Consider the following 72,089-nt stretch of genomic DNA (forward strand, 5'->3'; position numbering starts at 1 on the left):
TGTAACCCCTGCAGTGTGGAACCTGAGGTGGGATACACTGAACTAAGCTCCTGTGCACACATACACACTGGACAGACAGACAGACATAGTGAGTGGAGCGGCAGACACAGGCTGGCAGTGTAATAGTACCCCCCATATATACATTGCCTTGAAAATTGCCTTTTTACGTTACACCCACAAACTTAAATGTATTTTCTTGGAATTTTATATAATAGACAAACACAAAGTAGCAAATATGTGTGAAGTGAATAGAAAATGATACATGGTTTTCAAAAATATTTATAAATAAAAATCGAAAAATGTGTCATGCATTTGTATTCAGCCCCGTGTATTCTGATACCTCAAAATAAAATCCAGTGTGACGAATTGCCTTCAGAAGTCATCTAATTAGTAGAGTCCACCTGTGTGCAATTTACTATCAGTATAACTACAACTGTTCTGTGAAGGCTTCAGAGGTTAGTGATCAAACAACAACATAAAAACAAAGGGACACACCAGACAGATCAGGGATAAAGTTGCAGGGAAGTGCAAAGCAGGGTTAGATTATAGAAAATATCCCAAGCTTTGAACATCTCACGCAGCACTGTTCAATCTATCATCCGAACATGGAAGGAGTATAGACCACTGGAAAAATTACCAAAACATGGCTGTCCTCCTAAACTGACGGCCCATGCAAGGAGAGGACTAGTTAGAAAAGAAGCCAAAAGGCCCATGGTCACTCTGAAGGAGCTGCAGAGATCCACAGCTCATGTGGGAGAATCTGTCCACAGGACAACTATTGGTCGTGTACTCCACAAATCTGGCCTTTATGGATAAATAGCAAGAAGAAAGACATTTTTGAAAGCAATCCATAAAAAATCACATTTGCAATTTGCTCAAGCCATGTAGGGGACACAATAAACATGTGGAAAAAGGGGCTCTGGTCAGATGAGACCAAAGTTGACCTCAGCCGTGTTAGCCCCCCATATCAAAATTTTTGAACAAAACATATGCAGTTGGTTAGATCTTTGTTAGATCAGGTTAGATCAATTGTTGTTTGCATTAGATCTCACACAGAAGTAGAGATATTAACAGTTATTTGCAGGGGGGCTAACCCGTCATCAGCCCCCCCCTTATCAAAAAATTGACCAAGCAATTAGCTATTTTGGAAGATATTTGTTAGATCCGGTATGATCAACTAGTTGTTTTGTTAGATCTCACATAATTACAGACTTATTAAGTGATTAATGAAGGGGGGCTCGATCTCATAAAATTACAGAGATATTTCACATGAAAACACAGATATTAGGTAGTATTAAATAGGGGGGCTAGCCCTCCCCCCCAACATGGAATTTTCGGGTAAAATTTGATTCAGGCTAATAGGCCTTCGTTAGATCCGGTAAGATCAAGTGGTTTCAACGTTAGATCTCATATAATTACAGAGATATTTCACATAAACAAAGATATGAGGTAATATGACATAAGGGGGGGTAGCCTTTCAAAGTACAGTATCAGCACCAATTTAGAGATGATTGGAGGATATACAGCCAAGTGATACACAAATAAAATACATTTCCCTAAATAGTTGGGGTGCTTGAATGCATTTTTAACAGTTAACTCCTGAGTTTAGTGTCAATTTAAAGTAAAAGTAGGGCTTGTAAGTGTAGTATAGAATACCGAAACATCACTGAGATATATTCCAAACAGTGACAGATACCGCACCAATGTTCTATCGACATTACAGACAGTGACAGATACCACACCGCTGTTCTATCGACATTACAGACAGTGACAGATATCGCACCGCTGTTCTATCAACATTACAGTTCTTGTCAATTATTTTTGACATTTGAGCTATAGTATGAAAACCATATTCTTCACTTATTCAATTCACCTAGATCCTTATCTAATTCCTGTGTATCTTAGGGTACCACAATTTTTCACATGTAATTCTGTTAAAGACAGATAGACAGACAGACAGAATTAGGTAATAGATTTGGTAGGAGGTGTCGCGGCAGTCCAAAGTTTAACTACCGTATTTTCCGGCGTATAAGACGACTTTCTAACACTAGAAATTATGTTCAAAAGTCGGGGGTCATCTTATATGCTGGGTATAAGGCAGCACAGGGGAGGAGGAAGCAGTCTGTGCTGCCTGCTGCCATCAATGATGAGAGAGGGGCCTGTGGTTTATTTATTGCAAAAAAAAAATATTTTATAGATATACAAATTACCAGTACCGGTACTTTTGTGGCCAAGGGGCTGACGCCGTTTTGTGCCCAAATCCTGGATCCCAGCGCCGCCCCTCTCTTAATTTATTCACTGCACTCATTCGTTCTTGCTGTGAGGGAGGAGGGAATAGAGGAGACAGTGCCAACTAACTGCGCATGCGCGAGATTACGAGCAGCTTCAGAAGATCATTTATTCACTGCACTTTGTTTTTTTTATCTTCTGAAGCCGCTTGAAATCTCGCGCATGCGCAGTTAGTTGGCGCTGTCTCCTCTATTCCCTCCTCCCTCACAGCAAGAACGAACGAGTGCAGTGAATAAATTAAGAGAGGGGCGGCGCTGGGATCCAAGATTCGGGGCGCGTCTGGGCACAAAACGGCTAGCCCCCCTATTTAAAACTACCTAATATCTGTATTTTTATGTGAAATATCTCTGTAATTAAATGAGATCTAGCGTTGAAACCACTTGTTCTTACCGGATCTAACGAAGGCCTATTAGCCTGAATCAAATTTTACCTGAAAATTCCATGTTGGTGGGGGGGCTAGCCCCCTATTTAATACTACCTAATATCTGTGTTTTCATGTGAAATAACTCTGTAATTTTATGAGTTCCTCCTCCCATCAGGTGCTCTGGGCGGGTTATAGAAATCAGTCTGGCCTTGGAAGCAAGGAAGGAAGGTTGTCTGTTCCATCTCAGAAAAGATAAGTGTGGTTTCAGTTTTTGTTGTTTGCTGTCTAGGTTGTGTTTGTGTCATCTCTCCCATCCAGGTTCTGTGCGAGCAGGCTGCTCCTATTTCCCCTTTTCACCATCTCAGGGAATCTAGGGTGTTTTAGCCCAGGCACGGGGACACATCATTCCTACCACCAAGGTCTAAATGTGGGTTGAGCAGTGCAGGGAGAGAAGTCAGGGATTAGCTAGGAGGTGACACTTCCCCTGCTTCTCGCCTAGAGCCTGGTTGTTGGTTTATCTGTGTGTCTGAGTGCTCGTCTGCCGTGACATTATAACCCGCCAAACTTTGACTGTCATTGCTCAGCGGTATTGTGATGGCGTCAATTGATGCGTTAATTGACCGCATGCAGGGGCTATCCCTAGAGGTTGCGAAGCTACGTTGTTCGGTCACACGGTGTCAGAATGCTCTGGCATCAGGTGCAGGTCAAATTTGTATGGAGCCTAAAGTGGCGCTTTTCTGATCGATTTGCAGGGGGTACGGATTACTTTATCCGTTTTAGAGAGTCTTGCAAATTGTATTTTCGGCTATTAAGGAGCGTGTTGCGTCTGCTCCCATTCTGGTGCAGCCCGATGTGTCTCAGCCATTCATTGTGGAGGTTGATGCATCTGAAGTGGGGGTTGGAGTGGTGCTGTCGCAGGGTTCATCTCCTGGCAAATGGGTCCTGTGTGCTTTTTTCTCCAAGAAGCTCTCGGTCGCTGAGAGGAATTATGATGTTGGAGATAGAGAGTTGCTGGCTATCAAGTTGGCCTTTGAGGAATGCGTCACTGGTTGGAGGGGGCGTCTCACCCCGTTACGGTATATACAGACCATAAGAATTTGGCTTACTTGCAATCTGTCAAGCGTCTGAACCCTAGACAGGCCAGATGGTCACTGTTTTTTACCAGGTTCAATTTTGTGGTTACCTTTCGCCCAGGGGTTAAGAACGTCAAGGCAGATGCCTTGTCTCGCAGCTTTCCTGGGGGAGGTGATTCAGAGGATCCTGCTCTGATTTTGGCTGATGGGGTGGTGGTCTCCGCTCTTACCCCGAATTGGAGATGGAGGTGTTGGGAGCCCAGGAAGGGGCTCCTGGTTCTTGTCCCCCAGGGAGGTTGTTTGTTCCTGAGGGCCTGCGATACAAGATATTCAAGGAACATCACGATACTGTCCTTGCTGGACATCCTGGTGGTAAGTCCACCTGTGATCTGGTATCCCAGAGGTTCTGGTGATCAGGGTTACATAAGAGCATTGAGGATTACGTGGCAGCTTGTGAAACCTGTGCTCGGTCAAAGGTTGCTCATACTCGACCGGCTGGTTCACTTCTTCCATTGTCTATTCCGTCTCGTCCCTGGACGCACTTGTCTATGGACTTTATTACGGATCTGCCGAGTTCCTCCGGGAGAACAGTAATTTTGGTGGTAGTTGACCGTTTCAGTAAAATGGCTCACTTTATATCTTTAACTAGTCTGCCTAAAGCCAAGACTCTTGCGCAGATCTTTGTGGATAATATTGTGAAATTGCATGGTATTCCTTCGGATGTGGTCTCTGATAGGGGCACGCAGTTTGTCTCCAGGTTTTGGAGGGCGTTCTGTTCTCCAGAAGATGGGTGAGAGGTATAAGCGAATGGCTGACAAGAGACGTGTGACTGGTCCGGACCTGTGTGTGGGTGATCTGGTATGGTTGTCCACTAAAAATATTAAGTTGAGAGTGCCATCTTGGAAACTGGGTCCAAGATTTATCGGTCCGTACAAAATATCTGCGGTGATCAATCCAGTAGCGTTTCGACTGGATCTTCCTCAAACTTGGAGGATCCATGATGTGTTCCACAGGTCTTTACTGAAAAAATACGTGAAACCGGTGGAACCATCGCCATTGCCTCCTCCTCCTGTTCTAGTCGATGGAAATTTGGAGTTCGAGATTTCCAGGGTTCTCGACTCTAGAGTCTTCGGGGTTCCCTTCAGTATCTGGTACACTGGAGGGGATACGGCCCTGAGGACAGGATGTGGGTTCTGGCACTGGATGTCAGTGCCAGCCGACTGGTGAGGTCTTTTCATAGAGCCCATCCGGATAAGGTTGGTCCGGGGTGTCCGGAGGTCACCCGTAGAAGGGGGGGTACTGTCATGCCCTGCTCTGACTATGTGCGGAGGTCGGCCAGAATAGCAGCACGTATTTAGTGTTTTGTTTTGGAGTCGTGCTGGATCCGCCTCCCATCGGGTGCACTGGGTGGGGTCATTAGTTTAAATGGCTCTCAATTCCAGTGCTCTGGGCGGGTTAAAGAAATCAGTTTGGCCTTGGAAGCAAGGAAGGAAGGTTGTCTGTTCCAGCTCAGAAAAGATAAGTGTGGTCTCAGGTTTTGTTGTTTGCTGTCTAGTTTGTGTTTGTGTCATCTCTCTCATCCAGGTTCTGTGCGAGCAGGTTACTCCTATTTCCCCTTTCACCATCTCAGGGAATCTAGGGTGTTTTAGCCCAGGCATGGGGACACATCATTCCTACCACCAAGGTCTGAATGTGGGCTGAGCAGTGCAGGGAGAGAGGTCAGGGATTAGCTAGGAGGTGACCCTTCCCCTGCTTCTTGCCTAGAGCCTGGTTGTTGGTTTATCTGTGTGTCTGAGTGCTCATCTGCCGTGACACATACAGATTAGATCCTATAGAAAGCCATTTAGTTCTGCTGACAAAGGGGGTGCCCTTGTCATGGGCGTAGGAAGCGGGGGGGACCGGGACAGACGGATCCCACCCAGAAAATAATGCGGGGGGACAGGTTTGGTCAAATCCCCCCCAGCGGCAGTGTGTGTGCGGCGGCGGCGGGGCAGGCACTGAGATGAGCACTTCCATTGTGGAAGCGAAGCACTCATCTCCATAGTGATCTGTTTGTATCGCCGTCCTTAGGACAGTGATACAAACAGAAGGCTGTGCGAAGGAGCAGGGCAGGGAGGTGTGTCCCTTTCCTGTTCCTCTGATAGGCTGCCGGCACTACTAGGCCGGGACTACTAGGACGGGACACAGGCCGGAAGAGGCCTGCATCGCTCCAAAGAGGTAAGTATAAGTGTTAAAATACTTAGTTTTTTTACTGGCACATAATGGGGGGGCTGTTATTACTGGCACATGATTGGGGGTGCCCTGTATTACTGGCACATGATTGGGGGGCCCTAGTAATACTGGCACATGATTGGGGAGACCCTGGTATTACTGGCACATGATTGGGGGAGGGCCTGGTATTACTGGCACATGATTGGGGGGGCCCTGGTATTACTGGCACATGATTGGGGGGGCCCTGGTAATACTGGCACATGACTGGGGAGGCCCTGGTAATACTGGCACATGACTGGGGAGGCCCTGGTATTACTGGCACATGATTGAGGGAGGCCCTGGTATTACTGGCACATGATTGAGGGGCCCTGGTATTACTGGCACATGATTGGGGGGGCTGTTATTACTGGCTGATGAGAGGCACTGGGGGGGCTGATGAGAGGCACTGGGGGGGCTGATGAGAGGCACTGGGGGGGCTGATGAGAGGCACTGGGGGGCTGATGAGATGCACTGGGGGGCTGATGAGAGGCACTGGGGGCTGCTGGAGGCATAGGGCTCTTATCGGAGGTCTGATTGGGGTCACTCATATTGGTGTCTGAGCTGAGGTGTGATCTGAGGTATTATTAACATTGGGGATCTTATTGGCGCTGTTAGCTGAGGTCTGATTAACATTGGGGGTCTGATTGGTGGTCTGACCTGAGGTGTAATGAATTTTTTTTTTTTCTTATTGTGCCTACTTCCAGCCCGGAGCCCAGCTGCCCAGACCACTGATCCGGAGCAGCTTGGAGAAAAAGCCCTCACAGTCTCCCACACTCATTCTGCCCGGCCAAGCCAGCCAGCACCCCTGAGGCCAAGCCAGCCAGCACCCCTGAGTCTTCAGAACTGCGCCAGAGAAAGTACCCGGAATAACTGAAATATATGCCAAACGTTTGGTTAATTTCTGTGACCTGATAAACAAAGAACTGTTACTTTTGCATATTTTTTTTGTTGTGAGATTTTTCAGACACACACACTTAAAATTTAACTATATAAACAACTCGCAGTTTACTGAATAAGAATATACCCGGTGAGCAAAAATTCTTTCCTCCCTAGATTTTTTGGGGTTCCTACACCCACGGCCCTTGTCCTTATGGACAAAGATTATTACATCTCAGAAACCCTAGAACAGTTAGCTGATAGGAATACCTATGTACAATGATCCTGTCTATGATATAAAATGCAAACTTTTGGAGATTACCATGGAATTTAGGGATAGGGGCGTAGTGGATGATAAATTATGTACTTATTTAGTCAATCAATATCCCATTACTCCAGTTTTTTATACTTTGCCTAAAATTCACAAGTCTTTAACACAGCCCCCAGGACGCCCCATAGTTGCGTCCACCAACTCCATTGTTTCTCAACCAGCCATTCTCCTAGAAAAGACACCTTTAACCAAGGAGATGCCTTCTTTTTTATTAGACACTGGCCATTTTCTGAGGGAAATTAAAACCCTTACCATAAATAAGGAAGATGTAACCACCAGTCATCTGAGAAGCTCTGTCAGACGTTCTTCAGAACCTCCTGCTTGAGGTTCCTTTTGTTTTGCTTTTGTTTTCTCATCTCGTTAGCCTCTCTCAGCTGTCATGTAGTTGCACTGATTGCATCCCTTTAAATCCCTTACCATACTGCATCACTTTGCGGTTTATTCAACTTCCTGGAGTGTGTGCATGCTGGATGCTACTACTGAGTCTTCTACAGATAAGTTTTGTTCATTCATTTGTGTTTTCCTGTTTGCTGGATCCTAGGTGATCCTGACTTCCTCCGTATCAAGTGTAGGGAGCCGGTGGTCGTGTCCCCTCACTATTATAGGGTGTTCAGGTGTTATACAGTCGAGGAACGAGGATATGCGATCATCTACCATTGAGATTTTTGCATAGGCTGAGCAGTTAGGGAGAGAGCCAGGTCTGTTGCATGCAGGGGCTACTGACTGGATCCTTAGTTTTGGATCCAGTCAGTCGGATCTTCATTTTGTGTCTTCTAGTTTTCTGTACACCTTCCGTGACATTATAAACCGCCAAAACCGTCTTAAGCATGAATCCGGTTTCAACCTTGATTGACCGCATGCAGGGTCTTTCACTGGAGGTAGCAGATCTCCGGAAAACTGTCTCTCAGTTTGAGGTGACCGTTTCTGCTTGCGTTCATGGAATTTGTTCTGAGCCTAAAATCTCGCTTCCGGATACGTTCTCCGGGGGTAGTGAGAATTTTGTTCGTTTTAGAGAGGCTTGCAAACTCCATTTTCGCCTACTTCCCCATTCCTCTGGTGATGAGGAGCGGAGGGTGGGGATCATCATCTCGCTGCTCAGGGATAACGCTCAGTCCTGGGCCTTTTCGCTGCCGGTGGGGGCACGGCCCCTCTGTTCAGTGGATGAATTTTTTTTAGCCCTGGGTCAGATATATGATGATCCGGATCGTATTGCTCTGGCTGAGTCTAGACTACGTCTTTTATGCCAGGGTAAACAGTCCGCAGAGATATACTGTTCAGAATTTCGGAGATGGGCAGCTGATACTGGTTGGAATGATGCTGCACTCCGAAGTCAATTTTGCCATGGTCTTTCAGAGGGATTGAAAGATGCATTTGCCTTTCATGAGAGACCTACCTCCTTGGACATCTGCCATGTCTCGGGCCGTTCGTATTGACAGGCGTCTTAGAGAGAGAGGAGAGATCACTCCTTCCTGTCATACTCAGTCCAAGGACAGTGCGGCGGTCTCATTCAGTGCACAGGGGTCTCAGTCGCTCTCAATCCCTTCTGAGCAGGAGCCCATGCAGCTGGGTTTGCTTGCCTCTGACAATAGAAGATTCAGCTCTCATAGGAAGGTTTGTTTCTGTTGTGGAGGTATAAATCATTTGGCAAATGTTTGTCCCTCTAGGAGATTCAGGCAGTTTTTTGAGAGTAATAAAGAAACAAAAAGAAAAAAATCCTCTAAAAACGTTCCATCTGTTACTATTGGCAAGGTTGATGCGGAAATTGAAGGTTTTCCGTTTGCTTGTAGTTCCCGTTTTGTCCTACCTGCCAGGGTGGCGCTAGAGAGCAAGAACATTTTTTGTGAGATTTTTGTAGATAGTGGAGCAGCTGTCAATCTCATTGATAATCAATTTGCTATAACTCATGGTTTCCAGGTATGCACTTTGGGAAAGGATATACCTGTTTTTGCTATTGATTCCGTTCCACTTTCTCAGAAATCGTTAAAGGGCATAGTTCACAATATCCGTTTGATTGTGAGTGATACTCATGTTGAGGATGTGTCATGTTTCGTCCTAAGCGGGTTGCCTACTCCTCTAGTGTTGGGGCTACCCTGGCTCACTAAACATAACCCCACCATTGATTGGCAAGCGAGGCAAATAAATGGTTGGAGTGACTTTTGCAGAGAGAATTGCCTCACGACATCTGTTTCTGAGGTTTCTACTAAGACTGTACCATCTTTTCTCTCTGAATTTTCGGATGTGTTTTCTGAGAGTGGTGTTCAGGAATTGCCCCCTCACAGGGAGTACGATTGCCCTATTAATCTCACCCCAGGCGCCAAGCTGCCTAAATCTCGTTTATACAATCTCTCCCAACCTGAAAGGGTCGCTATGCGTGCTTATATCTCTGAGAGTCTGAGAAAGGGACACATACGACCCTCGAAGTCACCTGTTGCCGCTGTTTTTTTCTTTGTTAAGAAAAAAGATGGTTCTTTAAGACCATGTCTGGATTTCAGGGAGCTGAACAGTATCACAATTCGTGACCCTTATCCGCTTCCTCTGATCCCGGACCTGTTTAACCAGATTGTTGGGGCTAAAGTTTTTTCCAAGTTGGATCTAAGAGGGGCATACAACCTGGTCAGGGTCAGAGAAGGAGACGAATGGAAGACGGCCTTCAATACCCCTGAGGGCCATTTTGAGAATTTGGTTATGCCTTTTGGTTTGATGAATGCTCCAGCCGTCTTTCAGCATTTTGTGAACAGCATTTTTTATCATTTAATGGGGAAATTTGTATTAGTGTATCTAGATGACATTTTGATTTTTTCTCCTGATTTCAAAACTCATAAGGACCACCTACGTCAGGTCTTGCTCATCCTGCGGGAGAATAAATTGTACGCTAAACTGGAAAAATGTGTGTTTGCGGTTCCAGAAATTCAATTTCTGGGGTTTCTTCTCTCCGCTTCTGGTTTTCGCATGGACCCCGAGAAGGTCCGCGCTGTGCTTGAGTGGGAGCTTCCTGAGAATCAGAAGGCGCTGATGCGTTTTTTGGGTTTTGCCAATTATTACAGGAAGTTTATTTTGAATTATTCCTCTGTTGTTAAACCACTCACTGATATGACTAGAAAGGGGGTAGATTTTTCCTCCTGGTCGGTAGAGGCGCGTAAGGCCTTTTCTAGTATCAAGGAGAGTTTTGCTTCCGCTCCCATCTTGGTACAACCTGATATTTCTCTGTCCTTCATAGTTGAGGTGGACGCTTCTGAGGTGGGTGTGGGTGCGGTCTTGTCTCAGGGTCCCTCTCCTGCCAAATGGCGACCGTGTGCCTTTTTCTCGAAGAAACTCTCCTCCGCAGAGAGAAATTACGATGTGGGAGATAGGGAGTTGTTGGCCATCAAGTTAGCTTTTGAGGAATGGCGCCATTGGCTAGAGGGAGCCAGACACCCTATTACCGTGTTTACTGACCATAAGAATCTGGCCTACTTGGAGTCAGCCAAGCGTCTGAACCCGAGACAGGCCAGATGGTCTTTGTTCTTTTCAAGGTTTAATTTTGTTGTTACGTTCCGCCCTGGGGTTAAGAATGTGAAGGCGGATGCCCTGTCACGTTGTTTTCCGGGAGGTGGGAATTTTGAAGACCCGGGTCCCATTTTGGCTGAAGGGGTGGTGGTCTCTGCTCTTTATCCTGAATTGGAGGCAGAGGTTCAGGTAGCCCAGTCAGAGGCTCCTGATCTTTGTCCTCCTGGGAGGTTGTTTGTGCCTCTCGCTTTAAGACACAAGATTTTTAAGGAGCACCACGATACTGTCCTTGCTGGGCACCCGGGGGCAAGAGCCACAGTGGATCTCATCGCTCGGAGATTCTGGTGGCCGGCGCTTCGTAAGTCAGTTGAGGGTTTTGTGGCAGCCTGCGAGACCTGCGCTCGTGCCAAAGGTCCCTCATTCACGGCCATCAGGTCCTCTCCTTCCGTTACCCATTCCTTCCCGTCCTTGGACACATCTGTCCATGGACTTCATTACGGACCTGCCTCGTTCCTCGGGGAAGACTGTGATTCTGGTGGTGGTGGACCGTTTTAGCAAAATGGTGCATTTCATTCCTTTTCCTGGCTTGCCCAATGCTAAGACGCTGGCGCAGGCATTTATTGATCACATTGTCAAATTGCATGGTATTCCTTCAGACATAGTCTCTGATAGGGGCACGCAGTTTGTTTCCAGATTCTGGAAGGCTTTCTGTTCTCGCTTGGGGGTTCGGTTGTCATTCTCTTCTGCTTTCCACCCGCAGTCGAATGGCCAGACAGAGCGCGTCAATCAGAATCTGGAGACATATCTGCGCTGTTTTGTGGCGGAGAATCAGGAGGATTGGTGTTCTTTTTTGTCCCTTGCTGAGTTTGCTTTAAATAACCGTCGTCAGGAGTCCTCTGATAAGTCACCATTTTTTGGTGCATATGGGTTTCATCCGCAGTTTGGGACATTCTCTGGAGAGGGGTCTTCTGGTTTACCTGATGAGGACAGATTCTCCTCGTCTTTGTCATCTATTTGGCAAAAGATTCAGGATAATCTAAAGAGCATGAGTGAGAGATATAAGCGTGTGGCGGATAAGAGACGTGTGCCTGGTCCGGACCTGAATGTTGGTGATCTGGTGTGGTTGTCTACTAAGAATATCAAATTGAAGGTTCCCTCCTGGAAGTTGGGTCCTAAGTTTATTGGGCCTTACAAAATCTTGTCCGTCATCAATCCTGTTGCCTACCGTCTTGATCTTCCTCAGACTTGGAAGATCCATAATGTTTTTCATAAGTCCTTATTAAAACCTTATGTCCAACCCATTGTACCCTCGTCTTTGCCTCCTCCTCCGATTGTGGTTGATGGTAATCTTGAATTTCAGGTCTCTAGGATTGTGGATTCTCGTGTTGTCCGCGGTTCTCTCCAGTACCTCGTTCATTGGGAGGGTTATGGTCCCGAGGAGTGGATGTGGGTCCCAGTGACGGACATTAAGGCCACTCGTCTCATCAGGGCTTTCCATAGGTCCCATCCTGAGAAGGTGGGCTCTGAGTGTCCGGAGTCCACTCGTAGAAGGAGGGGTACTGTCACCACCAGACATCTGAGAAGCTCTGTCAGACGTTCTTCAGAACCTCCTGCTTGAGGTTCCTTTTGTTTTGCTTTAGTTTTTTAATCTCGTTAGCCTCTCTCAGCTGTCATGTAGTTGCACTGATTGCATCCCTTGAAATCCCTTTCCATACTGCATCACTTTGCGGTTTATACAACTTCCTGGAGTGTGTGCATGCTGGATGCTACTACTGAGTCTTCTACAGATAAGTTTTGTTCATTCATTTGTTTTTTCCTGTTTGCTGGATCCCAGGTGACCCTGACTCCCTCTGTATCAAGTGTAGGGAGCCGGTGGTCGTGTCCCCTCACTATTATAGGGTGTTCAGGTGTTATACAGTCGAGGAACGAGGATATGCGATCATCTACCATTGAGATTTTTGCAAAGGCTGAGCAGTTAGGGAGAGAGCCAGGTCTGTTGCAGGGCTCTCCCTTTGGTTCCTTAGTTTTGGATCCAGTCAGTCGGATCTTCATTTTGTGTCTTCTAGTTTTCTGTACACCTTCCGTGACAGAAGACTTATTAGTTACCTTTGATGTGTGCAGTTTGTACACATCAATTCAACATGAGAAAGGCCTTACAGCTGTGGAATGGATTCTTGAGTCTTCTATTTACTTACCCCAAGAAAAAGAGTTTTTTCTGAAACTCTTGGAAATTATTTTGAGAGAAAATTATTTTTTGTTCCAAGATACCTTCTACCAACAACAGCGAGGAACCGCGATGGGTTCGAATGCTGCACCGCCATACGCAAATAGTTACATGGTGTGGTTCGAACACATGTACATTAGGGATGAGCGAACCCGAACTGTATAGTTCGGGTTCATACCGAATTGAATTTTGGGGTGTCCGTGACACGGACTCAAACCTGAACATTTTCGTAAAAGTCTGGGTTCGGGTTCTGTGTTCAGCGCTTTCTTGGCGCTTTTTGAAAGGCTGCAAAGCAGCCAATCAACAAGCGTCATACTACTTGCCCCAAGAGGCCATCACAGCCATGCCTACTATTGGCATGGCTGTGATTGGCCAGTGCAGCATGTGACCCAGCCTCTATTTAAGCTGGAGTCACGTAGCGCCGCACGTCACTCTGCTCTGATCAGTGTAGGGATAGGATGCAGCTGCTGCTGTTAGGGTGAGATTAGGCAGGGATTTAGTCTTCAAAAACAATTACTGAAGTGATCGATGCACAGCTGTGAATCATTCAACCTCTGCTATTTAATTGCTCACTATTTGAAGGCTGCCTACAGCGTTTTTCTGCCACTTTTTTCTGGGGTGATCGGCTTGTGGTGCACCAGCACAAGCTGCCTCCAAGTACATTTAACCATCAATAGTGTTTTTTTTTTTTTGCTATATCCTACATCAGGGGCTTGGCTGTGCTTGCTATTTTATTGAGGGGTGAAATACAATTGCCAAAATAGCAGTACCCTAAATCTGATGTTTCAGCTGTGGCCAGCCAATTGAATTACTGTCTGCTGTCTGGCAAAGGATATATATTTTTTCTGGGTTGAAATACAATTCCCAACTTAGCAATTCCCTAAATCAGTGGTTTCTGCTGTATCAGGCCAAGTTTAAATCTATCCATAAAAGGGTATATTAGATTGAAGGTGCGGATAGTGTCATCCTCAATAACTTCACACGCTACCGTGCATTTCCAAGTCTAATTCTGTCCGTAAACGTATACCTGACACCCAGCGCCTAAATAGTCCTAAAATTTATATTCAGCTAAATCTGTCGTTACTGCTGTGCCTGTATAAGTGTAATACGGTACCTAAATAGATAAATATTATTTTTTTCTTATTGTTGTGAACGGTAACAATGAGGAAAACATCTAGTAAGGGACGAGGACGCGGACACGGTCGTGGTGGTGTTAGTGGACCCTTTGGTGCTGGGAGAGGACGTGGCCGTTCTGCCTCAGCCACACGTCCTAGTGTACCAACTACCTCAGGTCCCAGTAGACGCCAGAATTTACAGCGATATTTGGTGGGGCCCAATGCCGTTCTAAGGATGGTGAGGACTGAGCAGGTACAGGCATTAGTCAATTGGGTGGCCGACAGTGGATCCAGCACGTTCACATTATCTCCCACCCAGTCTTCTGCAGAAAGCGAACAGATGGCGCCTGAAAACCAAGCCCATCAGTCTGTCACATCACCCCCGTGCATATCAGGGAAACTGTCTGAGCCTCAACTTATGCAGCAGTCTCTTATGCTGTTTGAAGACTCTGCTGGCAGGGTTTCCCAAGGGCATCCACCTAGCCCTTCCCCAGCGGTGGAAGACATAGAATGCACTGACGCACAACCACTTATGTTTCCTGATAATGAGGACATGGGAATACCACCTCAGCATGTCTCTGATGATGAAACACAGGTGCCAACTGCTGCGTCTTTCTGCTGTGTGCAGACTGAACAGGAGGTCAGGGAGGAAGACTGGGTGGAAGGCGATGCAGGGGATGATGAGGTCCTAGACCCCACAGTTGTGAGACCGAGCCAACAGTGTAGCAAAAGAGGGAGCAGTGGGCAAAAGCAGAACACCCGCCGCCAAGAGAGTCGGCCTGCTACTGGCCACCGCCATCTGGGACCGAGCACCCCAAAGGCAGCTTCAAGGAGTTCCCTGGCGTGGCAGTTCTTCAAACAATGTGGTGACGACAAGACCCGAGTGGTTTGCACGCTGTGCCATCAGAGCCAGAAGCGAGGCATTAACGTTCTGAACCTTAGCACAATATGCATAACCAGGAACCTGCATGCAAAGCATGAACTGCATTGGAGTAAACACCTTAAAAACAAGGAACTCACTCAGGCTCCCCCTGCTACCTCTTCTGCTGCTGCCGCCTCGGCCTCTTCCTCCGCTGGAGCAAACAGAGGATGTACCACCAACACCACCACCTCCGTCACCAAGCATCTCAACCATGTCACACAGCAGCATTCAGCTCTCCATCTCACAAACATTTGAGAGAAAGCGTAAATTCACACCTAGCCACCCTCGATCCCTGGCCCTGAATGCCAGCATTTCTAAACTACTGGCCTATGAAATGCTGTCATTTAGGCTGGTGGACACAGACAGCTTCAAACAGCTCATGTCGCTTGCTGTCCCACAGTATGTTGTTCCCAGCCGCCACTACTTCTCCAAGAGAACCGTGCCTTCCCTGCACAACCAAGTATCCGATAAAATCAAGTGTGCACTGCGCAACGCCATCTGTGGCAAGGTCCACCTAACCACAGATACGTGGACCAGTAAGCACGGCCAGGGACGCTATATCTCCCTAACTGCACACTGGGTAAATGTAGTGGCGGCTGGGCCCCAGGCGGAGAGCTGTTTGGCGCACGTCCTTCCGCCGCCAAGGATCGCAGGGCAACATTCTTTGCCTCCTGTAGCCTCCTCCTCCTACTCGGCTTCCTCCTCCTCTTCTTCCACCTGCTCATCCAGTCAGCCACACACCTTCACCACCAACTTCAGCACAGCCCGGGGTAAACGTCATCAGGCCATTCTGAAACTCATATGTTTGGGGGACAGGCCCCACACCGCACAGGAGTTGTGGCGGGGTATTAAACGACAGACCGACGAGTGGTTGCTGCCGGTGAGCCTCGAGCCCGGCCTGGTGGTGTGCAATAATGGGCGAAATCTCGTTGCAGCTCTGGCACTAGCCGGTTTGATGCACATCCCTTGCCTGGCGCATGTGCTGAATTTGGTGGTGCAGAAGTTCATTCACAACTACCCCGACATGTCAGAGCTGCTGCATAAAGTGCGGGCCATCTGTGCGCGCTTCTGGCGTTCACATCCTGCCGCTGCTCGCCTGTCTGCGCTACAGCGTAACTTCGGCCTTCCCGCTCACCGCCTCATATGCGACGTGCCCACCAGGTGGAACTCCACCTTGCACATGCTGGACAGACTGTGCGAGCAGCAGCAGGTCATAGTGGAGTTTCAGCTGCAGCACGCACGGGTCAGTCGCACTGCGGAACAGCACCACTTCACCACCAATGGCTGGGCCTCCATGCGAGACCTGTGTGCCCTGTTGCGCTGTTTCGAGTACTCCACCAACATGGCCAGTGGCGATGACACCGTTATCAGCGTTACAATACCACTTCTATGTCTCCTTGAGAAAACACTTAGGGCGATGATGGAAGAGGAGGTGGCCCAGGAGGAGGAGGAAGAGGGGTCATTTTTAGCACTTTCAGGCCAGTCTCTTCAAAGTGACTCAGAGGGAGGTTTTTTGCAACAGCAGAGGCCAGGTACAAATGTGGCCAGCCAGGGCCCACTACTGGAGGACGAGGAGGATGAGGAGGAGGTGGAGGAGGATGAGGATGAAGCATGTTCACAGCGGGGTGGCACCCAACGCAGCTCGGGCCCATCACTGGTGCGTGGCTGGGGGGAAACGGAGGACGATGACAATACGCCTCCCACAGAGGACAGCTTGTCCTTACCTCTGGGCAGCCTGGCACACATGAGCGACTACATGCTGCAGTGCCTGCGCAACGACAGCAGAGTTTCCCACATTTTAACGTGTGCGGACTACTGGGTTGCCACCCTGCTGGATCCACGCTACAAAGACAATGTGCCCACCTTACTTCCTGCACTGGAGCGTGATAGGAAGATGCGCGAGTAAAAGCGCACGTTGGTAGACGCGCTACTGAGAGCATTCCCAAATGTCACAGGGGAACAAGTGGAAGGCCAAGGCAGAGGAGGAGCAAGAGGTCGCCAACGCAGCTATGTCATGGCCAGCTCCTCTGAGGGCAGGGTTTGCATGGCAGAGATGTGGAAAGGTTTTGTCAACACGCCACAGCTAACTGCACCACCACCTGATACGGAACGTGTTAGCAGAAGGCAACATTTCACTAACATGGTGGAACAGTACGTGTGCACACCCCTCCACGTACTGACTGTTGGTTCAGCCCCATTTAACTTCTGGGTCTCCAAATTGTCCACGTGGCCAGAGCTAGCCTTTTATGCCTTGGAGGTGCTGGCCTGCCCGGCGGCCAGCGTTTTGTCTGAACGTGTATTCAGCACGGCAGGGGGCGTCATTACAGACAAACGCAGCCACCTGTCTACAGCCAATGTGGATAAGCTGACGTTCATAAAAATGAACCAGGCATGGATCCCACAGAACCTGTCCATCCCTTGTCCAGATTAGACATTAACTACCTCCCCTTAACCATATATTATTGGAATCCAGGGCACTTCCTCATTCAATCCTCTTTTTATTTTCATTTTACCATTATATTGCGGGGCAACCCAAAGTTGAATGAACCTCTCCTCTGTCTGGGTGCCGGGGCCTAAAAATATCTGACAGTGGCCTGTTCCAGTGGTGGGTGACATGAAGCCTGATTCTCTGCTATGACATGAAGCCTGATTCTCTGCTATGGGACCTCTCTCCTCTGTCTGGGTGCCGGGGCCTAAATATCTGACAGTGGCCTGTTCCAGTGGTGGGTGGCATAAAGCCTGATTCTCTGCTATGACATGAAGCCTGAATCTCTGCTATGGGACCTCTCTCCTCTGTCTGGGTGCCGGGGCCTAAAAATATCTGACAATGGCTTGTTCCAGTGGTGGGTGACAAGAAGCCTGATTCTCTGCTATGACATGAAGCCTGATTCTCTGCTATGACATGAAGCCTGATTCTCTGCTATGACATGAAGCCTGATTCTCTGCTATGGGACCTCTCTCCTCTGTCTGGGTGCCGGGGCCTAAATATCTGACAGTGGCCTGTTCCAGTGGTGGGTGGCATAAAGCCTGATTCTCTGCTATGACATGAAGCCTGAATCTCTGCTATGGGACCTCTCTCCTCTGTCTGGGTGCCGGGGCCTAAAAATATCTGACAATGGCTTGTTCCAGTGGTGGGTGACAAGAAGCCTGATTCTCTGCTATGACATGAAGCCTGATTCTCTGCTATGACATGAAGCCTGATTCTCTGCTATGACATGAAGCCTGAATCTCTGCTATGGGACCTCTCTCCTCTGTCTGGGTGCCGGGGCCTAAAAATATCTGACAGTGGCCTGTTCCAGTGTTGGGTGACATGAAGCCTGATTCTCTGCAATGGGACCTCTCTCCTCTGTCTGGGTGCCGGGGTCTAAATATCTGACAGTGGCCTGTTCCAGTGGTGGGTGACATGAAGCCTGATTCTCTGCTATGGGACCTCTCTCCAATTGATATTGGTTAATGTTTATTTATTTTATTTTAATTTTTAATCATTTCCCTATTCACGTTTGTTTGCAGGGGATTTACCTACATTTTGCTGCCTTTTGCAGCCCTCTAGCCCTTTCCTGGGCTGTTTTACAGCCTTTTTAGTGCCGAAAAGTTCGGGTTCCCATTGACTTCAATGGGGTTCGGGGCGAAGTTCGGGTCGAGTTCGGATCCCGAACCCGAACATTTCCGGGAAGTTCGGCCGAACTTCTCGAACCCGAACATCCAGGTGTTCGCTCAACTCTAATGTACATCTATAACCATGAACTATTTAAAAAACATTGCATACTGTGACGACGTTTCATCGACGATGTCTTTTGCGTATGGCGTGGCGGCATTCAATCCTTATTGGACTTCTCCACCTACCTAAATTCAGTGTGGCAGGAACTCCCATTTACTATACACTGGGACAACATGAGAATCAGTTTCCTTGACACTTGGGTCATTAAAAATGATAATGGCTCTTTACAAACTGACCTATATGTCAAGGACAATGACCGTAATAGTCTCTTGCACTTTACCAGTAATCATCCACCCGCGACAAAAAAATCCCTACCTTACTCCCAGTACCGACGTGTAGACAGGATTGTCTAGGAGGCTGCAAATAAAGAAATTAGAATTAATGAGATGACAAAAAAAATTCCGGGCGAGAGGATACCCACAATCATTATTGGCACTAGAACAAGACAAACTAAAAAATATTTCTACATCAATCCAGTCTTTACCCCCAAAAAAACACGCATCCCATTGGTGGTAAAATACCACCCATGGATTAACAAATTCAGAAATATTATAAATAAACATTGGGATATCATAAGAGAGGCATATCCATCAGTAACAGAATTTCAGAATGTACCTATGATTTGTTACAAAAGGTCCAAGAACATCAGGGGCACCATTATCAGGGCAGATATAGGTAGCAATAAGACCGCATTGCGACAAATGACACTTGCTACACCTAAAAGGGGCAAATTTCCGTGCCTACAATGTATCCACTGCTCAAGTGTCATCAAAGCGGAATATTTTGTACATCCACATTCTGAGAGAAATTTCCTATTAAAAGTTTTTTTCACCTGTGACCGCAGCCTTATAGTCTATATTTTGAAATGTCCATGTAGATTGTTGTATGTTGGGGAGACATCGACCAGAATGAAAGACAGGTTCTCTAAACGCTGTCGCCACAACATTTCCCAATTACGTCTCCAGATTATAGAGAAGGTACAATCTCCTCGTAGGGGAGGAGATTTAGAGTTCAATTCCTAAAATAACGTGAGGCCTTCTGGATCCATAGGTTACAGATCTTGGAACCAAGAAGCCTGAACCGTAAATATGAACTAAATGCCTTTCTATAGGATCTAATCTGTATGCCCTTGTTTCCCTTACAGAAAGCTTGATGTGAAACGATATCACCCCTACAGGTCCTCATTTCCCTTTCAATATAATATCAACAATTCTAACCATTGAACATCTTTCTATATCATTAAGGGTCCATTCACACGTCCGTTGTTTCTTTCCTGATCTGTTCAGTTTTTTGCAGAACAGATCTGGACCAGTTCTGTACCCATTCATTTTCAATGGGTCTTGAAAAAAAATCGGACATTGTGCTGTCCGATTTTTTTCAAGACCTATTAAAAATTAATGGGTACAAAACTGGTCCGCAAAAAACGGAACAGATCAGGAAAGAAACAACGGACGTGTGAATGGACCCTTTGACATATCTTGTATTTTTTGCTATTCACATTATTTTTATTACTTGGACGTTCCTCTCCTTATGTATTTCCGCCTATATTCTTGTGTAAGCTCTCGATCTATTTGTTTGTATGTTCCCCTGGTTACGGAACGTCACTTCCTCTGACGTAGAAACAGGCGGTCTATTTAAATGTACTATTTTGTACTCACATTCACTGGTTTGACAAAGACTCGTATAGAGTCGAAACGCGTCACCTGTATTGGTTCCTCCATAAAAGAAAAGTTATCGCATTGATATCAGCGAGTGCCGGTTTTCTTTGCATGGATATGTATGGGACGCCGACCCTGGACATGTGCACCGCTCACTAAAACTACGGAGTGCCGGCTGATCTACGTATTACAAGATGGATGCCTCATCATAAATTAGGCGCATCCTCCTGCAGTCCATGCGCCTAAACAGAAATCTACGACAGTTCAGAGCTGCTGTAGATTTCTTGCGTCATTTGCCCCAGAAAACTGCCGTAAATTATACATTTTTGTAGGGTAGCTGGCCTCGCCCCCTTCCTGCCTTTCTAGGTAAAATGGGGCCCTGGGGCAAAAAACAATAAGGGCCCCCCCCCATGACACTTGCTGACTTTAAAGTCCCGTATTGACTCTGGAGATTTAATTTGTGGACGTTCATACAGAAGAAACTCTATATTGTGGGGCACAGTGTAGAGGTATACTGTATATTGTGGGGCACAGTGTAGCGGTATACTGTATATTGTGGGGCACAGTGTAGGCTATATGTGTATAACAAACATATTTAACATGAAAACTTACAATTACTTGGCTTGGCCCTTGGGGATCTCGGACGCCACTTCAACACTTTGGCCGGGGGCTCGGTGGAGCTGATGTTGTGTTTTATCCTAATGAGAAAGATTTCATAATAAGGATTTGGAGAAGGGGCAGAGGAATAGCAGAGCAGGGAGAGGCTAGTGCTTCTACTAGGGGGTCATACCATAGGGGAGTAATAAAGCCCACCATAATGCCCCCCCCCCCCAATAGTAATAATTCTCCTTATAATATGACAGTGCAAAAAATACCTCCTTGTAATGCCCCCAGTTGAGCTAATGTTCCAAATAGTGCCCCCATAATGTGCCAGTATAAAATACCCCTATATAGTGCCCCCATAGTGCTCCTCTCCCTCCTAGTACCCCCCATAATGTACCAGTATAAAATGCCCCATATATAGTGCCCCAGTAGATGCCCTCAGTGTCCCCCATAATTTGTAAGTATAAAATACCCCTTCTTAGTCCCCCCGTAGATGACCCCATAGTACTCCTCTCCCCCTTCCCCATAGTACCCACCATAATGTGTCCCAGTAAAAATGCCCCTATACAGAGCCCTGATATAAAATACCCATTCTTTGTGGCCTCAGTAGATGCCCCTATAGTGCCCACCAATAATGTGCCAGTAATAAGTGCCCCCATAGATGTCCCCCAATCATCTGCCAGTAATAAGAGCCCCCACCATCATGTGCCAGTAACAAGAGCCCCCCCATATCATGTGCCAGTAGCCAGAGGCCCCCCTATCATGTGCCAGTGGCCAGAGACCCCCATCATGTGCCAGTAGCCAGGGCCCCTCCATCATGTGCCAGTATCCAGAGCCCCATGTCATGTGCCAGTAGCCAGAGCCCCCCATATCATATCGTGCCAGTAGCCAGAGCCCCCCCCCCATATCATATCATGTGTCAGTAGCCAGAGCCCCCCATATCATATCATGTGCCAGTAGCCAGAGCCCCCCCATATCTTGTGCCAGTAGCCAGAGCCCCCCCATCATGTGCCAGTAGCCAGAGCCCCCCATATCATGTGCCAGTAGCCAGAGCCCCCCTATCATGTGCCAGTAGCCAGAGCCCCCCATATCAAGTGCCAGTAGCCAGAGCCCCTCCATATCATGTGCCAGTAGCCAGAGCCCTCCCCCCCATCATGTGCCAGTAGCCAGAGCCCTCCCCCCCATCATGTGCCAGTAACCGCCAGTATTGTACACATATAATAAAAAAACACTTTGACTTACCTCCGCTGCGATGCAGGCCTCTTACGGCCTGTGTCCCGCGCTGTACGGCTCAGGCAGCGCAATGACGTCTGCACCGGCCTCAGATATGGCCTATCAGAGGAACAGGGAAGGGACACACCTCCCCCCCCCCCGCCCCACAGCACAGCCATCTGTATCGCTGTCCTGAGGACGGCGATACAGATGACTATGGAGATAAGCGCTTCCACAATGGAAGCGCTCATCTCCCTGTGTGACTGTCCTGCCGCCGCTGCCCCCACTTGCCGCCACGGGCCCATGAAAATATAGTTAGTTGCGGGCTGGCGGGGGCCCCTAAGGACTTGGGGGCCTGGGGGCAATTGCCCCCCTTGCCTATATGGAAGCGCCGGCCCTGCCTTTAGGGAAAGAGGTGAGGGCAGCTTAAAAACCAAGAGATGAGACAATTTTTAAAAAAGTCATAGTTAAAAAGTTGCAAACACATATGGGATCATTGAACTAACTGGTGTAAAGTAGAACTGGCTTAGTTGCGCATAGCAGCCAATCATATTCCACCTTTCATTTTTGACAGCTCCTTTGGAAAATGAAAGGAGGAATCTGATTGGTTGCTATGGGCACCTAAGCCAGTTCTACTTTTGATAAATGACCCCAATAGTTTGCCACTTTTCAGGCACCAGGGAGATGGCCAGGGAGCCCTTTGTAGTTGTGTTTGCAGGATAAAGTCATAAAATGTCCCATTTTCGGAGACCAGGCAGAAACAGGGGAAGCAGTTCTACTAGTGAGGTCACCAGAATCGCACCGTGGCAGCATTTTCCCCAGTCAAGTAGGAAGTTGGAAGCGAGACTTGGTGGCTACACGCACATCACTGCTGCCAATCAGTGGCCTCAGTGGCAGTCATGCGCCGTGCTTGCACTGCTGCGGCCACAGCGATGACATGAATGCAGGCGGCAAGTCTCCCTTCTGGTCCAGCAGGTATCAGAAACGGAGAGGAAAACTCGGCGCTGGAACTGGTGCGCCAGTGACCGGTGAGCCCACTTTTAATTTTAAACTGTATGCACATATGAAAAAGGGATCCCTGCCCCTAAACGGCACATGACCCGGTGACATGCTACTGGGGGCTATAGGTCACAGCCGCAGCCTGTCATTTACTGCAGCGGCACACGTCATACCCGTCCATGCCGGAAAGTGTGATACCGCCCAAATTATTTAGGAATACTTTGAGCAAGGGTCAGCAAACTTTGGCCCTCCAGCTGTGGTGAAACTACGACTCCCAGCATGAACACTTGCTTGACTGTTGTCAGAACACCCAAATAAGTGAATGGAGCATGCTGGGAGTTGTAGTTTCACAACAGTTGGAGTGCAGGAGGATCAATAAGATTGTTCCCATTCGCTGACAAGCAAGCAGAGATTTTGAAAAAGCTGAGTAACAGTAACAGAAAACTGCAGAGTACACCTTTTAATCTAAAATAATTGCCTAGTTGCTTTCAAACTGTTCTCAACAGCGCATGCGCATCAACATTCATTAGCGCTGTCACATAACGTGACATGCGCAGTACGTCACGTTCCTAACATGACTGCCAGCAGTGCCAGCTATGCATACATCGCCATATCGGGTACTGGCAAACAAAGTACAATGGGGATTGACAGCATTAAGCGTATTAACACAGAAACACTGGAATAACATGAAAGTAATAGATTATTTTTCCTAATTTGATTTCTTTCCTTCCCAGACGGGGGGAGGGGGGGTCGTCACGTGACTATCCACACAAGCCGCTTGTCCACGTCAGCACCGCCTGCTGTACCACGTGACGCGGTCAACTCCCAGTTTTATACCAACATGGCGTCCGTTCGGCCGGAGTGATGACGTTGCCTCTGCGCTAGGCCTGGGCGGAGCCGGGACGCCTCTAAGTGCTCTCTGGCCGCTCACTGTCTTTCTCATTCCCTGTTGCTGACGTGCACAGGCGCCCAGTGGTAGGGGCAGGAAGGAAGGGTGCCCACCTCCGGCTGCCTGGTGGCACATCGCTTCGCCACGCACCATGAGCTCAGGCTGGCAGGAGGCTGCGGCCCAGCAGGCCGAGGAAGTGTCTGCCCGGCTGAGGCAGCTGCTTATTACAGGGCTCGGGCTGCTTCGCTCGGAGCTGGGCCTGGAGATAGGCCTGGAGCCTCAGCGGTACCCGTCCTGGGTGTTCCTGGCCGTGCCCGTCTCTCTGGGGCTCTTCTTCCTGTTCCTGCTGCTGCATTGTGCTACCAGCCGGAGCCCCCCCAGCTCCAAGCGGGTGACACACCATGAGAAGGAGCAGCCGGTGCCCCAGGTCAAGGCCCCTGTGCCCACCAAGACGGTGAAGGTGGAGGAGCCCAAGAAGAAGAACAAGAAGAAGCCGGCCGAGAAGGCCAAGGTGAGATGTCTGCCACCATGGGGAGGGCAGGGTGCATAATGTTACTGATTGGGGGCTGCTGACACCATAGCTTAGACTTGGGGAAGGGGCAGCCGTTGACAGCGCGGCACAGGCCGGCGGAGGGAAGGGGCAGCTGCTGACAGCGTGCCTCAGGCCGGCGGTGGGGAGGGCAGCCGCTGACAGAGCGCCTCAGGCCGGCGGTGGGGAGGGCAGCCGCTGACAGAGTGCCTCAGGCCGGCGGTGGGGAGGGCAGCCGCTGACAGCGCGCCTCAGGCCGGCGGAGGGTTAGGGCAGCCGCTGACAGCGCGCCTCAGGCCGGCGGAGGGTTAGGGCAGCCGCTGACAGCGCGCCTCAGGCCGGCGGAGGGTTAGGGCAGCCGCTGACAGCGCGCCTCAGGCCGGCGGAGGGTTAGGGCAGCCGCTGACAGCGCGCCTCAGGCCGGCGGAGGGTTAGGGCAGCCGCTGACAGCGCGCCTCAGGCCGGCGGAGGGTTAGGGCAGCCGCTGACAGCGCGCCTCAGGCCGGCGGAGGGTTAGGGCAGCCGCTGACAGCGCGCCTCAGGCCGGCGGAGGGTTAGGGCAGCCGCTGACAGCGCGCCTCAGGCCGGCGGAGGGTTAGGGCAGCCGCTGACAGCGCGCCTCAGGCCGGCGGAGGGTTAGGGCAGCCGCTGACAGCGCGCCTCAGGCCGGCGGAGGGTTAGGGCAGCCGCTGACAGCGCGCCTCAGGCCGGCGGAGGGTTAGGGCAGCCGCTGACAGCGCGCCTCAGGGCCGCTGACAGCGCGCCTCAGGCCGGCGGAGGGAGGCAGCCGCTGACAGCGCGCCTCAGGCCGGCGGAGGGGAGGGCAGCCGCTGACAGCGCGCCTCAGGCCGGCGGAGGGGAGGGCAGCCGCTGACAGCGCGCCTCAGGCCGGCGGAGGGGAGGGCAGCCGCTGACAGCGCGCCTCAGGCCGGCGGAGGGGAGGGCAGCCGCTGACAGCGCGCCTCAGGTGGAGGGGTGAATAACTCAATATGGCAGATTTCAAAATGGCGGCTGAAAACTAAAATACTGCTAATAATACTTGGAAGTCAATTTCCTACAAGTTACACCAGACTGCTCCTTCACCCGCGTGTAGCCTCTAAGGGTTGGTGAAGGGATGTAACATGGTTTGTGAGGCTGAAAAAAGACGTCCATTCAGTTCAGCCTCGTATCCTGCAAAGTTGATCCAGAGGAAGGCAAAAAAAAAACTGAGGTAGAAGCCAATTTTCCTAATTTTTTTAAGGGGAAAAAAATTCCTTCCGGACTCCAGTCAGGCATCTAAGTCCCTGGATCAATGCCCCTTCTCCAGAAATCTAATGCCTGTCTCCTGTAATAAATGTCATCTTGCAGACCTGCCTTACAGATGTTCTGTCTGGATTTGCAGCTGTAGAATGCACAGTAAGTTCCAGTAGCAGCAAACTAGGACCATTTATCTAATCTCACCCACGCGATGTGGTGAAAAAATCCTTGTGGAAATTTACCTGTCGGATTATGCCGTGGCATGGCGGCAGGATACTTGAAGATTTATCCCCGTTGCGTTTAATGAGGGAAGTTGAATTGTTGCAGATTAATCGTGGATCTGCAGAAGAATCCTGAAGTCCTCCATAAACACTATAGTCTAGTTACAGACTAGGCTTAGCGATCCAGCATTCACTGACGAAGATCCGGATGAATCGGCCGGAAGTAAACCGCTGCGATCTCTAACCCTAGTGTGCACCCAGCCGCACTCCTTTCCCCTGGTGCTTCCATGGCTACCTCGCCACCTGCTGGTCTCTGTACATCTGGCCTCCTGTGATGTCATTGCAGGAGGCTGTGGCAGTAAGGGCACCAGAGGAGGGGAGTATAGTGACCGCCCCCCATAAGTAAAATCTGCAGGATCTGCTGTGGATTCTTGCACAATTGTTGCATACAGTCGTTCCTCTGCACGGGTTATAAGGGGCAGTGACGGTTTGTAGGAGGAGGGGGGGTGTAAACCTCACACTGCCTGTCAGCCGTGTCATGCCAGGTTTCTGATGAGAAGTGCAAGTCATCAAAGTTCAGCTGAAATCTGGGTAATAGGGGACTTTTTCAGACCCCCAACCCCCCCCCCCCCCCCCCATGCAGATGCTGGTGTTATTATAGCCATAGCATATATTTGGAGGGGGGTGAGTAAAGAGTTAATTGTCAGGGACATGTGGTGGAGCACAATTTGCTTTTGTCCAGTCTGGTTATGGTGCCACTGGCCCAGAAATGACACCCCCTCCTCTTCCCATAGAGACAGTACTGTAGTTGTCAGCCTGCGAAGACCACACCATTCCTGGTGTATGTTTATGGGGGAGTTCAGCGGCTGCTGTCCTAGGTGTATGTCCAGCTATAGCAGGCTTCTATGAGGGACCTTCCTGTAGCAATGTAAGATGAGGGCTGGCGGTTATAATATGGGGTTTTCCCCCAGTTGTGTAGCTTTTTTATTTTTTTACTGGGAAAGTTGGATGACAGGCAGTATTTAGCCTCCATTCTGCATGTTGTCGCCCAGCTTTCCCAATGCCTAGAATGGAGATGGAATGATGGATATATATGAATCCCCTGCCCCATATTCCAGCAGGAAGTCCTGTTCCTGGTATAGTGGGTAAGATGGAGCCGTGCCCTCTACTCCTTCACCAGCAAACCAGAAGCGCCAAGTCAGCGTTCTTAGTCTCTGCTGGATTTAGAAACCTGTCCCCAGCCTTGTGAAATGTGTAACGCCATCCACTGCTAGACTTCTAGCATGTTACGTTGCATGTGATAGAATGTGAGGGTGAGGGGGGGGGGGGGGGCCAGAGCATGCCCCCGGACTGTGCATACTGCATATGTATACAGGGGTGAGGGAAATGCATATCAATATACCAGCGGCTCTGTGCATTCTCACACATCCAAGATATTGGTAGTAAAGTGCATGATGTCTTTGTCTTCATCTACCGCCATGTGCACTGGAAATGTGCGGGACAACTGCCCCCAGCGTGTGTCCCTGTCGTCCAGAGACGTAAATTACAACATGAACTCTGGTTACTCTGAGTATCCGGACTGACAGTCTGAGTACTCTGTGCTTTCTCTGTGCACTCTTCCTCACAGAGGGGCAGTCATTATTTCTGTATATTCAGCCATGGCTCAGTATGTCAGAGACTGAGTAACTTTATTGAGAATCCCTCAGCACTAAAACACCGTAGTGCAGAGAAGAACTTAAGACATATCCCGTCTTATATTATCAGGGGGTGTCCTCTGTCTGTCCAGTCTACACCCAGATTATCTAAAGCTGCCAATTTCTTTTCCAGCCCAATGGTCGGCCTGTGGAGCTGTCGGAGGAGGTCGTCGTCCCCGCAGTGAAAAAGGAAATGGCAAAGCAGCCGCAGGAGGCGGATAAGAAGAATGAGAAGAACGAGAAGGTGACGTCATCTAAAGCCTTTTTGCTTAAAGGAAATGTCGTCATCAGAAAATGTTAATCATATTCGTAAATAATTTTTTTATTTTCCATGTCTATCTATATTTAAACAAAAAAACATTAAATCCTGCAGTGGTGGCACTGGCCGTTAAGAATAATAGGTGCCATTTACCCATTTCAGACATTGCTTTATTGCAGTTATCTGCTTATCATTACATGCAGGATTAAGGCGCATTTACACGATTGTTGGCAAGAAATCGCTCCTTCCCAACAACTGCTCGCTCATTACTGGAGGTGAAGAGCTGCACTGTTTCTGGGCAGCAGAGTGCTATTTAGACAGCACAATGTGTTGCCCACAAACGTTGATTGAGGGGTCTGCACCTCAGGTCATTCAACCCAAAGAATGTTCGTTCCCGATATCACAGCTTATCTGCTCCCTCCTGACCTCTGCACAGGTCACAGAGCATGCCTAGAAAACTCCCTTAAAAGTCAATGGGGTCAGCTCCCATCCTTTGTGTCTATGGCCCATGGTGGCTGCTGTAAAGCAGATCTCTAAATGCTATTAATGGGAATCTGTCACATGGCTAATCGCTATTAAACCAAAAGTATGTGCTTACAGCACTTCATACCTTCTTTCCGTATGTGTTCCCCCCCCCCCCCCCTCTCGTTGGAGCTTGCTTTATATCTTCAGAAAATTCGCTTTGATCCATATGCTAACGAGGCACGGAGGTGCCCAGAGTGGGCGTTGTTTTCATTCAAAGGAGCCCAGGAACGCCCCAGTCAAGTGCCCACATCCATCCTCCTGCAGAGCCCAAGCACACCTCTCCACTGTTCATACACTACGCCCCCAGCAGCGCTGTTGCAGTGAGGTTGCACTACGCCCCCAAACGGTCTACATTGCACACTCAGCTTCTTAATATAGGATCCTCGCTGGGACCCTTGAGTTGTTAAAGGGGTATTTCTCTGGAACCATGACTAAAAACCTATACACAGGATAAGTGTCTGTCACTGCTGAACCGCTGCTCTATTCAACCGATGGAAGCCCCGTTCTTCTGATTTGGGGGGGGGACCCCAGAAATTAGACACTTATAGCCTATCCTGTAGATGGGGGGGATAGGTTGTGGTTCCGGGATGAAGCATTTTACAGTGGTGTTTTAAGACCATCTTCATATAAATGTCCAGGGTCTTATACTCACTAGCCAAGTATATTAACTACCCCCTAGTCTCTGCAGCCAGTACAGTCTCTAAGACAGCCTGTCACCTTTCCTGTCATGTAAATAATTGTATTTCACATAAAATTACAATTCTGTAGCATTTGTTTTGAGTACTCTGTTGTGCTGTACCTATGTTCCTGCTACACCTACAGTCTGGTCGATTAAATATTTGGACATCGACATAATTGTAACATTTTTGGCTCTATACACCACCACAATGGATTTGAAATGAAACGAACAAGATGTGCTTTACCTGCAGACTGTCAGCTTTGAGGGTATTTACATCCAAATCAGGTGAACGGTGTAGGAATTACAACAGTTTGCATATGTGCCTCCCACTTGTTAAGGGACCAAAAGTAATGGGACAATTGGCTTCTCAGCTGTTCCATGGCCAGGTGTGTGTTGTTCCCTTATTATCCCAATTACAATGAGCAGATAAAAGGTCCAGAGTTCATTTCAAGTGTGCTATTTGCATTTGGAATCTGTTGCTGTCAACTCTCAAGATGAGATCCAAAGAGCTGTCACTATCAGTGAAGCAAGCCATCATTAGGCTGAAAATACACAACAAACCCATCAGAGAGAGCAAAAACATTAGGTGTGGCCAAAACAACTGTTTGGAACATTCTTAAAAAGAAGGAACGCACCGGTGAGCTCAAACACCGGAAGACCACAGAAAACAACTGTGGATGACCGAAGAATTCTTTCCCTGGTGAAGAAAACACCCTTCACAACAGTTGGCCAGATCAAGAACACTCTCCAGGAGGTAGGTGTATGTGTGTCAAAGTCAACAATCATCAAGAGAAGACTTCACCAGAGTGAATAGAGGGTTCCCCACAAGATGTAAACCATTGGGGAGCCTCAAAAACAGGAAGGCCAGATTAGAGTTTGCCAAACGACATCTAAAAAAGCCTTTACAGTTCTGGAACATCCTATGGACAGATGAGACCAAGATCAACTTGTACCAGAGTGATGAGAAGAGTATGTAGAAGGAAAGGAGCTGCTCATGATCCTAAGCATACCACCTCATCAGTGAAGCATGGTGGTGGTAGTGTCATGGCGTGGGCAAGTATGGCTGCCAATAGAACTGGTTCTCTTGTATTTATTGATGATGTGACTGCTGAGAAAAGCAGCCGGATGAATTCTGAAGTGTTTCGGGCAATATTATCTGCTCATATTCCGCCAAATGCTTCAGAACTCATTGGACGATGACAATGGACAATGACCCAAAGCCTACTGCAAAAGCAACCAAAGAGTTTAAGGGAAAGAAGTGGAATGTTATGCAATGGCCAAGTCAATCACCTGAGCTGAATCCGATTGAGCATGCATTTCACTTGCAGAAGACAAAACTGAGGGGAAAATGCCCCAAGAACAAGCAGGAACTGAAGACAGTTGCAGGAGAGGCCTGGCAGAGCATCACCAGGGATGAAACCCAGCGTCTGGTGATGTCTATGCGTTCCAGACTTCAGGCTGTAATTGACTGCAAAGAATTTGCAACCAAGAATTAAAAAGTGTAAGTTGGATTTATGATTATTCCATCCCATTACTTTTGGTCCCTTAACAAGTGGGAGGCACATATGCAAACTGTAGTAATTCCTACACCGTTCACCTGATTTGGGTGTAAATACCCTCAAATCCATGGTGGTGTATAGAGCCAAAAATGTTAGAATTGTGTTGATGTCCCAATATTTATGGACCTGCTTGTATATGCATATACTGGGTGTGTCCCTGCACAGTCTGACCCTGAGTGCTAAGTCAATAGTGTCAGACTCTGCAGGGACACTCCACTCGCAACTGGTAACAACTAATTGGACCTTTATTGCAGACAGCAATTTGTTGATTAACTGCTAGGAGGAAAAAACAGGAACAGCATAGACATGTCTAAAAAGATTCTTAACATTTTTTAAATTTACACCTATTTAAAAAAAATATATGCTAATCTCCAGAAATAACATTAGAATGGCGCCACCTACTGATTCTATTAAACAAGCTTTCTTGCCCTCCGGCCCTCATGTTCTTTGTAAGAAAAAGTATAATAAAAATATAAAATTAAGTATATCAGAAGTTTTATTAGGGGCCTCTCATTAACATTTTACACAAATGTTTAGTTTTAGGGTGGGTTCACATCTGGGTTCTGGATTCCGTTATGGCTTTCGATTATAACGGAATCCATAAAACGGAAACCGTTTGATGCGTTCTGTTTTGATCCGTCTTTAATAGAAGTCTATGGGAAAGCATAACAGATCAGTCTGGGTGCCGTTATACAAGACTGAAAACAAAGTCCTGTCGACAGGCCTTCTTTTTTTTTTTCCTCTTTGTTTTTTTAAAGTTCTGCATAACTGAAACCAGACGGGTCCGTTATGCTTTCCCATAGACTTCTATTAAGGTGGAAAGCAAAACGGAATTCCTTTTTTAAAGGCTTCATTTTTGGATTCCATCATAATACAAGTCTATGGGCAGCATAATGGATCAGTCCTTCCGTCTTATTGGTTCCGTTATTTTCCTTCTTAACGGAATCCAGTACGCAGATGGGAACACAACATTAATTGCAGCTGCTCAGCATCTCCTGAGAAGCAGTGAAGCTGGACCTTGAGAAGCAGAAGGGTCACCACCCCAGGGATCCCTCCACTTATCCAAAATCAAGACTGAACATGGTGTCTCAGAAAAGCTGCTCAATAGGCAGCAGGTGGCGCTACGTGCTATTTCTGCCATATCTGGGGACGGAAGTATTTTTAAAATGTGTGGATGTAAAAATGTTTAGAATTATGGATTGGATTTTCCTTTTCGCCATTTATATAATTTATTTTTTATAGCTGAAGAAAAATAAAAAGAAACCAAAGGCAGATCCGAAACCAACACAGCCATCATCCAGTCTAGATAAAAAGGAAGCGGAGGAAGGTGAGCTGTAGTCACATTTTCTAACGATCATCCTGTGTTTGACACTTCTCCACAGCCAACCTTTCAGCTGAGCTTTCTGACTTATCACTGGCATAGCCTGGAGGTGACACATGTGACATGTGCAGGGAAAGCTCAATCTCTTACGAGCCGGGACCTCAGGCACTCCTGAAATATGAGCTGCAGCTGTGGCTGGTTCTTCTCGTGTCTGAAGCATTAATTTTTTCAGCAGGCTGGTGAGAAGAATAATAGGCAATGCCTTCTGCCACCTTAGTCACTGGGATTATGTTGTTCCACAGCAACCCTCAAGGTATATATATGTGTATATTTTCACTGTTGTAGGGTCCTGTGGCCTGGACTTCACGTCCTTTTGGGTTCACGTTTTAGCAAATGAGAGTAGAAAATCACAGTACAATGGTGTCAGTACGATTACGATACCCCATGTGTAGGGTTTTTGTTTTTAATACTGAAAAAAATTATATAAACTTTGCAAAAACAAAACTATTTTTTGTTCTTACCGTAAAACCTGTTTCTCTTCCGTTCATTGGGGGACACAGGCTTGACTGTGGGTATAGCTGCTGCTACTAGGAGGCAACACTAAGCACAAAGTGAGTTCCTCTCTCCAGCTATACGCTTCCTACAGGGACTAAGCTTAAAACAGATTGTGGAAAAGCAAAAGGAAAAACGGGGGAAAACCAAACAATGTGCAAACTTAGAATCACGCAGGCCACAACGAGGCACGTAACCAGAGAGAGAGAATAAGTGGGAGCTGTGTTCCCCAATGAACGGAAGAGAGACAGATTTTACGGTAAATACGAAAATCATTAGTAATACCATTGAGGGATACAGGCTTGATCATGGGACGTTACAGAGCAGTCCCAGGGGTGGGCCATAAACGAAGAAGCCCTCCGGCCAATCGGAGAACCGCAGTCTGCAAAACTCCACGCCCCAGAGATGCGTCAGAAGACGCAAAGGTGTGTACGCTGTAAAATTGGGAAAAGATGTGCAAAGATGACCAGGTAGCCGCCCTGCACACCTGAAGGGCCGAAGCCCAATGATGTACTGGCCAAGAGGCCCCCACTTCCTGAGCAGAATGAGTAGTAACCCTGAAGGGTGGAGCCTGGTCACTGATGCGTTACGCTTTCACAGTGGCCAAACAAATCCATCAGTAAATGGAAACTTTGGACGCAGCCAGCCCTCATCTCTGGAATGACGAATAGTTAATCCGTCTGTCGGAAAGAGGACGTCCTAAACAGATGGATGTGAACAGCCCGACCTGGTCTGAGTGTTGAGAGACTGCTCACGAGGATGAGACTGGTCAGGACAAGAGAAATGGAGAATGATCTCTTCATTGAGATGGAATGCTTACACTACCTTCGAAAGGAAGGACTGGACAGGGCAAAGAACTACCTTGTCCTGATGGAGGATAAGGAAGCGAGACCGACAGGAAAGAGCTGCTAGTTCCGACACCCTATGGATGGAAGTGACGGCCACCTTGTAGGACAGGAAGCGAAGGGAACACCTGCTGCAAAGGCTCAACAGAGAGGACTGGAGAGGGCTGAGCACCATATTAAGGTCCCAAGGATTCAACAGAGGCCGGTAAGGGGTGCAACGTGTGCCACCCCCTGCAGAAAGGTCTGACCCGCAGAAAGTTCAGCTGAAAGAATAGAAAGGGCCGAAACTTGCCCTTTGAGGGAACTGAGAGCCAGCCCCAAATCTATGCCCGACTGCAGGAAAGACAAGAGTCACGACAGCGAGAACTAAACTGGTGGCATTCGCACCAACTAAAGTAGGACTTCCAGGTCCGGTGATGGATCCGGGAGGGCGACTACTTCCTAGCCCGAATCATGGTCTGGACAACAGCATCCGAGAAACCACGAGCCCTAAGTACGGCGGCTTCGACAGCCATGCCGTTAAATGTAGCAACCCTAAATTCAGGTGGAAAATCGGTCCCTCAACAAGAGGTCCTCCCAAAGGGGAAGACTCCAAAGTTCGTCGGCAAGGAGAGGGACTTGGAATGTGTGCCATACTCTGTGTGGTTATTTTGGGGCAACAAGACTGACTGACTGGCAGACCTTTTGGACCTGATTTTCCGGAGAAGACGCGGAATAGGAGGGAACACTTAGGGAAACGTAAACTGCGTCCATAGGATCACAAGTGTGTCCGATGCCCGGCCATGAGATCCACATCTTGATCAGGATATTGTTCAAGTACGGAATCGTACTTGTGGCAAGACTGAACGGGAGGGCCAAAAACTGGTAATGAAAAGGTCCCACTGCGAACCAAAGGTATTTCTGGTGACTGACGGAGATGGAACTACTGCAGTTCTGGCTGCCATGGTTACTTAGCAATTTTAGAAGCTTCATACTTACCTGCGCTGTCTGTGGCCGGCCGGGCGCTCCTCCTACTGGTAAGTGAAAGGTCTGTGCAGCGCATTGCTTATAGCCCAGACCTGTCACTTACCAGTAGGAGGAACGACCGGCCGGCCACAGATGGCGCAGGTAAGTATAATGCTTCTAAAATTCGGAACTCTGCTGCCACCAATGATTGGGAAGGGAAGGGGGGGGGGGGGATTTTAATTAAGGGGAGAGGGGGGGCCGCACTGGCCACCAATGAATGTAATACTGGGGAGGGGGAGGGATCTGGCCCCTGCTGCCTGGCAGCACCCGATCAGAGGGCTGAGATCCGCACAATTAACCCCTGCCGCACCTGAGGGGTTAATTGTGCGGCTCACAGCCCCCTGTAAGATCGGGTGCTGCCAGGCAGCAGGGGGCAGTTATGTACACAGTTCTCAGTATATTATAACTTGAAGCGTCCCCATCACTACAGCGTGAAAACTCAGATCCGACAGTATATTCTAACATGGTGATGGGGACGCTTCAAGTTAAAATATACCATCGGATTGGAGAAAACTCCGATCCGATGGTATATTAATTGGGACTCCTGACTTTACATTGAAAGTCAATGGGGGACAGATCAGTTTGCAATTGCACCATATTGTGTCAACGTTAAACGGATCCGTCCCCATTGACTTGCATTGTAAGTCTGGATGGATCCGTTTTGGCTCCGCACGGCCAGGCAGACACGAAAACGCTGCAAGCTGTGTTCGGGTGTCCGCCTGCTGAGCGGAATGGAGGTCAAACGGAGCCATACTGATGCATTCTGAGCGGATCCGCATCCACACAGAATGCATTTGGGCTGTACGGATCCGTTCGGGGCCGCTTGTGAGAGCCTTCAAGCGGAACTCCGAACACAAGTGTGAAAGTAGCCTAAGGCCTCATGCACACGACAGTTTTTTTTTTTTCACGGTCCGCAAAAACGGGGTCCGTGGGTCCGTGATCCGTGACCGTTTTTTCGTCCGTGGGTCTTCCTTGATTTTTGGAGGATCCACGGACATGAAGAAAGTCGTTTTGGTGTCCGCCTGGCCGTGCGGAGCCAAACGGATCCGTCCTGAATTACAATCCAAGTCAATGGGGACGGATCCGTTTGATGTTGACCCAATATGGTGCCATTTCAAACGGATCCGTCCCCATTGACTTTCAATGTAAAGTCTGGAGTTCTTTTATACCATCGGATTGGAGTTTTCTCCAATCCGATGGTATATTTTAACTTGAAGCGTCCCCATCACCATGGGAACGCCTCTATGTTAGAATATACTGTCGGATATGAGCTACTTCGTGAACCTCAGATCCGACAGTATATTCTAACACAGAGGCGTTCCCATGGTGATGGGGACGCTTCAGGTTAGAATACACTACAAACTTTGTACAAGACTGCCCCCTGCTGCCTGGCAGCACCCGATCTCTTACTGGGGGATATGATAGCACAATTAACCCCTTTAGGTGCGGCACCTAAAGGGGTTAATTGTACTATCATATTCCCCTGTAAGAGATCAGGGCTGCCAGGCAGCAGGGGGCAGCCCCCCCCCCCCCCCCCCCCTCCCTAGTTTGAATATCGTTGGTGGCACAGTGTGCCCCCACCATCGCCCCCCCCCCCTCCCTCCCTCTATTGTATTAAATCGTTGGTGGCACAGTGTGCCAACCACCATCGGCCCCCCTCCCTCCCTCTATTGTATTAAATCGTTGGTGGCACAGTGTGCCAACCACCATCGCCCCCTCCCTCTATAGCAGTAACATTGGTGGCAGTGTGCGGTCTCAACAGTAGAAGATTCATACTTACCTGCTTGCTGCTGCGATGTCTGTGTCCGGCCGGGAGCTCCTCCTACTGGTAAGTGAAAGGTCTGTGCGGCGCATTGCTAAAGAACTGTCACTTACCAGTAGGAGGAGCTCCCGGCCGTTCAGACATCGCAGCAGCAAGCAGGTGAGTATGAATCTTCTACTGTTGAGACCGCACACTGCCACCAATGTTACTTCTATAGAGGGAGGGGGGGGGGGAGGGGCGATGGTGGTTGGCACACTGTGCCACCAACGATTTAATACAATAGAGGGAGGGGGGCCGATGGTGGTTGGCACACTGTGCCACCAACGATTTAATACAATAGAGGGAGGGGGGGGCGATGGTGGAGGCACACTGTGCCACCAACGATATTCCAAACAGGGGGGGGGGGGGGGTCTGCCCCCTGCTGCCTGGCAGCCCTGATCTCTTACAGGGGAATATGATAGTACAATTAACCCCTTTAGGTGCCGCACCTGAAGGGGTTAATTGTGCTATCATATCCCCCTGTAAGAGATCGGGTGCTGCCAGGCAGCAGGGGGCAGTCTTGTACAAAGTTTGTAGTGTATTCTAACTAGAAGCGTCTGTGTTAGAATATACTGTCGGAAATGAGTTTTCACGAAGTGAAAACTTAGATCAGAAAAAGCTTTTATGCAGACGGATCTTCGGATCTTGAATGGGTCTGTGAACCGTTGTCCGTCAAAAAAATAGGACAGGTCATATTTTTTTGACGGACAGGATACACGGATCACGGCCTCGGCTGCAAAACGGTGCATTTTCCGATTTTTTTTTTTTTCGGAAAGCGGCACAACGGCCACGGATGCACACAACGGTCGTGTGCATGAGGCCTAAAGGATAGGCAATGTAGCAGTGTGTACCAGCATTAAAACAATACTTTAGTGTAGTTTATCCATGCAGACAAACGAAAATAAAGTTTGTTATGCTAACGAGATTCAAAGCGCACAGCTAGGGGTGAGTAACCGTTCCCATGCAAGGTGCTGCAACTCCTACCCTTTTTTGGTTGAATAATGGGTGGAAATGGAGGAAAACTTAGTAGCATTCTGGATTTTTGTTTTCTAGGGAACTGGGAAACCAAAATTAGCAACAAGGAAAAGAGACAACAACGCAAACGTGACAAAGGAGCCGACGGCGACGGCCCTGATACCGCCACCTCAGTGCTGGAAGCTTTCACCGTTATACCAACCCAGACTGCAAACATCCGTAAATCCAAAGGTGACACAAGTTTTGTATTATTGTACTATTTATTCAGATTACTTTATTTTAGAGGTTTAGTCTTGTAAATCAATTATGTAAAAAAAAAAATGTTTTTAGATTGTAGAAATAATTTATTCTTGAAAATTAGAATTTTTTTTTTTTAATCAGAATCGGAGAACAGGCTCCCCTGTTTTAAAACCCTCAGACCCCCCCCAGCCTCTGGAACCTCGGACCTATGTAATCCACCCTAACCTAGACTAACCCCTAATGGCTCCAACGCTTTTAACCGGCTCATCAGGGAGCAGCGTTGTGGGTCAGTGCATTACTGAGCGGCAGTGGCAAGTGACCACTGTCTGCCACTTCCCTTTGCACACCTAGCTCCGCCCACAAAAGGGTCTCCTCGATGCAATCAACCAATGGCAGGTGGAGGGAGGAGACCAGCCAGGTCAGCTCAGTCAGCCTCTCTCTCCGCCCGCTCTGATGCTGTCACAGGGGCAGGGCGGTAACCATGGGGATCAAAATACGCTTCTCCTGCAGGTTCGTCCACACCACAGCTCGGGAGTGGCATGGCTTAGCAAAAGGGATAAACAATTGGGTAATCTGTCATCATGACAGTTGTACACATTGCTCTTCAGGATCCACGGGGCTGAAATGCAGCAGTAGCTTGTATACAGAGATGGCACGATATTCTATTGGATCAGACTCACAAGACGGGCAGCTCAGTGCCTGGAGATGCTTACAAGGGGCTAATAGAGAAACATTAGTCGCCCATTTGAAGTCACATGTCTCCCTCCGATCATAAAAAGGCTTATACGAGAGAACCTCGTTAAGACCACTGGGGGTGACACTTCATTTTAGGGCTGCAGCTAACTATTATTTGAATAATCGATTAGTTGCCGATTAATTTCTACGATTAATCGGGAAAAACGACAAAATTACAAAACAGAGGTTTATATGATCTTACTTGAAAAATTATGTTCAAAGGCCATATTAAAACAAATTGTGGACGACACTTATGGGGGATCTGTGGACGACACTTATGGGGGGATCTGTGGACGACACTTATGGGGGATCTGTGGACGACACTTATGGGGGATCTGTGGACGACACTTATGGGGGGATCTGTGGACGACACTTATGGGGGGATCTGTGGACGACACTTATGGGGGGATCTGTGGACGACACTTATGGGGGGATCTGTGGACGACACTTATGGGGGGATCTGTGGACGACACTTATGGGGGGATCTGTGGACGACACTTATGGGGGGATCTGTGGACGACACTTATGGGGGGATCTGTGGACGACACTTATGGGGGGATCTGTGGACGACACTTATGGGGGGATCTGTGGACGACACTTATGGGGGGATCTGTGGACGACACTTATGGGGGGATCTGTGGACGGCGTTTATGGGGGATCTGTGGACGGCGTTTATGGGGGATCTGTGGACGACACTTATGGGGGGATCTGTGGACGGCGTTTATGGGGGATCTGTGGACGACACTATTATGGGGGATCTGTGGACGGCGTTTATGGGGGATCTGTGGACTGCGTTTATGGGGGATCTGTGGACGGCGTTTATGGGGGATCTGTGGACGGCGTTTATGGGGGATCTGTGGACTGCGTTTATGGGGGATCTGTGGACGACACTTATGGGGGGATCTGTGGACGGCGTTTATGGGGGATCTGTGGACGACACTATTATGGGGGATCTGTGGACGGCGTTTATGGGGGATCTGTGGACGACACTATTATGGGGGATCTGTGGACGGCGTTTATGGGGGATCTGTGGACGGCGTTTATGGGGGATCTGTGGACGACACTATTATGGGGGATCTGTGGACGACACTATTATGGGGGATCTGTGGACGGCGTAGTTATGGAGAGGGGGATATGTGCACTGTTATGGGCATAACAGTGCACAGATCCCTTTCCTCATAACAGTGCACAGACCCCCCTTCCCATAGCAGTGCCATACACAGACCCCCCCTCCTCCCCATAGCAGTGCTATAGACAGATCCTCCCCCCTCCCCATAGCAGTGCTATACACAGACCCCCCTTCCCCCTAACAGCCCCGGCGCTTGCATCTTTATTTTACCTTTTTACAATGACGCTCCCGCTCCTGTAACAGCCAGGCAGAGCGGACGGCGGCGTAACGTCACTCAATCACGTGACGCGCCTGCTCCGCCCACTTCATGAATGAAGGAGGCGGAGCAGGCGCGTCACGTGATTGAGTGACGTTACGCCGCCGTCCGCTCTGCCTGGCTGTTACAGGAGCGGGAGCGTCATTGTAAAAAGGTAAAATAAAGATGCAGCGCCCGCCCGCCCGAATAGCAACGAATCGGCGATTATTCGATAACTGGATTCGTCGACAACGAATCCAGTTATCGAATATAATCGATTACATCGATTAATCGTTGCAGCCCTACTTCATTTTAAAAGATCCAGCTCTCTGGATCAACAGCTGGAGCGCCGCAGGTTGCCCACCCCTGTTTAAGGTAATATAATACTACCCAAGTAGAATAACTTGCATGTAAAATTACCTCTTTTACAAATACGTCTAAAATTTCTTAAAAAATAGCAGAAATTGTGTCTAAAAGTCATATGAAAAAAAAATATAATTAAGGAAAAAAACTGAAATATCGCATAACTAGTCCAACCAATAAATAAAAAAAATTCATGATTTATGCAGGGAAAAATGGCGAAACGGTCTGGCCCTGAAAAGCTAGCTGGTGGTGGTTAATTTTATGCACTTATATCGTGCTGACATATTATACCGCAGCGCTTGACAGACGTTATACCACTGTCTCCACCAGAGCTCACAATCTAAGTTCCCTATCAGTATGCCTTTTGGGGTGTGGGAGGAAACCTATGCAAACACGGGGAGAACATACACACTCTCTATGCAGATGTTATCTGTAACCTTCTATTATTCTTGTCTGTCTATTTCAAAGGGGTTATCTGAGACTACCTAATATGCCGGGCCCCTCACACTGAATCTACTTACCTGGCTCCCTGCGCTGCTCCCAGTCCCTGCACCACCGCAGCTGCTTCTCCCCATGTGCGGATAAAAACATCCGGTGACGGGGAGGAGCAGTCAATGGCAGACGGGGACAAGCCTCCCTAGTGTCACCCGCAATGCTAGGGAGGCTTGTCTCCGCCTGCCATTGGCCCCCGGTCACCGGATGTTTTCATCCGCGCATGAGGAGAAGCTGCTGCGGTGGTGCGGGGAGCCAGGTAAGTAGATTCAGTGTGAGGGGCCCAGCATATCGGAAGCATTTGTTAGTCTCAGATAACCCCTTTAATATATTAATAATGATTTAATAAGCTCTCAAGTGTCTCCTAGAACAATACAGCTTCTTGAAGCACTAAGTAGATGCATCCAGCCCATGCTTGTCATGCTTGCTGAGGGTTTCCTGGTGGAATAGGATTTGAGGATTATTTTTCAATGTGAGATTTTACATTTGCTGACTAAAGTCAAAGTGAAGAAATGTATTTTTACTGGCAGAAAAAATGGGCCAATTTCAGGATAGTAATTTGAAGTTCTTGGAGTTTGTGGACTTGTCATTAAGATCTATGACCTATAATCTTCACTAATGGTTAGCATTGAATATTATGTCTAACACCCTGGTCACAGTGGTGCTGTAGACTGAACAGTGTTTTCAATGATGCGCTGTAAAGTGCTAGTTCATGCTGGAGCACCTTTTCACCCTGGCTATGCGGCTGATCGGCCCTGTGTGCAACTACCCTACAGCCACGTATTTACACTGTGCTCATTACTGTCTTGTGCAATCACCAGGCCCAAGTGACGCCTCTACGCTGAATGGAAGTAACTGGAATGAGAAGCCAGCTAAAGTAATTCCCGCCCAGCCAGTGGAAGAAAAATGGGTGCCCACTACCAATACAGCAAGCAAGAAAAAGGCCGAGCCTTGCACTTGGAATAGGGAGACTGTGGACGCTAATGGAAAGGAGTGGAGTGCTCCATGGAGCGAGCGTTCAATCTTCCCTAGAATAGGTAAAAACCTGTCATTCGTATTGTTTAATGACTTTCGGGCCCCTTTCAGACGAGCAAGTGTCACGCTCTGGACTTGCAGCGTGAGTATCAGACAGCTCCCGTCCTGAACTTCCAGCACTGCCGGGGTCGCATAGCATTATATTGATTTTATGATGCTATGTAACCCTTTAGAGTTCTGGAATGTATTGGATAACACTGTCAGTGTTATCCTATACATTCCAGAACTCTAGGGGTTACATAGCATCTTAAATCGATATGCTATGCGACCCCGGCAGTGCTAGAAGTTCAAGATGGGAGCTGCGCTGCTAGTCCAGAGCGTGACACTCGCTCGTCTGAAACCTGCTTTAGGTTGTAAAATATGCAAAGATATACATATAATTTATGTGATTTCACTGACATCAGTGCTAACAATATGTGCTTTGGTTTCTTTGTCAGCCACATGGTCCAGTGTGGATTCGAGATTGAATTCATCAGAACCGAGGGCACCGTTTTCCATTGGATTAAACAATGCTGTTTCTGGTAGGTTTTTTTTTTTTTTTTTTTTTTTATGGCATTGTACACATTTAGGAACAGTTTATTTTATTGCATTATACTCATTTTGAGCTAAAAATAATTTTTTTAATCGGTCTTTATTACAAATGTGGAGTCCTTTCATTCCCCCTCTGTACAGGGCTGAGATGCTCCAATAGAGGATCCGAATTTTCTCTCTGCTCCGTCAAAAACATTTGTTGCAAAAGTGTAAAGTAGAAGAGAAGACTGAGCATGGATTGCGTGGAGCGCAGGATGTCTGTGCTGCAGTATTTTAGAAGCTGTGCAAAATGAATACCTAAAGCATACTGTTAGATATATATTTATTTCATGGAGCTATAGAGAAAGAGAGAGACCAATGTGGTGAAACAGCGCTCACCTGCTGACTTGGTGGAATGCACAGAGAATCCTGAAACACGGCGGTCTTGTAAATCCAAAAGAAAAGACTGCTCCAGCTTCCCAGTAAAAAAAAAAAAAAAGTCTATTTGTCAAGCGGTAAAAACCCCCACAAATAGCTACGCTCTCATCTACGCGTTTTGGATCGAATCATTGCGATCCTTACTTATGAGTAAGGATCTTGATGATTCGGGATGGTTGTATCTATTTGTGGGAGTTTTTATCGCTTGACAAATAGACCATTGTTTTCTTTACTAGGAAGCTGGAGCCATCTTTTGGAGAATGTTACACCTGTCACTTCTGATAAGTTTGTTTTAGTAACTACTTGCAGTCTCTCTGTGATAAGCATTCTGGAGCGTATTTTATTTTATTTTCTACTGTTTTGCCCTCCCTCTATTATACCTACAAGAATTTTATGAATAAATGTACTGCTTGGTATTACCAGTGATGAGAGGGTGTCCCTGCACTTCTGACTCTGCATGGGCACGCCCCCAACTGGTAACATCCAATTGGGGATTCGTTCATAAACTTCTAGTAGGAACAGTTGAGGAATGACACAACAGTCATAACAATAGGCGCTCCAGAATCGTCATTTAGCATGGAGTGCAACTATTTCACTATAACGGACGTGTCCATTGGTGACGGGTACTCTTTAATTTGGGCAGAATTGACATTTTGAAATGTGAGCACTAGAAGTAATGTTTGGAGCTGTGTTGGTCTGATTAGATCACATTACTGACAACCTCTCGTTCTTATTTTAAGCTGCTGATTCAGTTCCTCAACCAAGTGTTACTGAGAAGCAATGGGAAGTGATCCATGCAGAGCCCAGCGCAGATGATGAATGGTCTGGCCTGAGTATGTGTGCATTTTATTTGTTCTCATTTGGATAGATAGATCTCCATCTCTCTTTTTTTTATTTTTTTGCAAACTCTACTCTTTTTATTCTCATCACAAGTACTTTTTAGTATCAGAAAGCTGAATACTGCCAGCTATGTTGTATTGTGGTTTTACAACTGGTTAAATTTAGGAAAAAGCCTAAAGCCTGCTCCCCAAATGGTTTATTCATCTGACTTGTATCCCTGCTTATACCACCCAGTATTTAGTGCATTTTTCGATCTTTAAAGGGATTCTGTCACCAGGATTAACGATATGTAGATATTTATATGTGCCCATTAGTCTTCATGCAGTGTTTACAATGATCCCTCTGATAAGGCTCTGTGTGGAGCCCAAGGGGTTGTCCCACGATCTCCTGGAGCCCAGCCGCGCCCATCGATCCGGAACCCAGCACCGCCTACTACTTAATTTATTCACTGCACTATCCTGACGTAATGTAATCTCTGCTCCGTAGTTTCGCGCAGGCGCAGTGGACACTGTAGTCTGCGCCCGTGCGGACTACTGGCACTGGCTTCAACTTGTACACTGCGCATGCGCCGGCTCCCTGCGCACCCTGATCGGACCGGAAAATACTTTTTTCTCTGCGCAAGTCGGTCAAAATTATCATAGTCTTCTCCGGTCCGTGCAGGGTGCGCAGGGAGCCGGCGCATGCGCAGTGGACGAGTTGAAGCCGGTGCCAGTAGTCCGCACGGGCGCAGACTACAGTGTCCACTGAGCCCGTGCGAGACTACGAAGCAGAGATTACATCACGTCAGGATAGTGTAGTGAATAAATTAAGTAGTAGGCGCTGCTGGGCTCCGGATCGATGGGCGCGGCTGGGCTCCAACATATCGTGGGACAACCCCTTGGGCTCCTGACAGAGGTGATTTACATATCAATAAGATCGCTTTTTATAAGAATATAAGGCACACAGAGCATAAACGGAGGGATCATTGTAAACACTGCATGAAGATTAATGGGCACATATGTAGATATTTATATCGTTAATCCTGGTGACAGAATCCCTGTAAGACGACAAAAAATTCAAAAAATAGACATTTTCCAAGTCCCAGCACACCCACCAATTGCATTCCTCAGCTGCTATATGTACATTGTATAGCGGCTGTGCTTAGCATTGCAGCACAGCCCTATTGATTTGAATGGGGCTGAGCTGCAACTAGTCAGCATGACCGATGTACGGTGACGTCTCTGGCCTAGAAAGCTGATGCAAAACAAGTGTCTGGTGTCCTTTTGGAGGTGCCATCATCCTGGTCTGTATATTTTAAATGTTTCACTTGTATTGATTTTTCAAGTCTAGGGGTGGCGCCATATGGTATTATGTTACCTCCCACACATATATGCCCCTTCTTGTGGCTTTTGTCTGTCAGTGCCTTTTCATGTGCTTTTATCATGTATTTTTAAAGATTTATTTGGTATACTTTGTACATTTGTGTTCGCAGTGTGCTTTTGATATTCTATATAGGTGGTTTGAGTTTTCTTTATGCACCTGCAATTATTCTATCGTTCTTAGGGCTCTTTCACACCTGCGTTCTTTTCTTCGGGCATAGAGTTCCGTAGTCGGGGCTCTATGCCGGAAGAATCCTGATCAGTTTTATCCTAATGCATTCTGAATAGAGTGAAATCCGTTCAGGATGTCTTCAGTTCCGGAACGGAGCGTTTTTTGGCCGGAGAAAATACCGCAGCATGCTGCGCTTTTTGCTCCGGCCAAAAATCCTGAACACTTGCCGCAAGGCCGGATCCGGAATTAATGCCCATTGAAAGGCATTGATCCGGATCCGGCCTTAAGCTAAACGTCGGTTCGGCGCATTGCCGGATCCGACGTTTAGCTTTTTTGAATGGTTACCATGGCTGCCGGGACGCTGAAGTCCTGGCAGCCATGGGAAAGTGGAGCGGGGAGCAGCATACTTGCCATCCGTGCGGCTCCCGGGGCGCTCCAGAGTGACGTCAGGGCGCCCCACGCGCATGGATGACGTGATCACATGGCACGTCATCCATGCGCATGGGGCGCTCTGACGTCATTCTGGAGCGCCCCGGGAGCCGCGCGGACTGTAAGTATACCGCTCCCTGCTCCTACTATGGCAACCAGGACTTTAATAGCGTCCTGGGTGCCATAGTAACACTGAAAGCATTTTGAAGACGGATCCGTCTTCAAATGCTTTCAGTACACTTGTGTTTTTCCGGATCCGGCGTGTAATTCCGGCAAGTGGAGTACACGACGGATCCGGACAACGCAAGTGTGAAAGAGGCCTTAGTGACCCATTTTGATGTGCTGGCCTAGGAAGAGGCAGTGGCACTCGCAGAGCACCTAGGCTTTTTTAAGGCTACTTTCACACTAGCGTTTTTAGTTTTCCGGAATTGAGATCCGTCCTAGGGGCTCAATACACGAAAAAAACACTTGGTTTTTGTCCCCATTCATTTTCAATAGGGACAAAACAGAACGGAATGCTCCAAAATTCGTCTTGGCTATGTTAAAGGGAACCTGTCACCCAAAAATCGCCTATTAAGCTGTTTACAGTACCTTATAGTGCTGTATACTCGTTTCTTGATGCACTTTTTGTTCGTTTTCCCGCATGTCTGCTCATTCAGAAATCGATGTTATATTCAGCTGCTGCCCCGTGCTTCAAGTCAGGCTTGAAGTCACGGGGGCAGCGGCCTCGGCGTCTTACATGGCCCTCTCCCCGCCCCCTGCCTCTGTTACTGACAGCCGAACTCCGAATCCGGGACCGCGCTCAACGGCCGCATGCGCAGTAAAGGGCGGCAGGAGCGCGGTCCCGGCTGCCGCGCGTACTACGCGCCGTCTTACTTTCGCCACACTGCGCATGCGCCCGACATCCTGTATCAAACGCGCCCGCGCCCAGATGCCGGGCGCGGGCGCGTTTGATACAGGATGTCGGGCGCATGCGCAGTGCGGCGAAAGTAAGACGGCGCGTAGTACGCGCGGCAGCCGGGACCGCGCTCCTGCCGCCCTTTACTGCGCATGCGGCCGTTGAGCGCGGTCCCGGATTCGGAGTTCGGCTGTCAGTAACAGAGGCAGGGGGCGGGGAGAGGGCCATGTAAGACGCCGAGGCCGCTGCCCCCGTGACTTCAAGCCTGACTTGAAGCACGGGGCAGCAGCTGAATATAACATCGATTTCTAAATGAGCATACATGCTGCAAAACTAACAAAAAGTGCATCAGGAAACGAGTATACAGCACTATAAGGTACTGTAAACAGCTTAATAGGCGATTTTTGGGTGACAGGTTCCCTTTAAACACAATACAACCAGATCCGTTCATGGCGAATATAGACTGTTGTATTATCGGTAACGGAAGCGTTTTTGTTGTACCCTGCTGGATCCAGTAAAAACGTTAGTGTGAAAGTAGCCCAAGAGCTAAATGGCGGGGGTCCCAGTTGTCTGACCCCTGCAGACCTGATGTGGAGGATCTGGCACCCTGACTGTGGGCTGTGAGAGGCAAGCACTTTATAGTCCACAAAATACTGGGTTTTGTTTTTGTGGGATTCCATTGTGTTGAAAAGCCAAGCTCAGCGATAGGCAAACTGCGGCTCTCCAGCTGTTGCAGAACTACAACTCCCAGCATGCAAAGACTGCCTACAGCTTTCAGCCTACATCAGGGCATGGTGGGAGTTGTAGTTAGGCAAACTGCGGCTCTCCAGCTGTTGCAAATCACTGGCCTAGCTGATGCATACTGCCATAATGTATTGCAAAAGGACCACAGAAGCCTATGGGAATGTCCGGCATTTGTGTGAATAGTCTGTCAGGGGTATCCAAGGAAAACCTAATGGAATTGCATTTTTCTTCCCTTTTTCTGGTAATATTAATATCCGCAGATGGTCCTAATTCAGGCGACCCCAGTTCTGACTGGAGTGCACCAGCGGAGGAGTGGGGTAACTATGGAGAAGAGGAACCAGCACCAGGCAAACAGAATAAGAAGGCGGAGCAAGAAGTCTCTAAGGTAAAGGTAATAGCTGTATTTTGGCGGTTGCTGTATGAAATGTGCATCATTATGAGTAATGTGGGCACTCTTTGACCTAGGTAAAAGAATGGTGGCTGTGTGGCACAACTATATCTCATCATCGTGTCATTTTACGCTTGAAAATGACACCTAGAGAAAGTTTTAATTCCATCTTTGTAGACACTGGGCACATTTATCTGTGCTACAAAAGTGGCGTAGATTCCTGAATGAATGCGCATGCCATGTTTGCGCTAGGATTTGTGACTTTTTGCACTTGTCACAAGGCCTCCATGGCCCAACAGGTTGAATATCATTTTATACAAGAAGCTGGAGTAAACTTTAGCTGAAATCTACACCATTTGATAGCTAGAGTTCAGTTTCTGGTATACAGTTACAGGGCTCCAGATGGCGACCAAAATGATTGCAAATGCGACCTAGAATTGCAAAATGGCGACAAGACTTTGTAGTCTTGTCGCCATTTGCTCCTAGACCCTCGGCTGCTCTGCCGCTTTAAGAAGAACTGGATTTCATACAGCAAACAGACGGCAATCCAATAATCGTTCCGCACAGTACAGAGCTTTGTTATTAGAGAGGAGGCTGCTGATTGGTCATAGTATCCGCGGGCTGCCCTGCCATTGGCTGCGCCTCTCACACCCCCATTCTCCCGCGCTGAACACAGTAGCAGCTCGCTCTTCAGTCATGAGAACAGGGAGCCGCTCCATGCCGACTGCTCCACAGAACAGGTTAGCTTGAGAAGTTTCAGCGCATACTTAACATTCCACAGTCAGTCACCCCTGCGCTGCCGCTGCTAAAGGCTACTCCTTATGTCTTTATGGCCCTGATAACACTCAGGGGGCCGCTGCTGGTGCTCTGTGTGAGCTCCTTGCCTGGGCTCACAAAACTTATCTTAAGGGAAGAAAAGGGTTAATAGGAGCCCCGCGCTGGTCAAGACACTAAAAAGCCAGTGAACCATATATCTTTCAATAGTCCGTGCTTAGTAGGAGGAGATAACCTCCCCTCCTACTAAGCACGGACTATGGAGAGATATACGATTCACTGGCTTTTTAGTTACTTGACCAGCGCGGGACTCCTATTAACCCTTTACATACTTAACATTAGCAAGTGGTGAGATGACTGATCACCTCACCACTTGCTAATGGCTGCTGCTGCCCAGTATCCCCCGCCTACCTAACTCTGAGTTTCCTATTTTATGCTGAAGTGTGGGGGGGGGGGGGGGGGGGGGGGGGGGGAATGGGCTTTTCTGGTGTGAGCCCGATAAGTGCCATTGACCAGTTCCATCGGTTGGTGCACGTGCGGCGGTATGAGGGAGCACTCCGCCATTCATACAGCCTACGATGCGGAGATGCCACTGCTGGGGAGGCTCAAGTGTGGCTGGCAGTGAAGGTGTTAAAGCCACAGGGCTGCCGGTCATTAAAGTAACTAGCTTGGTATAACAGGCGGATATAAGGGGCAGCCGCGCAGCCCACCTAGTCCTTGCTGGACTCTGATCATGCACCCTCCCTATCCGCTCTTCCCAAACTATGGGCCCACTTACCAGCTTTAGCCCCCTTAATACAAATCCAAGGGGCCCTACTGAAAGCCTCCCTCCAAGTGGGCCCCAGGGCCCATGAAGTCTGCCCTTCCCTTTTGACTGCCTGGATAACTACCGGTGGGCTCAGCTGTAAGCCTTGCTCAGCCAGCTGGGGCTAAGCCGCTCTTGCACCAAAGTAGGGGTTCAGGTGAACCCTAGAGTGGACACGTCTGTTCAGTGTTCACTGGGACCCCGTATGCTGAAGAGCCGCACGGGGTGGCCCCTACTGTGCCGTGTGTACTATGCACAAATTTGGAGGGAGAGTGTGAGGTCCTATTAACCCTGATAGAGCTCTATCAGGGTGAATAGGACAAGGGATGAAAGATCCCAGGTTCTAGCCCCTAAAGGCGCGAAATAGTTATTAAATAAAAAGAAAAAAAAAGGTTAAAAAAAACATACACCAAAATATTAAGTTTAAATCACCCCCTTGCCCAATTTTACATATAAAATATATAAACAATACAAAAAAATACATATCGCGACGCCCAAAAAAAAGTGCGAACTATTAAAATATTTTAACATATGCAATTGAGGATCTAGGAGAAACGGGGGCATTACAGTTACACCTAGAGGCTCTGCTCTCTGCAGCTGCCGCACCCTCTGCACTTTAATTGACAGGGCCAGGTGCGATGACGTATTCACTGTCTGGCCCTGTTAAAGTGGAGAGGGCGCATCAGAGCCTCTAGGTGTAACGGCAACGCCCCTGTTGCTCCTAGAGGCTCATTTGCATATAATAAAGCATAATTGTTCTCAGCAATGCAGGCACATATGAACATGGGACCAACAGATGCCTTCAGCTGCCAAGTGCACATGTAACAGGTCAGCCAGTGTCATAGGTACAAATCTGCTGACAGATGCCCTTCACTGTATTCAATTAATACCTGTCAATTTTAGCTGGTGGCAGCTTTATTTTTAAAGGATTTGAAACTATTTTTTATGTAACCCAATTGTGGTTTGTGTGCTGCAGGTTTCTGATGATAATAAAGAAAAGGAAGATGGAGCTGCTCAGGGTTCTGCTGGCAGCAAAACTAAGAAGAAGAAGAAGAAAAAGAAGCAAGGAGATGAATCTGGTTCTGCCACACAGGTATCAGTACCTTTTAGTCCTCCTTACAACATTTTAAGGTATTAGGGAAAAGCTATGTTTATGTAAGAGAGGTTAAAGTGTAACATTTGTAGACTTCTATTGAGAGTGGCGGGGAGAGGCAGACACACAGATGCTGCTGCTAGTCCCATACAACACGAATAGTGCACCCCACTGATCAGTTGGTTATTCTCCCATCCACCAAAATACCCCTTTTAAAGTCCCAGAGAATCCCTTTTAAGCATGATTTTACTGTAAAGTTCTTAAAGAACTGTTGCCTGTTTTGGAGCATATTTTTGTTTGGTTATATTGTCACTGGGACCTTCCAGGTCACATCCTGCGCCTGTAGATTACGTTTTATTTTTGCTTTATCTTATTACTGTCCAGAATAGGAGCTCCTCCACCCTCAGTCCAGTCGAGGAGCAGTGTAACGACTCCTTTCTGCCCTGACTGACCAGAATCTCTGTATGGACTAGGGTTGTTGTGATACCAAAATTTTTGATTCTATTTCGATACCATAAAAAAAGTATTGCGATACTCTATACCGTTTGATACCACGTGGAAAAAAAAAATTGCGCTAAAAAAGCCACGTGCATTTCGCATTTAAAAAAATGCCAAATCGCACAGTATTTCTTTTTTTATTTCTTTTTTTATATTTTAATAGTTTGGACTTTTCAGACGTGGCAATATGTTTGTTTATATATTTATATGTAAAATTGTAAGAGGGGTGATTTATACTTATAATTGTGTTTGTTTTTTTTAGAACTATTTCCCACTTAGGGTCTAGAACCTGGGATCGTTTCATCCCTAGTCCTATTAACCCTAATAGAGCTCTATTAGGGTGAAGAGGACCTTACACTCTGCTGCCCTGTGCATAGTACACACAGCAGCAGGGAGATTACCATGGTAGCTAGGGCTTCAGTAGCCTCCTGGCTGCCATGGTAACCGATCAGAGCCCCAGGATTACACAGTGCTCCGATCAGAAACTGCCACCAATAAGGAGGAGGGGAGGGAACCCTGTGGCCCCTGCCACCAATGATTTTAATACTGGGGGGACAGGGAGAGTGACTCCTCCTCTGTGCTGCTGAGGGAACATGAGGGCGCTGACAGCAGTGCGCTACATGTTTTCTGATGCTAGGCTGCGCAGTAGGGCAGCCTAGTATCGATTTTAAATGTTAAATCCCTGGTATCGGCGGGACAAAAGTATCGCTATTTCAATACCTGCAACAACCCTAGTATGGACATGAACAAAGTGGCTGCTACATGACAATAGTTTGTATGGTGTTGTGTGTTTTTTTGTTTTTTTTTTGTGAATATTGGCTAAGCTTGTCCATATTTTAGCTTGATCGCTTAAAGGGGTATTCCGGTTAGATTATCTGCTATCCACAAGATATAGGGATAACTATTAGATCAGCGGACATCCTACCGCTGGCAGCCCCACTGATCACAAGAATGGGGTCCTGTACCCCCTGCAGCCCTCGTGAAATGAAATGAACGGAGCGGTTCTGGAGATAGCAGAGTACAGCGCTCGGTTATCTTCGGGATTGCCATAGAAATTAATAGAGCGGCAGTACACATGCCCATCCGCAGTACACATGCCCATCCAGTAATAGGACCCCCACTGATCTAATAGCTATCCCCTATCCTGTGGATTGGAAATAACTTTATCTAACTGGAATATCCCTTTTAACATTCAACATTTTTTTGAAAACTAACTAGAATTGTCAGTGGCTATATGGTGACATTTTATCATGTCTTATATTTCAGGAAGCAGAAAGCACAAGGGCTGCTGTGGACTCCTACAAAGAGAATTCGGTCCCAGCTTCATTACCCCCTGTAATCCCCCCAGTAGTTGCAAAAAATAATGTGCCGAAAGAGGTATGTTCGAGTTTGATTCATAGCACATCATAACTTACAGTAACTAAACCTTTACATAAACTTGAATTTGTTGTCCCTAATGCCCTAATAAAAAAACGATTTCTACGGCTACTTTCACACTAGCGTTTCTATTTTCCGGTATTGAGATCTGTCATAGGGTCTCAATACATGAAAAAAAAACTCTTCCGTTTTTGTCCCCATTCATTGTCAATGAGGACAAAACATAACTGAACCGAATGCTCCAAAATGCGTTCCGTTCCGTTTGGTTGCGTTCCCATACCAGAGAGCAAACCGCAGCAAGCGGAGCAAGACCCACAATGCAAGTCAATGGGGACGGAGCTGTTTAACTCTGACACAATAGAAAATGGAGCTGTCCCCCATTAACTTTCAATGGAGCTCATGACCGATCCGTTTTGGCTATGTTAAAGATAATACAGCCGGATCCGTTCATAACGGATGCAGATGGTTGTATTATCAGTAACGGAAGTGTTTTTGCTGGATCCAAAACGCTAGTGTGAAAGTAGCCTAATATACTTTTCCCTGCCTAAAGCTCACCAAAACTCTGTTCTCTGTACACTGCTGGCAGCTCAGCGGTGTACGGAGTACATTTTATCAATGGGGCAGGAGCACATATTGATGCTCCTGCCCGTGGCCCCTGGAGGATTACTAACTCTTGACATGGCACATCGGTACCCATGTACTATGCCAGGATTAGCTGAGCAGAGAGGGCATGCTGCTAAGCTAAGAGAAGTGTATCGTCCACGGAGCATGGGCAGGAGCAGCAATATGCGCTTCTTCCCGTACACACAGCAGTGTGTAGAATGCCTCCCTCAAGTGTGCAATTGTGTCCCCAGCCTCACACACCAAAGAGGGATGATTACTTAGGCTACTGATAACTTTGAAATGCACTTTATGAACCACATGTGCCTGGGAGTCTCTCTGCTCTCCTCAGGCTGGTCACAAGTTTGTGAAGGGAAGTCTAGACCAGTATAGTACTGGCAGACTGCCTGCATGAGGACACGCCCAGCAGCTCTGAGAGGACAGCACAATACTGCTTTACAACAGCAGAGCAGTTACCATCCAAAAACACAGCGCCCAGATCCCTGGGGAGGCTTGGATATATTCCAAACCACATCCCAGCCAGGACATGCGTGTTTTTTTTTTTAAAGATATTTTTGAAAAATCAGTTACCCCATATGCAGAGAGCTTTTGAGAAATTTAGACAAGGTGACAATTTTAAAGAATTAATAATTAACCCTTATGCAAGTACAAGAATTAGTGAACAGCATCTTAAACGTTTAGTGGTGCATTGTTTGCATATATTGATATTTAATTGTTCTAAATTTGTTTTAGAAAAAAACTGTGCAAGAGAAGCGCTCTCGTACTATAATACCTGAGGCTCCTGTATCTGCCATGCATAAAACTTCTGAGAAGGGCCCAGCCCAAGTGAAGCAGCAGGAGGCCAACACTTCCGTTACCAAGCAGAACAGTGTGTCTCCACCTTCACAAGGTAATGCTTAATTGCTGCTCCGTTCACATTTTCACTGGAGTACTAGTGGTGATCCTCCTACCAATAAACTATCACCTGTTGCTAAATGTTTCATGGGAAAGCAAATTTAAAGGCATTGTCCCAGTTTATTAAAACTTAGCCCGATGCCAATAAATTGTACAAAAAAAAAAAAAATTATCCTATGCTCACCTGTTTCTCCTGCTCTGTCCTCAGCTCTTTGTATGCAACAATGAAGGTGACATCGGCATGTATTACACATGTCCACTGCTCCCCTCACTGTCTGTATACCACTGAGACCAGTGATAGACAGCAGCGGTCACATAAGAATTACATTTTCCTTTTAAGTCACCGCTGCAGTCTTGTATACCAAGAACTGGAGGCTGACCTTAGGTGCTGTGCTAAAAACTGTCTAGGAGACGGACGAGTATAGGATTATTTTTTGTTTTGTACAGTTTACTGGCATTGGGCTAAGTTTTAAATAACTGACAACCCTGTTAATGGAGAGGTTTTTAAGGACACAGCTCCAACCAGAACGAAGCGGGGAAATGACTGTAGGGTGCATGCGCAGCCACCCTCCATTCATTTCAATGGGGCCGCCGAAAATAGCTGAGCGGTGGCTCGGCTATTTCCATCTGCCCCATAGAAATGAATGTTGGCAGGGGCCGTGCATGCACGGTGTGCTCCCATTCACTTGTATGGGAGCAGCACTTGGTGGTGGATGGACCCCGGGAAACTGAGCGTCTTCCAGCCACAGCTCTCCCCGTTTCATTCTCGTAGGTGCGGGTCCCAGAGGTGGCACCAGCACCTATCGCACAATGGGGGCATATCCCCTTTCACATGAGCGAGTTCCATGCATTGGATGACGTGCGTCAGTGAGGGCACCCATCCTGACCTCCCAGGAATGACAGGTCCATAGCATTATATTGATTTATGATGCTATGTAACTCTTACAGTTGTGGAGGGTATTGTATTACACTGACGCCATGATGTCAGTGCTTTAAAATACATTCCCGAACTGTAAGGGTTACATAGCCTTATAAATCAGTATGATGCTATGTGACCCCGGCAGTGATGGGAGGTCAGGATGGGTGCTCTCGCTGACACTCTGCAAGTCCAATGTGTGGAGCTTGCTGGTGTAAAAGGGGCCTAAAAGTTGATTGGAATTCAATAAGCCTGTTTCTAATTTTTTAAAAATCTTACCCTTTCAGCCAAGTCTGAAGAAAGTTGGGAGTCCCCAAAACAAGTGGTGAAGAAGAAAAAGGCCAGGAGAGAAACGTGATTTTCTTTAATCGCTGGGAAAAAAAAACATGTTCAGACACTCATGAAGATTATGCTGTTTATGCAATAATTTGTGAACATGTACAGAATTTTATAACGTCTGCATTTTTAAAAGAACCTGCTGTCAATGTGACCTCCCTACAGGCAGGAAGGAGAAAAAAAAAAAAAAGAAAGACAAAGTAACTGAATCATGGATGAGATCGAGACCATACAGTGACGATGGAATCGTGCAGAACATCACATTTGCCAACGGAGAACTTTTCATTTGATACAGAACAGACTTTAATTCTGCTAAATGGTGACCTGTTTACATTCATATTGTGCCCTGTCTAAGTCTCTGAGAGAACAGATCATATGCGGGGACTCCCTGTGAAATAACAGCTCTGCCATCTATTGTCCTTTTTTTATTATTGGTGGCTATTGTTATACGGTAGCAGCGTGCCAGCCTGTCATTTTACCAATCGTTCGCGTTTCATGGGATGTGTGAGCCGTCATGCAGTGAACAGGAGACTGAATTGTGATCTAGTGAATGTATGAGCAGTTTCACTCTTACTTTTGTTGGTTTTGCTAGAATCGTCCTCTATTTTGTATTAGGTTTAGCTTTTTAGGGCGTGTCCCCCTTTTCTTTTTCATCATACTGTTATAATACTTGCACTCTAGCCATAGCTTGGCTAATAATCAAGTTTTCAAGGATGGCTGTCGGCGACAAAGCTTTTATTTTTATTTTTTAGGGCTACCATTGGTTATTAATGAGGCAGCCATTCTTGTCCAATTACGTGAGCTATACTGGATATGTGTATGGTCGTGGTGGCTTCAGACAGCTTTAATTGACGTTGTCAAGACCTCCAATAATCAGGAATGTTTTTTACTGCCTTAACCTGTAGTCTTTAGTATTCATGAACAAAATTAGTGTTTTTATAATACAATATAATCATTAAAAAGATACATGACTAGTCCTGACAGTAGTGCCTCCCCCACCCCCAAAGCTTACAACCTGTCAAATTTGTGTCAGTGTCAACAAGACGTGTGGAATTCATCACCCTTCATAGGCAATGTAATTGCGTTCATTACAATTTACAGCTAACTTTGTATCTATCCATTGTGCATGGTGAGACGGACCTTGTAAATAGCCTTACTGAATGTTCTGAAACTACAAGACAATTGTGGATCGAGATAGCCATGTCCTTCTACATAACGCCTGATCATGCTGTGATCAGTATAATCCTGCCCTATACGGTTCAGCATGGTAAGCTTCCACCTGTGGCCATTTCTGGTTCGAGAAGGGTGATGGTAAAAAAAATAATTACCGAAGGGGATAGGTCATCAATATGAGATCGGGAGGCAGGGGTCCGACTCCTGGGATCCCTGCCGATCAGCTGTAGGAAGAGGCAGCTGCACTCCTTAAGCGCTTAGACATCTTCCTAGGCTATGTGACTTCACAAACATCAGTCACAAGGCCAGGCGCAGCTCTGCTCCATTCAAGCGAATGGGGCAAAGCTGTGATACCAAGCACAGCTGCTATACAATGTATGGTGCTGGTCTTGGTGAGCTGCAAGGAGGCAGCTGATCTGTGGGTGAACCGGGAGTCAAACTCCCACCGATCTCATATTGATGACCTATCCTGAGAATGTCATCAATTATGTAAATCCCAGAGAACCTCTTTTAAAAATGGTGTTTCCTTCGGAGTATTCCTTGGATATGCCATCGGAGGAAGGACCACCAGTCCTGAGCATAGAGATGTAGGGCTGGGTCAGAGCTGCCGCCCCTTCTGTTTTTTGCCTGAACAGTGGCACTCCCAGCCACCCGCTGTGTAGAGGAGCTGTATTTGGCTCCAGCTTGAATGGAGCTGTGCTGCAGTTTCCCTGCACCGTCACCTAAGGCCTAGTGATCGTCCCATCACAAGTGAAGGCATATGCCTTTCAAGAGGAAAGGGGGGTACAGGTTTAGAAAAAAAGGGTCTGATTGTTTTCGAAAAACAGCGCTGCTCTTGTTCGTAGATTGTCTATCTGGTATTGCAGCTCAAACGCATTGACTGGAGTGAAGAGTGGAGGACTTCTTAGAGGAGCTGTTCAGAATTGGGGGGGCAAAAGTGAGATTGGCATCTGCCAAGAGGTGATTAGAGCTGCACTGATGCCACTAGTACCCAGTGACTAGATCAACTGCAAAGATGCTTTTACTGATCATTGGCAGTGAATTAACTTTAATATTTTGGGGGAAAAAATAAAAAATTCCTGGAGGGGGGGGGGGGGTAATCCCTGGAAATCTATTCCTAATTTTTACACAAATGTATTAAATCTAGACAATTCCAGTTGCAGGAACATGTCAAGTGCATTCACATGTTCAAAACCTTTTGTTTAATTCAGTGATATTTCTAAGTTGATTTTGTTTAAATAAATCTTGCAAATCCAGCGTGTCTTATCGGTTGTGGTAGATTTCAGTGTATATCATATTTTTTATTTTTTGACTGCTAAAAGGGTGAAACCCGTAGGCGGAGTGTTGCACTTCACCTTGCTTCCTGTTGCATTACCCCCTTCCACAAGTGATCCACTAGCGGAGAATAACTAAACACTTCGGGATGCTGCAATTCAACTACCCACCGGCTCTAGGTGCCTTCGCTTAAGTTGATTTTGTTTAAATAAATCTTGCAAATCCAGCATGTCTTATCGGTTGTGGTAGATTTCAGTGTATATCATATTTTTTATTTTTTGACTGCTAAAAGGGTGAAACCCACACAAAGAATTGACATGCTGTGGATTTTAAAATCCGCACAACAGGTCAGTTTCCTGCATGGGGAAAAAAAATGCAGTGTACATGAGATTTGTCTAATCCCATGCACTTTGCTGGTACCGTTAGTGTGTTTTCTCGCCCATATCCATTGGGGGACACAGGAACTGTGGGTATAGCTATGTCCTCTAGGAGGCATTGACACTAGGCAAAAGCTGTGAGCCCCTCCCATGGCAGCTATTACCCCCTCCAGCCTGGAGAGAGAGCTTTAGTTTTAGCTTAGTTTCTGCAGGAGGCAAGACCTCCCTGCCTTATGCAGGGCGGCTTACTTAGCCGATTTTTATTTTTCCTTTCTCCCTTTTAGGCTTGGGAAACAGTCGCCCAGCCTCTGTTATCCTGAGGAGCGAGGTAGGAGTCCCTCACCTCCCCACAGAAGCAAAAGGAGGATCCAGGGCAGCCCAGCTCCCCTGGTTCCCGCCAGCCAAGGGGTCACCTAGGTCTGCCAAAGAAAGACCCTCCTGCCACTCTGGTGCCAGCTGCTGAGGAGGTAACCCTGCTCAAAAAAGTGACCTTGTGGTCCACTTAGGGAGGGTGAAGAGAAGAAGATGAGGTGAGTACATGGGGCTAGGTAAGTATGGTTAACCCTCTTCCCCCCTTCCCGTCTATTGTGTCGCACTGCAACATGTGACATACTGCGACGCAACAGTCGCAAAAAAAAAAAAATTACAGTCGCAAAAAAATCCATTCTGTTGCGCGACTATCGTCGTGTAGACCTAGCCTAAGACAGTACTTCTCACTCCCCCTCTAGGCTGACGGCTATACTAGCTCATAGGGGGTTAATAACCATGGCCTCTGGGGAATCGCTGATTCACTCAGCGAAAAGAGAGGAGTGCAGCGGACTCCCACTCCCTGCTATCCACCACCATATTCCGCCCCTTTCGGGAGCGGGCGCCAAAAGGGTTAATGCTGCCACAGATGATATCGCGGTCTCCTCGTGTGCCGCGGAGCATTTTTATAACATTGGGTACTCTGGCTGCGTGGGTGGCTACCTCTACCCGACTCGGGTTCCGGCGGCGGGGGCAATTCGCGCTCTGCTCCAGGTCCTGCTTTCCCTGGCTGTCCGGCAGTGTTCCAATTTGGCCATGAATGAAACAGGACCCAGCTCTGCGCAATCCTACTAGGCCACAACTTCATCCCCTGGTGTGGGGGGGGGGGGGGGGCGGCGGGCGGGCGGCGAGCTGGCATGAATTCTTCCCGCCTAACTGTTCCCCTCACCCTGTAGCCAGCTGAGCACCGCCCCTGGTCTTCTAGGCACTTAACCCAGCCACTTCTTTTAGGCCAGCGCCTGGTTGTCAAGGGGTTAGAAGGCAGTGCAGTGGCTTGATATTCAAGAATTAACCCTTCATACCGCTTATCTCAGTTGTATAAAAAAAAAAAGAGCATTTTATATGGGCCTCAGCACACATCATAACCGTGTGGTACCAGACTGGGCCCATGCCCTGTCCCGGTCACAGGAGGACCTCTCATAGTCCCAATATGCTCCTACTCAGCCGCTTGGTTGATAATTATTCTGCATGCACCTGCGCAATACAGTGACGGAGGACCCCTGAAGTATTCCCAATACGCCCTCCGGGCCGTTTGGCTGACCATCCTCCACCTGTGCAGTCAAAGGAGGACATCTGACCTTCCCAATCCACCCTCCTGGGTCGTTTAGTTGATATTTCTCCACCTGCGCAAGCCAGTGGAGTACCTCTGGAAGTCCTAATCCACTCTTCTGGGTCGTTTGGTTGATAATGCTCCACCTGCGCAATTCAATAGAGGACCTCTGTCCATCCCAATCCACCCTCTGGGGTTGTTTGGTTGATAATGCACCACCTGCACAATCCGGTAGAGGGACCTCTAGAAGTTCCCAATCCACCCCCTGGGTAGTTTGGTTGGTAAGTCCACAACTGCCAGGGGCGAGATTCTGAGGGATAGACCTACGCGCAAGGGGACCACAGCAGGACATCTTTTCTCCTCGAATATCTCCGCACCCCCACCCTTCCTCCCTGGGTCACACTCGGACACACCCTCCCTTCCCCGGAGAGGGTCAGTCCGGGATGGGGGATCACTGATTTAGACCCTGACATGAATCAGAAGCAATCTCCCAAGATTACGTCCACGGTGGCTAGCAGTACTTCTCGTAAGCATTGCCCCCTTCCATAGGCGGAGTAATTGAAATACAGTATTTGCCTTATACATTATCCCCTGCCATAGGTGGACTAAGTACAATAACACTGTTTTCATGGTCGGGCGTATACATTCCCCCTTCCCCATAGGTGGCGGAATTGCATCTCCACTGGGTTCAGTACCTACCGTATGCATTAGCCCCTTCCTTAGGTGGCGCGATGACATTATCACTGGTTACAATGTGTGCTGTATACATTACCCCCTTTCATAGGTCCAATAATTGCACTCCCACGGGGTACAGAACTCGGCATATGCACTAGTTTCCGCCATGGCCAATAACCCCCCTTCATAGGGGCAGTATTTCCCTACCACTGGCTTAAGTACTTGCCGTATGCATTCCACCTTCCATAGGTAGGGTAATTGCACTACCATTGCATATGGTCCCGACTGTCCTGCTATCCCTTTCCGTAGGCGGAGTGTTGCACTTCACCTTGCTTCCTGTTGCATTACCCCCTTCCACAAGTGATCCACTAGCGGAGAATAACGAAACACTTCGGGATGCTGCAATTCAACTACCCACCGGCTCTAGGTGCCTTCGCTTATTTCACAAGGGGGCGTGGCAACAGTCGTTACCCGCGGGTGCCCGTTACTCTAATGGTATATGGTGCCGCCAGTGGATACGGTGGCTATTACTTCTTTTCTTTTGGCGCTGGTTTTGGACATGCTTGTAACATCCTCTGTCTTCTCAAGGGGTTTGCCTAGTATCACTTATGTGTCCTAGAGACCCCCCCCCCATCTCCATGGGCCTCCACCATTCCAGTCGGTCATGATATTGTCCGCATCAATGCGTAGTGCGTACACCATTGCACATATATAGTGAGTACGTTCCAGCGAGTTGAGTATTCTCTATCCACCACTCCTCCTTCTCTGGGAAAGTGGTTATGCTGGCACTCTGGTTTAGCTACTATAGCGTGTTCCCCTACACAGGTGCAGCTTTTTCGCTAATGCTTGAGTTCATGGTCGCTGCAGTGGGGCGTCCCGCTCAGGTAGGGGTCCTAACTTGGCGCTAGCTTTGGCTGTTGCTCCTGTTCCATGCCCTTCCAGGTAGAGTTTTTAAGTTAGCTCTACTTAACTGGGGCAGTATAGTACGTGGCTTCTACGGATAGTCTCAGGCCTCCCCCTCAGTTTTGCGCTGACGGGGCAAGCGCTGGCTACTACTGTGGGAGTGGTATTTGCGTTACCACTACATACTTGGGTTCTTACTGCACAGCTCATTTGTCAGGTGGTGGACTCTTCTGGCACTAAATTCGGTGGCTCCTCCTCTGCTGCGGTGTGGGGCTAGCAATAAAGTGTGACTCCCCTTGCATGGCTTCCTCCTCAGGCGGAGTTTTTTGCACAGCCACTTAATCCTTGGCTACTTCTGTATAGCGATGGTCTCACATGGGGAATGAGCTTTAAACCTAGCCTATTCTTCTCTTGTCTTTTTCTTCCTCTGGCTCATGGTTCATAGCCACCCCGCAAGCCTTAGTAGCTCCTACGTTACTACCTTTCTCTCATCTGCTTTGCACGGGGTATTTGTTTTTTGGTGCTTCAGTCCCGACTGGTGGGCTGTGGCACCCACCACTTCCCTCCTTCTCCAGGGGATCCTTCCATTGGTCCTGGGTGTGCTAGCGGTATCTACACGACAGATTCCCACCTTTCTCTCCTGAGCAAGAGATCCGGAAGCATGCGGTGTGGACGCCCTGATATCTCCTTGACAGGAGTTCTCCCTTCTTACGTGTTTTCCCCTTTCCCCCTCCTACCCAGGGTTCTATGGAAGATCAGGATGGAGGGCATTCTGACTATCCTAAACGCTCTGGATTGGCCCTGTCACGCGTGGTACGCTGACCTCGTTCTCCTTCTAGGAGATGTCCCTCGGTCACTGCCACTCAGACTACCTTCTTTCTCAGGGACCGGTCTTCCATCAGCATTTAAGATCTCTTCGGTTGACGGCGTGGCCATTGAAACTGCTATTCTGATGCGTACCAGTAAAATCTCTTTCCCGCTCTTCATTGGGGGACACAGCACCCACCCAGTATTGTTCGGCCACAGTTGCGGCAGTGCTGGTTAGAACCCCGTTGTTGGTTCCTTGGCATTGTTGGTGTTCCACGTTTTTTCGTTGGTTAACTTTCCTCTCCTACTGCTTGTACACAAACTGAAGCTCTCTCTCCAGGCTGGAGGTGGTAGAGCTGCCAGGGGAGGAGCTAACAGCTTTTACCTAGTGTTAACGCCTCCTAGAGGACATACCTATACCCATGGTTCCTGTGTCCCTCAATGAAGAGCGAGAAAGAGATTTTACTGGTTTACTAAGCTATAGCTCATGGTTGTATGTATCTGGTAGACATGTAGGTTTCTATGTAGATACAATACATACTGTACACAAAGAGAATGTACGATTGACTACCAAGAAACCAGGACAACAGTAAAGCAGATTACTCTAATCTCCAGCCAGTTTAAAATCAGCCACGGTATATTACTGGATTAGTGTGTTGTTTATGGACAGTATACAGACTGGCATTGTAGGCCAGTAGTGGACAAAACCAGGTCGCCATGGCGACTAGAAAAAAACCATCCTAGATATTCCCCCCTCCCCCCGTCCTTCATTAATTACAAGCCAAGAGCATCTACCTGAATGCGGAGATCGGGCTCATGCACACAAATATATATCAATTTACATTTTTTCCGTGCCAATTGTGTTTTTTTGTGTGACCCATATGCAGAATCATTCACTTCTGTGAAACTAACGCATTCAGTTTCCATATGGCCGCTCCGCAAAAGAGAGAAAACATGTCTTACTACTAGCGTTTTAGTTTCCGGGTATTGAGATCAGTCATAGGGGCGCAATACCGGGAAAAAAACAGTTCAGTTTTGTCTCCATTCATTGTCAATGGGGACAAAACAGAACGGAATGCTCCAAAATGCATTCCGTTCTGTTTAGTTGCGTTCCCATACTGGAGAGCAAACCGCAACATGTAGTTTGCTTTCCGTCCTGCGGATGCGGAGCAAGACCTGCCACAATAGAAAATGGATCTGTCCTCCATTGACTTTTAATAGAGTTCATGACGGATCCGCCTTGGCTATGTTAAAGATAATACAACCGCATCCGTTCATCAGTAACGGAAGCGTTTTTGCAGAAGCCTGCCGGATATAGCAAAAACGCTAGTGTGAAAGGGGCCTTATTCTTGTCTTTTTTCCAGGCAAGGTTAGGCATTGTTACAATGGATCTGCACAGAAAAATTGATGCAATACGTGTTTCACATGGATGTCATCTGAATTTTTTTTGCGGCCTGCAAAAAACATATGGTTGTGTGCATGAGCCCTTCAGCTGTGACTGATTGCACATATTGCGCACTTAGCGTGCAGCATGTGGAACAGTCGGAATTAAGGAATTTTTGTTTGTGAGATAGGAGGGGAAAGGTGACTCGCTGTGCTCACTGGCGGAAGCAGGTAGGAGCCTGCTGTGCTCACTGGCAGAAGCAGGGAGGAGCCTGCTGTGCTCACTGGCGGAAGCAGGGAGGAGCCTGCTGTGCTCACTGGCGGAAGCAGGGAGGAGCCTGCTGTGCTCACTGGCGGAAGCAGGGAGGAGCCTGCTGTGCTCACTGGCGGAAGCAGGGAGGAGCCTGCTGTGCTCAGTGGCGGAAGCAGGGAGGAGCCTGCTGTGATCAGTGGCGGAAGCAGGGAGGAGCCTGCTGTGATCACTGGCGGAAACAGGGAGGAGCCTGCTGTGAGAACTGGAGTGCATTTGAGTGGAGGGGACTGCTCTGACAGCTGGGTGCAGGACATACAGTATAGGACAATATGTAGGAGCCATAGAGTAAGATTCATAGGGGCACACTTATTAAGACCAGCGTTTTAGACTACAGCTGGCGGTAGAGCCGCCGAAGTTATAAAGAGAGGTCGGCCTCTACATAACTGCCGCCTCCAGCACCAGATCTAAATATACCGTATTTCTCGCCCCATAAGACGCACCCCCCCCCCAAAAAAAAAGTGGGGGGGAATGCCCCTGCGTCTTATGAGGCAAATGCTGCCATTTTACATTGCAGTCTGCGATGTATCAGCTGGACGGGGGAGGGAGGAGGGGCTGGTCATTGTACTCCGGGCCCTCCGCTCACTCACTGCTTTATTGCTTAAACATTTTATAATAATAGCTTTAATTGACGTTCCGATCCCCAGCCCCTTCTGTACTACCGTACTTACTAAATGTCCTATAGCAGGCAGAGCAGGGCGGGCAGCCGGCCGTAACTCACTGACGTCACGTGCCTGCGCCGCCTACTTCATTCATAAAGTAGGCAGCGCAGGCACGTCACGTGACATCAGTGAGTTCCGGCCGGCCTGCTCTGCCTGCTACAGGACATTTAGTAAGTACGGTAGTACAGATGGGGCTGGGGATCAGAACGTCAATTAAAGCTATTATAAAAAAAAAGGTTTAGGCATTAAGGAAGTGAGTGAGCGGCGGGGCCGGAGTACAGTGACCGCACCGGCCCCACCGCCCTCCCACAGGTTTAGCTATGGTATATTAGGGCATCTGTCGATGCCACTATTATGGGGTGGGGGATATGTGGGTGACACATATATAGCAGTGCCATCCACAGATCCACCCCCCGTAACAGTGCCATCCACAGACAGGGGCGTTGCTAGGGTCTCAAAAGATCCGGGGCACAAGCCCCAATAAATATGCCCCCCCCCCGCACTATGCTGTACTTGCTATACAGCGGCACTTACCTGTCACATCCAGGGCCTCCAGGTGACGTCTCCTCTCTGTCATCATCTTCTCGGTCTGGACAACTTCTCTCAGCCGCCTCGTCTCTGCAGAGTGTGACACACAGACATCTTAGCTTCCTCACTTTCTATCATTATCCCCCAACTGGAGTCCCCACAGTGTTATCCTGCTGCTTTCTATGCCAAAACCTCAACCCCCCCCCCCCCCCCTCATACCCCCAAATACTATCCTAAAGAAACATTACTGCCCCCCATAGTAATAGTGCTCCTCATAGTCCCACCAATAGTAATTCCCTTCTAGAATGCCCTTATTAGTAACACTGCCCCAACCGTGATAATGCTCCTCAACAATGCCCTCCCATATTAATAATACCCTCACAGAGTCCCTAGTAGAAATAAGGCCCCCTATTGTTCCCCCAGTGGCAATAAAGCTCCCTACAGACCCCACAGTAGTAATAAGGCCCCCATAGTGCGCTTAGTAGAAATAAGGCAGATCTACAAGACCCTCCTATAGAGCCCCCAGTAGTAATAAGAACGCCTATAATGTCCCCTGGATTTGCAGTGCCCCCTGCAGTTATAATCCTCCCTCCACCATACAGTCCCATGTAAATAACATCACCTCTTCCCCAGCCGCCTCCAACGCACAATCCCATGTAAACATCACCCCCTAAGGCTACTTTCACACTTGCGTTCATGTACTTGTACAGGACGGATCCGCACCGATATAATACAAACGAATGCATCCGTTCAGGACCAATTTGTTTGTATTAGATTTTAATTTCTAAGTCCCAATATGGATCCGTCCTGACTTACATTGAAAGTCAATGGGGGACGGATCCGTTTACAATTGCACCATTTTGTGTAAATGCAAAGGGATCCGTCCCCATTGACTTACATTGTCAGGACGGATGCGTTTGGCTCCGCAAGGCCATGCGGACACAAAAAACGCTGCTTGCAGCATTTTGAGGTCCGCCTCCAAAATGGAACGGGGGACCGCACGGAGCCGAACGAATGCATTCTGAATGGATCCGCATCCATTCAGAATGCATTGGGGTTAAACTGATGCATTTGGGGCTGCTTGTGAGAGACCTGAAACGGATCTCACAAGCGGATCACCAAACGCAAGTGTGAACGGACCCTAAACATTAAGTTCCATGTACATAAACATCATTCCCCCCCCCCACCATCCACTTTCAACATACAGTCCCATGTAAATAACATCCCTCCCTCCCCCAGCCACCTCAAGCACACAGTTCCATGTCAATAACATCCCTCCCTTCAGCCCTAAAATACATCCCAGTTAAATAACTACAACTCCCAGCATTTCTCTACCTCTCCCTTCACTTACCTCGCCTGTACAGACATCACTATTAGGCTCCTTCTCCTCTTGACTCCGGTCCAATCCTGAACTGGGAAGAGGCGAAAGACCTTTGGTGACATCACAGGCCATGTGATCAGCAAAACAGGCTGTGATAGGATGACCTGGATGGTGACATCATCCAGGTCATCCTATCACAGCCTGTTTTGCTGATCACATGGCCTGTGATGTCACCAAAGGTCCTTCGCCTGTTCCCAGTATAAGATTCAATTGTATTTGCCGTTCTGTGTACGGCAATACAGTTGCATCTAGCAGGCAGGCAGGACATTCGGGGCATGGGACAAAACATCCGGGGCCCAGGCCCCGAATGTTTTAACCTAGCGACGCCCCTGTCCACAGATCACCCCCTCCATAACAGTGCCATCCACAGATCCCCTCCATAACAGTGCGTCATCCACAGACCACCATTAGTTCAAAACCCACCAAAAGCACACCTTTTGGTTAAAAATATATTTTTTACTTATTTTCCTCCTCAAAAACCTAGGTGCGTCTTATAGGGTGAAAAATACGGTAAGTCAGGTTCCTTGCCATCTTACAATTAGACCATTTTCTATGCCTACAAAATGATTAATGAAACGGGCCTCCCCACACCACTCTCACCTTTTTTAGACCTGGCTGAGCGGGGAAAAGTGCACTTTAAAAAAAAAATATATTATTGCCACAAAAAAAAAGACCATAGAAACCACACAGTAAATTTAGCAAATTTGAATGCTCACACTTTAGCCCGGGACTCCAGTGGGTCACTCACACTGTAGCCCCATTAAAATGGAACTAAACCATCCGGACACCGCACCAGGTAAGGAAACGAGAGGCTGGTCACACAAAACAATGTGAAGTGGACTCTTGTAGCTTTTTAGTGTGGAATCTGTACCAATGTTCTGTCGTCAAAATCTGCAGTGTGAACAGGGCCTTAGCTTATTATTGTACTACCTCTTGAGAAACAGTAAAGAGGCAGCTGTACAAAGACTGGTGTTTCCTACTCCAGTCTTAGGCTGCTTTCACACAGTCAGCGTTTGATGATCAGTGATTTCCATCAGTGATTGTGAGCCAAAACAGGAAAGAAGACTTCCTAGAGATAACTTATAATGGAAACATTTGCCTCTGTGCTGTGATTCTGACTGGCAGCTGTTTTTTGCTCAAACACTAAGGGCTCATGCACACAATTGCATATATTTTGCGGTCTGTAAAACACGGATTCGCAAAAAATACAGATGATGTCTTTGTGCATTCCGGATTTCCAATCTGCATTTTTTGCGGGTCGGATGCAGACCCATTCACTTCAATGGCGTTGCAAAAGATGAGGACAGCTCACCTTATGCTGTCTGCATCCGTATGTCCGTTCCGTGCAATCCTCAAAATTATAGAACATGTCCTCTTCTTGTCCACATTATGGACAAGGATAGGCCTCTTCTATTAGGCCGTTCTGCTCTGCAGAATGCACAAGGCTGGTATCTGTGTTTTACGGATTGCAAAACAGCTAACAGTCGTGCGTGAATCTGTTGGAGTAAAATGCACTGAATTTATTAAGAGGCTCAAGTCCCAGAACAACATCCAAAAAACTGCAGGGCCCGATAAACTCAGGGTGCGCCAGTGTTTATTGTAACACAGACAGGAGGGTGGTCAAAAAGGACCCCGCTGCCCATGGTGACACTCATGGATGTCATATCTTCTTTCCAAAATGTCAGTTAGGACTTTATCAAGCAAAATGTCTTCAACAATCCCTATGTTGAGCTGCAAGGTTGGAGACTTAAAAAGTCCCATGAGTAATTGTATGTAGAGACCCTCGGTGTTCTTCTAGTATTTGGCTTCTAACCTCTGCCCTTGAAGACCAGGGGATGCCCTAGAATTAGGGTTTTCATTTTGCTTGATTGCTTTCCCTCAACTGGTTGCCTTTATTTTTCATCTTCTAGGAAGGTATTTATCTTGTTTTAAGGTTTACACCAAACTGATCCAACCCCAAGCCTTTATGGCATCCCCTAAAATTTTACACTTCCAGAAGCATTAAAGGGGGTTTTCCATGTTCATATATATTGATGACCTATCCTCAAGATAGGTCATCAGTACCAGATACACATTCACTTGATTGGCAGTTGTGCTACATAACCTGGTATGCCCATTACACAGTGGATGCAATTTCCAGCTCCATCCACCATGTTATTGGTAGTGAAAGGGTTTCCGGGTGTTAGGGCCCCCACCACCACCACCACTGATCTGATATATTATATTTGGATAGGTCATCAATACAGTGGTCCCTCAAGTTACAATATTAATTGGTTTTAGGACGACCATTGTAAGTTGAGTAATCGGTTCCAAAGCCCCAAAATGTCATCCAAGATCAGAGAAAATGAAGATTTAAGATAAATAAGCAGATAACTAAGACTGATAAAAGAACTCCTTACATATAACAGTCAGGAATAGCTGATAACTAGCAATAATCCAGCTGTTTTACCAGAGAAGTGGCCTTGATTGATTGGATCTGAGTCTGAAGCATTGTATGTGGAGTCAAGTTTCAACTTACGATGGGTCAGAAAAGACCATATGTTGAAAATATTGTATCCTGAGGCCAATTATATCTTGAGGGACCACTGTATATAGAAATCGGAAAGCCAGTGGTGACATCCCCAGTGCCCGATCAACTGCTGGATTGTGCCTTTAAAGGGAGTCTGTCACCGAATCTGAGCATTTTAGACCGCTCAGATCAAGTTAAAGACTCTTTGGCCCCCAGCACAATGGTACGTTTCTTTTCTGTGTCCCTCGTCGAGATAATGAAAAAGACACTTTTAAAGCGTATGCAAATGAGCTTCTGCAAATGTCCAGGGGGTGGCGTTACTGCCGCAAGTGCCCAGACCCCTCGGCGATGTGCCCAGAAAAAAAACACCTCTTTCAGCCCTCTGGCCCGCCTTTATTTTCTATTATTACCTCCTCCTCTGTCTCCAGCCGGCGAAAGTCACAAGCAGCACCAGAGGATGGCGGGCCAGCAAGTCTCAGCGCAGCTGTCTTTAGTTGGCCGGCGCATGCGCAATATGAAAAGCTGTTCCTCTGCCCAGGTGTGGGCCAACTGCGCTGAGACTTGCCGGCCCGCTGCCCTCTGGTGCCGCTCGTGACTTCCGCCGGCTGGAGACAGAGGAGGAGGTACTAATAGGAAATAAGGGCGGGCCAGAGGGCTGAAAGAGGTGTGTTTTTTTAGGCACATCGCCGAGGGGCCTGGGCACTTGCAGAAGCTCATTTGCATAGGTTGAAAAAGTGTCTTTTTCATGATATCGATGAGGAACACAGAAAAGAAAGGTACCATTGTAATGGGGGCCAAAGAGTCTATAATCTGATCTGAGTGGTCTCAAATGCTCGGATTAGGTGACAGACTCCCTTTAAGTTTCTGCCCTATCTTAATATGGGGATGTCTGAATGTATTTGAAGTAGGGGGATGAATTCACAAGGTTCTCACAAAGTCCACCTTATATTTCTCCATGTATTGTATATGTTTACTGGAAGTCATGTTATCTATGTACTTGTCATAATAGTTCTTCGGTTATACTCCACCTTTAGCAAACATTGAATTGCACACACCAGAATAGGTGGTAGCTTTTTATAAAGGTGTCCATCCATTTTATCAAAACAGAACATTTTCAACCAAATAAAACCATAACACTAAGGGTCCATTCACAGGTCCGCAAAATGGGTCCGCATCCATTCCGCAATTTTGCGGAACAGGTGCGGACCCATTCATTTTCAAAGGAGCCGGAATGTGCTGTCTGCATCCGCATTTGCGGATCCGCACTTTCGTTCCGCAAAAAAATAGAACATGTCCTATTATGAAAGTGCCGGCAATGTGCGGTCCGCAAAACACATACGGGCGTGTGAATGGACCCTAAGGGTGAAATTTAACAACGAACAATTGTTTTAGCTGATTGATGACTGAAAAGAAGTCTGTTGATATTTTAAAGGGACTCTGTCGGCTAAACTTGTGACAGCACTGAGTAGGGGCTAAGAAGAGCAGTACAAACATACATTTTCTGGAGCTTTTCTCATCAGGAGTAGTAAAAATATGAAGTTTTACTCTGCCAGAGGCGGAGCTTCATTGTGAAGTGCTCTCTGCACCGCCCTCCCCTCTGTTGAGAGTGACATCTGTAGTGGTCTCCTGGATGGGTGCTACAGCTGTCACTCAGTGCAGAGAGGAGGGACTGTTAGGCTGGGTTCACACGGGCGTGACGGATTGGCTCAGGATGCGTTCAGTGAAACTCGCACCATTTTTCAATCAAGTTCAGTAAGTTTTGTCTGCGATTGCGTTCAGTTGTTCTGTTTATTTTGCGCGGGTGCAATTTTGATGCATTTTTCATGCGCGTGATAAAAAAACGGAAGATTTACAAACATCTCTTAGCAACCATCAGTGAAAAACGCATCGCACCCGCACTTGCTTGCAGATGCAATGCGTTTTTCACACAGCCCTATTTACTTCTATGGGGCCAGGGCTGCGTGAAAAATGCAGAATATAGAACATGTTGCAATTTTCACGCAACGCAGAACTGATGCGGGAAAAACAACAATCATGTACACAGCCCCATTGAAATGAATGGGGCCGGATTCCGTGCGGGCGCAATGCATTCGCCTCACGCATAGCACCTGCACGGAAAACTCGCCCGTGTGAAAGGAGCCTTAAGCAGCTTAATGCAATGAGCACTTCTTCAGGGAACAGGCCCTGTAACAGTCACTACATGATTTTAGCCTTGTACTGATCTACTTTTACAGAACAGCCACACTCCTGCTTAAGAGTTTGTGAACCCCTTAGAATTTTCTATATTTCTACATAAATTTCACCTAAAACTACATTTGATTTTCACACAAGTCCTAAAAGTAGATAAAGATAACCAAATCAAACACATGAGTCAGAAATATTAGACTTGGTCATTTATTTGTTGATGATGATCCACAAAGTGTAAGTGGCAAAAGTATGTGAACCTTTGATTTCAGTATCTGGTGTGACCCCCTTGTGCAGCGATAACTGCAACTTAATGTTTCTGGTAATTGTTGATTAGTCCTGCACATCGGCATGGAGGAACGTTAGCCCATTCCTCCATACAATACACCTTTAGCCCTGTTATGTTGGTTTTCTCCCATGACTGTTCGCTTTAGGTCCTTGCATAACATTTCTATTGGATTAAGGTCAGGGCTTTGACTTGGCCATTCCAAAACTTTAAGGCTTCTTTCACACGTGCGAATTTTACGCGCGGGAGCAATGCGTGAGGTGAACGCATTGCATCCGCACTGAATCCGGACCCATTCATTTCTATGGGGCTGTGCACATGAGCGGTGATTTTCACGCATTACTTGTGCGTTGCGTAAAAATCGCAGCATGCTCTATAATGTGCGTTTTTCGAGCAACGCAGGCCCCATAGAGGTGAATGGGGCTGCATGAAAATCGCAAGCAAGTGCGGATGCTGTGCGATTTTCACGCATGGTTGCTAGGAGACGATCAGAATGGGGACCCGATCTTTATTATTTTCCCTTATAACATGGTTATAAGGGAAAATAATAACATTCTTAATACAGAATGCAAAGTAAATTAGGGATTGAGGGGTTAAAAAATAATAAACAAATTTAACTCACCCCATCCACTTGGTTGCGTAGCGGATCTCCTCTTCTTTCTTCAGGACCTGGATAAAGGACCTTTGATGAGCGTGGCGACGTCACCAAAGGTCCTTTACCCAGGTCCTGAAGAAAGAAGAGGAGATCCGCTACGCGACCAAGTGGATGGGGTGAGTTAAATTTGTTTATTATTTTTTAACCCCTCCATCCCTAATTTACTTTGCATTCTGTATTAAAAATGCTATTATTTTCCCTTATAACCATGTTATAAGGGAAAATAATAAAATCTACACAACACCGATCCCAAACCCGAACTTCTGTGAAGGGTTTCGGGTCTGGGTACCAAACATGCCGATTTTTCTCACGCGTGTGCAAAACACATTAAAACGCTTGCAGTCGTGCGAAAAAATTGTGCATTTTCCCGCGACACACCCACATCTTATCCGACCCTCACACGCGACGCCCGTGTGAAAGAGGCCTATCTATCTTCTTCTTTAACCATTCTTTGGTAGAAGGACATTGTTTCAATAGCCTTCTGGCTTGTCCAGGTAAAACTGTAGAGGGGCAACAATGTTCTTTTTGGAGAGCAGGGGCTTTCTCCTTGTAATCCATGTTAAATACTGAGGGCGCTATGGGGGCCATTATTAATGCTGGGGTACTTTGGGGCTACATTATTATTATTGCTGATGGCACTATGGGGGGATTATACTGGGGCACTATAGGGGACATTACTATTGCTGGAGAAACTGTACAGGAAATATTATTATTGGGGCACTATAAGGGTCAATATCATTACTGGGGCACAATAGGGGCATTATTGCTTCTGGTGGCTTCATTTCTACTGGAGCCCCTCTGGGAGAATATATTACTAATGGGACCCCTGTAAGGGCGCACTATAACTATTGAGGGCACACAGTTGTTATTTTTGT

General features: G+C 47.6%; 1 protein-coding gene across 1 annotated transcript; it reads left to right on the forward strand.

The window, feature by feature from the left end:
- The first annotated feature begins 23,950 nt into the window (after window positions 1-23,950).
- On the forward strand, window positions 23,951-56,959 carry MTDH (metadherin). Its single transcript, XM_044295822.1, has 12 exons — window positions 23,951-24,520; window positions 27,823-27,933; window positions 31,954-32,038; window positions 37,289-37,441; window positions 41,226-41,441; window positions 41,877-41,960; window positions 43,128-43,220; window positions 47,089-47,213; window positions 49,772-49,888; window positions 51,653-51,763; window positions 53,117-53,273; window positions 54,482-56,959. Exons 1-12 carry the CDS (start codon window positions 24,161-24,163, stop codon window positions 54,550-54,552), a joined length of 1,683 nt encoding a protein of 560 aa, XP_044151757.1. The 5' UTR covers window positions 23,951-24,160; the 3' UTR covers window positions 54,553-56,959.
- The last annotated feature ends 15,130 nt before the right edge of the window (window positions 56,960-72,089 follow it).

The sequence above is a fragment of the Bufo gargarizans genome, chromosome 5, assembly GCF_014858855.1.
Source record: "Bufo gargarizans isolate SCDJY-AF-19 chromosome 5, ASM1485885v1, whole genome shotgun sequence".
Taxonomy (NCBI): domain Eukaryota; kingdom Metazoa; phylum Chordata; class Amphibia; order Anura; family Bufonidae; genus Bufo; species Bufo gargarizans.

What these genes read in the sequence shown, in the direction of transcription:
- MTDH (XM_044295822.1), top strand. Translation starts at nt 24,161, where the DNA reads ATGAGCTCAGGCTGGCAGGAGGCTGCGGCCCAGCAGGCCGAGGAAGTG. An exon ending in AAACATCCGTAAATCCAAAG is followed by an intron (nt 37,442 to 41,225) that starts GTGACACAAGTT and finishes TGCAATCACCAG; the next exon opens with GCCCAAGTGACGCCTCTACG. An exon ending in ATTAAACAATGCTGTTTCTG is followed by an intron (nt 41,961 to 43,127) that starts GTAGGTTTTTTT and finishes TCTTATTTTAAG; the next exon opens with CTGCTGATTCAGTTCCTCAA.